Below are 71,776 nucleotides of genomic sequence, written 5' to 3' on the forward strand. Positions count from 1 at the left end.
TCAGCATTTTTAATCAATTGTGACTTTAAAAAAAGAAACACTTAAAGCTGCTTTAAGATGTTGAAACCATAAAAAGTAAATCCCTGAGTCAATATGGTCATTGTGCAAGTAGCTGTGAATCTGTATGGTGACCTGTGCTGCAGTCTCGTTTCATGGTAGCAGTGTAATATATTTCCAGTTTTCCCCCAAAAGGGAATGCAGGAAAAGGAATCCACAAATGAAGCCAGAGCTGTGGTATGACAGGATTTGGTCAGCCTTATGAAGATGGTAAAAAAAATGCCACTGGGCATGCCTAGTTTTCTCTGATCTGGGCAACGATATCTTTCCATCTTTTGGAGTTCGTGCAACCGAAACTGTGACGTTCAAAATACCAAATACTTGTTAAAGAGCTCTGGGAAGGTTTTCAGACTTTCTTTATGGAAGAAGGGCCTGCTTCTTATAGTATGCCTGTGTGGGCAAGTATCTTACTGCTAAAATGCCTTTGAGCAAGAAAATTAAACATTTAAGCTAGATGAAGGGCTATTTCGTAGCTGACCCTAAAAAGGTCATGAATATAAACACTAGTAATGTCACCGAGATCAGTTTGTCCTTGTTTTTTATAGACTGTTTTAATAGGAAGTTCCCAGGACTGCAGCACTATCGATGAACTATGACTCAAGAGTGGTGGAAAAATCTGCCAACCTCCACCATACTTCAGGTCAAATTGCCTTTGTTCTGTTGGGCAAACATGTCATCTTGGTTTGCGGTCCTGTTCACTCAACAGCAGGTTGTTCAGTTTGATGACAATGTTGGCAAAGTCAGTTAGGTCCACAAAGTCAGAGGTGATGATGTTGACCCCGTCCACCCCTGGCCTCTGTTCCTCAACCCAGGAGATGATGGTTGGTAGGTGTCTGGTTCACAGAGCCACAAAAAGACAGAGATTAGATTAGGTCAGATAATATTGGATCGGGTCAGTTAAAAGTATGGGTAAAGCTGTATTGGAAGACAAAACAATTTCTATTACCATCAACATCCTGTCACTTGAATTTCAATTTAAACTGAAATTTGACCTGGCAAAAATACTCAAATTACTTAATGCAAAGTTTCTGTCTCTGTACATGCTACAGTTATGGTTATAACATTGCCAAAGTCTAATCAGTTGTTCCTTTGCTGAATGTTTATTCATTAAACTTTAGGAAAGGTTGATAAGGTTCTAAGATCTTACAATGTGTGAGAAAATGGACCTGACGGGAAAAACATATTAAAAGGAGTAATGTTTATGTCGGTTTGTCATCAGAGTGGTCTGAAAATCACTGCTTAACACTAACACTTTCCATTTTTGTTCTTTGTATCCATACACATACACACTCAAACACACACATGCCATGACTCAGTACTGTAACACTTTTAACACCCTTAAATTCTCCACAATGTTTCAGTCACCAGCAGAACAAAACCAGGAAGTCAGAATGTTTAGCCAGCGGCGATAAACAATCCCATTTCCTCGGAAGTGCAAAATTAGGCCACCTCCTGTCTCGCCAGAGTGTCCGTTCAGGAGTTTTATACCCCAGTATCAGCTGGCTGTTCCTGTTAGATTTACGGTATGGTGGGCATCTGACTCTAAGTCAGGATTTCCGCTGTCATTTCCACTTAAATTTGAGGCTCAAAAAGCCATATCACTGCAAAATGTGTGCAAATAATTCAGCCCTTGCCTAGGAAATAAGATATCTTATCTGTGAGATGGTATGTGTATCTGTTTGATCCTCAATAGTTTTGAAATGGATAGAGAGGATTATTACTGAATCACAGTAGAGAAACTAGTGACAGATTATTGTAGATCAATGAAGAAGATAAAGACCAAGCCATTCCTGCTTAACATCCTTACAGACAGAGAGTGTGTATAGGTCCTGAGGAACAATTATCAAGCTGGCCTCTTTGTTCCAGGCAGCAAATTAGGAGCATCTACTGTACTGACCTCTACTGGCCATAGACTAAAATACATAAATAGAGTTGAGATAACTTATTGGGAGATGGAGAAGATGGGCTCGATTCTTATAAAGCTCTCGAAGATACTCTAAGTTATGTATCAAAACAAACACACCATGCTGCACATATTCACAATCCAGAATCACACAACCAGCCCAGGTCACTGACCTCTCCACCAGGTAGTTGCGTAGCCCCCAGACCAGGCCCTTGGCCACAGTGTTGGGCTTGGGTGTGAGGATGGCCTGGGACACATGAAAGGAGCCCTGCTTGGCCCTACTCTTTAGTGTGGTTTCCAGGAACTAAAAAAGAAAATGTCAAACATGAGTTTAAATACAACAAATCTCTTCGAAGGAGTGCTTTAATGTGAGATTTTTGGAGATGTAGCTTGTGTAGCAAAAGATTTTAGAGGGATAAAAACTTTATTTTTTAAAATAAAATGTTGAGTAAATGAGTGGGGGGGGGGGTTGTGTTTTTGAGTTAAGCACAGTAAAAAGTGGTGAATAGGGAGGTAGAGAAAGTGAGGAATGATAAGGAGAAAGATGAAGAGGGCCATGAAGAGGAAGATGAAAAAGCAGAGAGCTGTTCAGGGGTCAATCCTGATGATGAACCAGACATAAAGAGGGTTCCAGAAACAGTAGATATTGTAACTAGAGTATTAGATATAATGAGGCAACTTAAACACAACCAGGGTTTAAATGCTGCCATCTGACCTGTATGAGCTTGTTGGGTTGAGTGGTGTTCGCCCAGGGAGCAGGGATCTTGTTGCCAGGCCACATGACAGGGATGTTCTCAGCTGAAGGATGATGGTAGAAAACAATTACCTGTGGGAAGAAGAAAATGAAAGCAAGCAAGCTGAAACCTGGAGTTTGAAAGACTTCACAGGCAGTGTTTAATTTTTGTGGGTTCACTTTGTAATACAATACATAAATTACCCCTAGATTGCACCTAGTGTGTTACCTTGTATAACATGAGGTAACACTTGGCTAGCCCCACACTGACACTTACTGAGAGAGATTATAAATTGTCTATTTCATGCATCCACACACAGTCTGGCTGTAACCCGACCATATCTGCAGCTCTAGTCTTACTGTGTACTCACAACCCAGTATTTACAGTAATATCTACATACACTCAAAAAAATCAACTAGGGGTGTTTGATCAACAAACTAGAAATATGTTTGCATTATATTAATTAATCATGTTTGTTCTCATTACATGATTTGTTTTTGTTAGTTGAAAATGATTTCCAGAAAATTCAGGTGAATTAACTTAATTCATGTCAATCCAATGAGAATCAGGTTAATCAATTCAATGACTCCCATATGCTCAGCTACTGCGCATGCTCCACGCCCACCGGATGCAAATTCAGAAGAAGCGGGAACAGGGAGATTTGGACTTTTCACTATGCTTTTCACGGACTTCATTCTGGCTATTTCCTCTGGCATTCCACTCGATTCCACTTGGGAACCTCAATTTTACCTGTAAGTAATTCGTAAATATATGCACAGAATTATTTAGCTCAACAGGGTTAGCGATAAATTATAGTTATTAGACACGTTTTTCTGTTGAATAAGTTTCTCTCTTATGTTTCCACCATTAACGCTAGCTTGCTAGCTTAACTTTGCTATAGCTATGTTTTAAATTACCACAGTGTAAATTATTTCTGGAAGCTTATATTTTGCTCTGCATGTTAAACGGTATTGTAACGGTGTAAGTATACAAATTATGATTTGGTATTTATTTTATTCACTAGTGTTTATCTTACTTGGTGTGTATTTATTCATGTTTCTATTTTTATTATTTATTTTATCTATTATTACAACAAAACATTAACATCACAGTTTATTACTGTGTTAAAAACAATCTAACATCACACAGTAGAAAATGTGCGGTGATATTAGTGCTAGCCAAGAGGTTTAAGATGACGAAAGTTCATGCAACACATCCTGTTTAGTTGTTGTTGTAATTAGTCAGTAAACTCGGCATTGTCTGAGGCAGGCTGGAAAATGTGCACCTTTTCAAAACATCTCTCCGTGTTTCAGCTTCTGTCAAACTTTCAGCTTCTGGTCTAAGCTTTCAAAATAAAAGCTTTGTTATTGTGCGTTTCTCGTTAGTATTATTATTATTGTTATTATTATTGTTGTTATTATTAACAAACAAATTTGAGGCATGTAAATTACGAGAGATTCCCGGGAGAAAAGACAAAACGGGTGGGAGATGTGTCTAAAATACGGGAGAAATCCGGGAAAACGGGAGTGTTGGCAGCCATGCAACCAGCTAGCAGCAGGTGGAAGGACAGGGGGGCGGTGGGGGAGGTATTGTTAACGATAACCACTGTGTGTGCTAACCTATGTTAACATGCTAACGCTATAGGGAAATACTTATTGATGGACTCTGTTTATGTTTACTGCCTGACGGCATTTGGTGAAGTTTTCCAGCGAGGCGCCAGGCTATATAGTGTTAATATTAAGGTAAAAAACCGGACGACTGTTGTTTGCATCTTTACTTTTCAGGCAAAGAAAAATCATACTTTGTTGTTTGGAAATGCTTCACTTATTTACTTAATCCTCTTTGTTCCTAGTAGAACATAAGGTTGCCACTATATGTTTTGATCATTATTCTTATCATTATCAATACAAATGTCACTTCAGTTGCATACATTCTATATTTTAAAACTGTTTCTTTATCCTGTTTATCTTAAAACAGATCACACATTGTGTAGTGTCCCCATTCCCTGATTTTCATTAATCTCCTCTGCAATACATGGTAAGTTAACATTTACACACAACATTTTAAGGTGTAGTGATGTAGCTAATATGCTATATTAATATTTTCCCTTTTTAAATGCTATATTTCAGCAAACTGCATTTACCAGAGCCTTCTTTTTTTAATCTGACAGGCTAAAAACTGCCTAACAGCCTAATCCTGCATTAGAAAAGTACAGTTTTAACAACCAGAAGGCTAATATATTCCATTATAATAATATTTCAACATTTGAACATGCAGAAGACAACAATAAATCTGTCAAAAAGTAGTCTGCAAAATTAGTATTTTTTTGTTGTTGTTTTCTTAATAAGGAAAAGGGTGTTTTTTTTTTTTTTTTAACATGTCCAACTGTACAACTCAATTTATACTTTAATTCACAAAATGTTAATGTTTTGTGTAGTTGATTATTTCAGAGTTGGGATGTTTAACATTGTCTTGCCTTCAGTCTCCTGCCACACTTCATGTAGACTCTAAATTAGTTTGTCATGTTTTTATCCTATAGAACACAGACACCGAGGCCAGTGCTTCCATGTGTTGGGAGTGTATGTCATACAGAAGGAGGGTGCAGAGCCTGTCTGGAAGTTTAGCATGAGATGGATGAAGGGGAGCTGGGAATGTGGATTTCGGCAGCTGTATGTTTGTACAAAATGTTGAATAAAAATGTAACACTGATACATGTTTTGGTAGTTTTATCATTGGATGCTAGTACCAGCAACAGACAGAACACTAATAGAACCAACAAGATTGATTTAGTTCATTCAACAAGACTGACATAAGTACAAAGCTTGTAGTAGTTCATATAACAAGGTTGGATTTTGTTTTACTAACATGTTTGACCAATATACACTAAATTAGATTTAATTTGACTAGACTAAGTACAAACATGTTAATTGAATGCAAGAGAGAGTAATGAAAATGTTAAGATCATGTTGCGCCTACTAAAGTATACTTTGTTCAAATAACATGGTGAAGACAGATTGAATGTACATGTTTTGTTTAGATGAAATTTGGGTACTAAGATAAAATCATGTTCATCCAATGAATTATTTTTGTACCTTAACAGTATTGTAAATTCACTTTTAGCTGCTTGAAAGAAAATGTAATCAAAGAGGTATTTTCAGTAAACAAGGTGTTTTAATTCACTGCTAAATCACTGTGGTAAGGTGATTTTTGCAGAGAATCAACCACCTCTATCTCTTTTGTTGTCGCCTCCAAGGACACCTAAAAAAGACAGTTAAGTTGCCCCCTGCAGCTGGTAATTGTTTAAATCTCTTCTTTCGTCTTGTCTCCTTTATCTTCACTGTTTTTTTCTGTCTGCTCCACATTTTCTCACTTTCCTTCTCCTTTGCCAAGTAAGTCAGTCACAGATTAGGAACAGGAATTCAATTGATAGTATCTCAATGAGACACGGCACGCACCTAAAACAGGAAGACACAGACGTATGCGTGTACATGTTTACCTGCTCTCATATATATATATATATGTATATGTATGTATATGTGTGTATATATGTATATATGTATATGTGTGTGTGTATATATATATATATATATATATATATATATATATATATATATATGTATGTGTGTGTGTGTGTGTGTGTGTGTGTATACTGAATTTAAAAAGAGTGGGCAGAAGGAAGGGTAAAATGAAGTGAGATGAGAAAAAATGAGGAACGTAAATGAGAGAGGGAGATATAGCTGCAAGTAAGTCTAGGAAGTAGAAGTTGAAGGACTGTAGGAAAGCCCAAGAGAGAGTGAGTTTGAAGAGAGGATGAATACAATGAAAAAGAAAGGTGGGTTGGATGTTGGAAGTGTTAATGGGATAACACTAATTCCTGTGCAGTAGAGTCAAAGCAGCAGGGATTACCTGTCCACAGGGGTTAAGCGTGTCCTACATTATACACATGTATGCTTACATACTGCTTTTACTTGTACACATGACATATATTTTCATTTATTCACTCAAACTTTAGTGTCTAAATGGTGGCAGATGAGCCAAAAGATTATGTGTATGTGCACATATACATGCATGTCTATATATGTTTATATCCATATGTATGAGAAAACTTAGATTTAACAGCAAATGCCAAGAATCCACAGACTTTTATTTTTTATTGTGTCCTTTGCTTTAAAATACTGTTGCTTTTACTTATTTGATAGACACTTCTGAAAACACTTGTAAACAACAGTTCCAAGCAATGAAATCACCAGATCTTAGAGCCCTTCCTAAATAAAGACGCAACAAATTTATGAAGCAACACACTGTACTAAAATACATTTTTTTGCAATTTAAAATGAGAACACATGATGTTCACAAATGAGCCCTTTTTGCTTCTTTTTATGATATGATTAATCAGCTTTCATCTGCCACAGATAACTGGTTTACTGAGATATCGTTGGTTTAGAAAATGTGTGTTGAAAAGATTGAGGGTTTATTTAAGAGCTGTTGTTCTTCCAACACACTGATTTAGACATCCTGATCTCACCTGGTATTTCTTCTCCCAGAGGAAATCCAGAGTGATGCTCTCCACAGCACAGTTGTTACAAAGCTTGCTGCCAAACACTTCCTGGAGCATGCTGATAAGGTAGACATGGTGCTCTGGTCCCATTGCATAGTAGTGGTTGAAGTCTAAGAATACCACCTTCATCGATCAAATGTCAGTCAGTTAATCATCCAAATCATTATCAGTTATTTCATGTTTCATAAGAAAATGTAATTCAAGCCACCTCTCACCTCTTTCCTATGTCTGCTTAGGAAGAAGTTGATTTCTACCAGGCCATCCTTCACCTATGGGGAAGAAGAGAGTGAAGAGTTGGGGGTTGTTGTTGCTCCAACCAAACATCTGTGACATTGTGTCATCAAATAAAGGATATTGGAAAATGAGGTAAATATCAACTCCACAGGCGTAATATCAAACTCTTACAGCACATGATGTTGCTGTCCCTGCTGATATGATCATTTATTTGTATCTAATAAGGTCCACAGGTCCATCTCATGATTCACTGCTTGTAGCGAAACTGTCATATAGGAGTGGAAAGGCACATGTCATATTGACCCATTTTAGGAGAGGGATGTTTACAACTTAACACACAACCTTTGATCCTTATTCAAGGCCATCTTTATCCTACTAACAACAATATCAGCTGGACACTGCAACACAAAACAAGCAGAATAGACCAGCTGTTGATGCCATTACAAGAGACAAAATAGAAGTTGGATATCTGAAGTAACTGAAATATTTGTGATTTTGATTATTTCAGTGTATGAATTGACAGTTCATGTTTTCTCCTATACTGACCTTGTGTCCAAAAAGGCCGTGGATGAAGTAGATCTCATTTCCAAGCTCGCCTGGTTTGGAGGAGACCCTGAGATCAAAGTAGCGAATTCCTGCATCCAGCTGCTCCTTAAATGACAGGTTCTGAGAGCCAGAATGATAGAAATATTACAACTGACTGCAAACCCTGCACACAGATTGAAAATGCACATACTTTCAAAGTTTGTCCAGAATATGTACATCATTTTATATATTATCTACAATCTACCGGACTCCCTAGGTGGCTGATTTTGTGAATGTCACTAATGTGAGGGCTGTACCTGGGTCATGGACCACTTCACCATGACTTTCTTGGCTAAAACACTAAACATGGTGGCCAGATATTGCACATAAGCCTTCTGATCGGGCCCCACGGGAGCATGCACATCCACCCAGTAGGTAAAAGAATCATGGGACCCTGGAGGAGAGAGGATGGATGAAATGTGGTGCAGCAACACACACAAAAGTGCAGAGTAAAGATGCTGCAATGGAACACCTTCACTTTTTGCTTTTCTTATTAGGAACTCTTTGAGCCAAAGTGGTTGGACTATTATGTATAATTATCTACATAAACAAGTTTCACACCTTGCTGCTCACCATTGTCTGGTTTTATTACCTCATGTCAACAATGTACTATCAAATTCCTATTACTCGTAGCTTTATCGACAGAACTAACAGTAGTGTCCATCTGATGGACACATGAATACGCATAGAACCAACCGTAGACTTCTACGCACGGCGAGCTCACCTGGCACAGCGAGGTGTTTGAGGGGCATGGCACTGAGTTTGGAGGGGAGCGAAGCCATCCAGTCGGCATTGGCATTACCGATCCCCGCAGGTCGCGTCTTCATGGCAGAAACGGCCTGTCAGCAAACCCGTCCTCAAGAAACCGCTCTCCGGTGCAGATGAGCTCCCACTGTCGGGTCCCCGTGGGCTCCCAACAAGTTAAAGCTAATGCAGATCATTTCGAAACATCAATCTACACATGCCACCTGTTCAAAACGTCCTCCGACTCCGACCAGGTTAGGCCACCGGTGCGCTTTCCCCCAACCGGCCAAGCGGGCATGCCTTGACTAGAACGCTGCCTAACGACCGTGTTAATCCTCTTAGGGCGAAATTCCACTTGTTATCACCACTCCCCAGCCCCCCTCACCTGCCTCTTAACCTGTTAACCTGCTGTGTGTGTGTGTGTGTGTGTGTGTATATATATGTGTGTATGTTAAGACCACTCTCTCACACACACATACGCACGCACGCACACACAGAGCGAGGGAAAGAGAAAAGCGACAGATGGGATCATGGAAATGTCTTCTTGTCTAAGTTGGAATTTGTTGTGGTCCAGAGTCAGCCAATCATGACGTGCTTGGCTGTAAAGGTGAATAGTCTTAAAGGATTCATCGGCTCATGTGAATCATCTCTTGTGTGAGTGCTGAGGTGGTGTGATAGAGGTATATATCAGGGGTGACATCAAAACCTCCGTTCAGGTGTTGGGGGGTGCAATTTAATTCAGTATTCTTGTATTCTATTCATAAAACTGGGATGTGTTGGAAATAGTATGTGTTGGCTGGTCAATTTGTTACTTCTGATCCACATCATATTTATGTTCAAATCTAAAAATAAACTTAGCCTACATTTGTTTTTTTAGCCTTCACAGCTATTTTTTTGCAGAATCATATGACTGCAGCCCCATCTACTGGTGCAGCACTTACACAGCCACGGACCCCAGAGAAGTGGTAAAAGACTGAGCTCATACTCTGCCACTATTGCCGACGACTTATCCAACACCCACCACCACCCCACCGAATAATGCGAGGTGAGTAATACTTTTTTTTTTTTCTTTTTTTTTTTTGCACCAACTATTTTCATATTTGTCACTTTTGTTCCGCAGCCTGCGACATAAATATCACCTAATTCATATAAAGTTCTGTGATTCTCACTTTGGTTTAAACTTTTGTCAGTCTTGACAATCTGGGGTTCAAAATATGTATTAATAATAATATTTATTTATTCATAATATAAATATTTCAAGAACTACAGCCAGTCTCATGATACATGGATGTATCACTTATCATCAATCCAGACCTAAATTAACGCTGTCGATTCAAGGACAACAAGTCCCATAAAGCATTGCGCGCTGCACGGACTTGTCGTTTGTGTGTACGTTTCCATGGGGAGCAGTCACACACACACACGCGCGCATCTTATCGGTAGAGCTGGGTTTATACTACGTGAATTTTATCTGAAGAAACTTGGTGCAATCAGCGAACCCAGACAACGGCCTAACAAAGGAACAACACCCATACATGGTGAGTTTAAGTACATAAGAGGCAGAAGAGGAAAGCGGAGGGTAGGCCTATTCCAAAATCGAGAGAGCTGTCAAAGCTGACATGTCAGCAACAAATGTTTTTTCTGCTTCTTTTCTGATAGAGAACATCATATGTTTCTAAAAATTATCATTTTTAGAATAAGTATTTATGAGAAGGCCTCTGTTTAATAAGCCTGTTGTGTGTTAAGTTGAAGTTTATGAGAGTCGATGGATTGGTGAGGGCAAAGTAGATTTTTAACAATGTAACCACACTTGAGTCATGATAAAATCTATGCAAATTTTGTTTCTTTTCCACTGCCAGGTTAGTGTCCACATGTGTTTTCAGTAGCCTGTTATTGTCCTTGAATAGCTTCCTAATGTCATGTGGCCTGGATACATCTTAATTCCCTTTAAATCCCCCCACAACAGATTGCCATATGTGAAAGCTGAGTGCGGACCAGCAGTCCTCCGGCTGGCCTCTCTTCTTGTTTTATTGCATATTGTCTCAAGGAGGCTTTGATATCAAGCAGGTTCCTGTGTCTGGAGAGCATTTCTACATTTTCAGTGGAAAACATGAAATGTAAACATCTACTTGCAGTATGCAAGAATGGAAAATCCTAAGCATATGAACACAGTGCTCTGTCTTATTGTTAAATAAAGCGAGGATTAATTAATTGAATAACTAACAAGATCAAAGATACAATTGCTGATTGTCTTTGGATAGGAGTTCCTGCCCCCATTCAGTGAAATAAACACTAATCTAATTTTGTTTAGTTGTCCTTGGCTTACCTACAATTGTATTTCCTTTATTAACACACTGAGGGGAATCAGTATTCAAGGATAGAAGCTCAAAGATCTAAGTCTGTGAGCCAAAATACCAAAAATACTCCTCTTAGCCTGCTCAGCCTATGTGAAAAACATGCATGTAGTTCATTATTTTTTGTAAGCAAGGTGTGTACCCATAAGCCATTGTTTATCCAGGAAATACCTGACTTTCTGACATTTTGTTACCCTTCTTTAACAGACTATACATGCTGTTTTCTCAGTCAAGTCTTACAGTTACACTCATTCACACTTGTCAAATCAGTATAATCTATGAAAATCTGCATGCACTGGATGCATGTGGCATCATGTCATGAATGTTGTAGTCCATATATTTATGTTGAGTTGCAGGGGCATCGTGAATCGTTTTTGGCACCACAAAAAGTTTAGATTTACCATGGGTCTTCAATTAGAACCACATCAACTGCACAACCCAACCTGAATCCCCCATTTAAGAGGATAAACTAGGCTTATAAGGCTTCAGGTAGGCTGCTCGCTATACCTTGTAGTCTATTATACACGAGGTCAATATGAGAATACATATGTAGATATAATCCCAAGGCATTAACGTTAGCAACATGCTAACACATTTTGGTATGGACTTTGCAACCTAAAACAGAACAGAATACATTACGGCAACCTGTTGCAGGGAGAAGATCTGCTTAGTTTGCCTCTATAATATTTTATAATAGAATAGAAATACAACATAACAGTGTGATCACTGTAGCCTGTAGGGAGTCAATCAAATCCTCTTGTTGGGCAGTGTGTACGGGAAAGGGGGTGGATGCCTGTAAGCATGATGGTGATGTAACATCCTATTTACATCCCTGTTGGCCTAATCTGCCTAGGGCTGGCTATGTCATCTCCCTTGGGTGGTAGTGTTGGAGCCGTCTACTAGTGTGACATACACCTAATCCTCCTCACTGAGAGAAAAAACAAGAAATGGTCCTGGCTGGTGTTTGTGTTCACATCTCTTAACAACCTTAATTAGTTTGGTATACTTTCAGGTGTGGTTAAGATGACTTGTAGGTGTTATTTGTGGGTTTTGTAGTTGCCATGTAGGTATGCTGCTGACCATGTTCATTTCTTTACTGTTACTAAAGGCTTCCAGAGGCACAGTGTCAACTATTGGCTGACCTACGACAGATTTTCTAATGATGGATAAATTAATGCAAGATGAGTTTTGAGCTTCAAAAACCAGTGACTTTTGTGACATATTGGGTGACTGAAAATCCTTCTTCCTGGGAAAGAACAATCAAACTCTTCTGGAGAAGAGCGCAGTGAAACAAAGACAACATTTCCACAGCAGAAAAGGACAGCAAACAGGATAGAGATCTGATCAATGAATCAACACTCCGCTGCCAAAACTCGTGTCGTTGAGAGATGATGAATCGCTACACCACCCTGAAGCAGCTGGGCGATGGCACCTACGGCAGCGTGCTGATGGGGAGAAGCAACGAGTCTGGAGAGCTGGTGGCTATTAAAAGGTGAGGATGTTGATCACTAAAATTATTGGACCTGAGGATGTCAAAATTGTCCTGCATATCAATAGAGTGATCACAGGATTTTGACTCCTTCCTGTTTTTATTTGTAATTTTCAAGGCGCAGGGACACCCCAGCCCATTTTTACAAAGCAAAAGTGTTTTAAAAGCTATACAGTAAATTTAATATACTAAACATACATTATCCACACTATAATTGTTCAAGCAGAAATTTTATAATGTTATAAAAACATTTTAAAAAAGGAAATTCAAAGTGAGGTCTAGGTCTACTTTGTGTTTCTTGCCATCACCAGGGCAAACAAACTAGCTTCCACCCCTTTGTTTCTGCAGCATGGCAGCAGGGTTCAATAATAGATGAGATACTGGAAGATGCGTCCACTGGTTGATCATTTGGTTACCATGCAAGACAATACATGTGCTGACGGTGAAAAGGAGTGAAAGTAGAGGGGGGTGTGTCAGGTTGCTGACATTGTGGAGGGGACGACTGAAACTGGCAGGTGCCCAGAAGGAGGAAGAGATATCTGCATGTTCTGTAACTCTTACATAATTCTAGATGGAGGGAGGCACTCAAAGAAGTTAAAGGTGTGCTGTGTACCAGGTGGTGTTTGACTGAGGGACTTCAGTGTAGCAACACATGCTGACAACAATTGTGTCAAGATGTGTTTGTAGACTCAATTAAAGTAGAGACAATTTATAGTAAAACCTGCAGAATTTAGAATATCAGTTTATATCATTTTACATTCTACAGCTTTGCAGATTTTGCCCATTAAATGCCAAGAGCTGAAATTTGAGACACCTCCTAATGAGCTGAATTATTAATGGAGACTTGCTGAGGAAATTTGTGAAGACAGTGACTACTGTAATACTACTGTATGGATATACATATGCATATTATATGGCCTGCAAATATAATGTGGTTTACTCCTCAGTTGATGCATGCCTGATGTATACTGTCAATTAATGGCCGACTTTGACTTGTTTTATAGAATGAAGAGGAAGTTTTATTCATGGGAAGAATGTATGAACCTAAGAGAAGTGAAGGTAAGGATGGTCAAGAGTGGTCAAGATTAAGAATGTTATGATACTTCAGTTCACTTATTGTTGATCCAGGATGATATATAATAATATAAATCTAAATATAACTCAACGAATATTATACTGTTATGAATGACTGCAACTAAATTAAAGATACCTCATACTTTAACCGTAAGTCATAGTAACTACAAAAATGTTTCGTCATGATTTTGGAAAGTTAAATAACATGTTGGTAATAAACATGTTTTTAAATTATGTCAATCTGTCATGAGATGCATATTACATTAGCAGTACTCTTCTTGTCTTCTCATGTGTCACACCAGTCTTTGAAAAAGCTGAACCACGCCAATGTGGTGAAGCTGAAGGAGGTAATCAGAGAGAACGATCACCTCTACTTTGTCTTTGAGTACATGAAGGAGAACCTCTACCAGCTTATGAAGGACAGGTAATTAAAAAAAAGAAAAGAATCTAACCCATTTTTCAGGTCAAGCGTGTCCATGTTTGGACAAGGTGTAAAATCACAGTGGTGTCTAGTTGGAAATCATAACACAAAGTTAATAAATATCAGTATCTGGTCAGGAGCTACCTTGGGTTTCATGAAAGGCGCTATACCAAATAAAGTTATTATTATTATTTATTATTACCTCACTGCATCACTTTGCCTCCTGACCTCATGAAACAAAACTGTTAGATCCATACTAACACTAATAAGGTTTGATGATGGAATTCGATTGAGCTAATGGGATCCAGGATTTGGCATTGGCATATTTTTTTTTAAAAAGGAGTAGAAAAAAGGTTTTATGTCGCAGGATGTTTTACAACTAGTCTGTTTAATGCATAATATTTATGTATGCTCTGATTTTCAGCATATTTTAACTTATTATTTTATGTGTACAAAAACAATCAAACTGCTGTTTATGATGATTCTGACAGCAGCAGGCTTATGAGAATTCTTTTATGTTTACAGAAGAAAATTATTGCCCGAATCAGTGATAAGAAACATAAGCTTTCAGATTTTACAAGGCCTGTCATTTATTCACAAACATGGTAGGTGTATCGTGTTCCCCTAACGCCTTGCAATTGCATGAGAGTGGTTTCATACTGCAAGATTCGCTCTATCAAAGTAGTGAGATAACTATAAAGTTATAAAATATGGACTATTTTAAGTGTTCAATGGTCAAATTTGTGATTAATTAATGAAAATCATGTAGCATGTGAACCCTCCATAACTGTCTTGTTTTAACATTCTTATCGAACTCTGTAGCCTGCAGTTCTATAATAAATGGATGTGTGGATGCATCATATGTATGAAGAAAACTTATAACAGACTACAGAGTTATTTTAATTCCATGTGGTCAAGTTAGAAAAAAAATCATACAAGTTGTGTAAATGCAAACATGCACATACAGTCACTACCAGCCTGCATTTCATATACACAGCCATGCATCCACACATCCAATACTGCATGTACTTTTCTGGCTTTCTCTTTCTTTTAACCACTTTTCTTTCATTTATCTTTTACCCCTCTTTCTTCCCTTTTTCTGTCTCCTTGGACTGCTTAGAGAGAATAAGATGTTCTCAGAGAATGAAATTAGGAACATCATGTTTCAGGTGATATCTGGGTTGGCTTTTGTGCATAAGCATGGTAAGAAGCTTTACTTTCACTCTGCCTTTTACGAAAAAGTAGTGTGGGCTGGGTGTGTTTGATATTCTTGTTAGTTTGGGTGTGTTTGATATTGTAAAAAGTTGTGTCATTTAGATGGACCCTTTAAAACCCACAACTTAAGTACACTATATGTAAAGTATGGTTTAAAAGGTGGCTAAAACATTGATATTAAAACTTGTACAGGTTTCTTCCACCGAGACATGAAGCCAGAGAATCTGTTGTGCATGGGTCCAGAACTGGTCAAAATAGCAGATTTTGGATTGGCCAGAGAGATCCGCTCTAAACCTCCCTACACTGACTACGTATCAACCAGATGGTGAGAGCACTTGTCTTCTCTAGTCATCAGTGGGCATTAAAAAAAGCAGCCATATGCATTGAGAACAGTGTGGTAGAGCACTTGTAAATTCAGGCAAAAGACAGCTTCCTCTTTATAAAATTCACCATACAGTCTGTGTAATTCACTTGTTGATTTGAGTATGTTCTCTGCGTAGGTACCGAGCTCCAGAGGTCCTGCTCAGGTCATCTACCTACAGCTCTCCCATTGATCTGTGGGCCGTCGGCTGCATCATGGCTGAACTCTACACTCTCAGACCTCTTTTTCCGGGGAACAGTGAAGTGGACGAGATCTTTAAGATCTGCCAAGTGCTAGGCACTGTCAAGAAGGTTAGATGAAACTTAATTGTGATAGGTGAAAATGCTTCACTGTAATTCAGGGTTTTAATAATATTTGTTTATAAAGTGCTGTAATTGGAAAAAAAAAGGTTTACCATATACAAAAATAAATGCTGAATAGGCTAGGATGAGTGTATCTCTCTCTCCAGTGTGAAGCAACTTAAGAGTGCTCCTTGCTGATCAGGACGCCACTTCATTTCAAAGGCTTTCATCCTAATCCATCAATATTAACTGATTGCTAAACAGTGGGTCTGTACCCTCCATAACAAAGGCAGGCATTCAGTGCCACTCATGTATACTTCACATGGGTTGATGGGTGCACTGATTGAAAAGGAAAGGTTTATTAGCACACAAGACGAGTCTAGTGTAGGGTTGTACGTTTTTATGATGCTTTGTGTAATTGTACTGGAGGCTCTTCTATTAAATCACTTGTTAGCACTGACCAGATGTGTTCAGGGGGTGCTGGGTTTCATCTGCATGTACTCACAGTGCAAAATGACACAGAGGTATCTAAAGCAGACCTACAATATGATCTTTCAAATTCAGTCTTCTTGTAACTTACTGGGCATAAACAATGCAGACTCAATTATTTGCTTCTCCCATATATTTATTGCATGTAACCATTCAAATTATACATATGCCTTTTAAAACCTACTTGAGCACAGTTCCATGGATTCTAAAAAGTATAAAATATTTCCAAATGTGAGCGATTAAAATGTTAACACTAGCAAAAGAAAATCTCCTACTTCAACCTCTAAATGCTTCATCAATAAATAGAATAATGTGTAATCATCTCACTGTCCTCTCCATTAGTCTGATTGGCCAGAGGGCTACCAACTGGCTTCGGCTATGAACTTCCGTTTCCCCCAATGTGTGCCGACCCACCTTAAGACCCTGATCCCCAATGCCAGCAACGAGGCTATCGCCTTGATGAAGGACTTTCTGCAGTGGGACCCCAAAAAAAGACCCACGGCTGTACAGGTATGTGGACTAATGCATGGTTATAAGTTATGTGAAACTTCAAAGCTTTCGTTTCCATGTCTGTCCAACACAAGTCCCAATTATTGGGAGTTAAAGTATTAAATATTATAAGTATTTTAATACATAACATCTGGAGTGATAATTATTCAATGTGTGCATCGTGCTTTTGATTTTTGATCATTTTTCTACAACTGAGTATAATCTAGACTCTAAACAAACTTTTAGGTGAGACAAAAAAGCCACCCCTGTCCTCTGATAATGAAATGTGATTACAGTGCAGCACTCACCACATGCAGATTATCTGTACTGTAGTTCCAATACTGTGATTGCATTAGCATCTAATCCTAGTCAATTTAAGTAGTGCTAAAGCCATACTTCATCCCCTCTGCCTGTGTAAAATGTTCCACCTCTGCTGATTCATGTCATCTATGTGTATTATCTCCAACACGTAGTCATTACGTGGTTGGACATAATTTACACTCCAGTGAGGCAGTTAAATGACTCTGTCAACCTTGAGTAGGTAACACCTTTCCAGAGGGAGTGACAAAGCTTTTCCATTCTCTGCTTACGAGGCTCCCAGGTGTTTTGGTTGTGTTAGGATGCGTCACGCCTAACTTTAGCTTATTATGAGAAAAACATTATGATTCATGCTAAACCTAGTCAGCAAACAAGTCATTATTGGTGTGGAATAAAGTCTACACTTCATATCCATCATAACTTTCAACATGCTCCTGCTTTTTTTGTCAAGTTATTGTATTTGTTTAGTTTAGTTGTAGTTTATAAGGATGTCTTATGTATTAAAGCACACCTCACACATATTCGAATACATCTTTATTGTGCTAGAAGACAATGTTTGGAGAATATTTAGAATAACAGAATACCTGTATTCCTTTCTCTTCCTGGCTAGTCCCTGCGTTACCCATACTTCCAGATTGGCCAGATTTTAGGGCCTCGTCCTCAGAGTCAGGAAGTCAAGAAGGTCCAGGCCAGACAGATGGCTCAGAAACAGATCTCAGAGTCCAAAACTGATCCCCACCAGTCTTCCTCTGAGTCCAAAGCCTCCACATCATCCTCCAGGAACCCTCATCACCACCACCACCACCACCATCATCATCAGCCACATCACCATCAGCCTCTTCAGCAGATTCCCCTACCCCAAGCTGAGAGTAAATCAGAAGGCTCCAGCCATGCAGTGAGTATTTCTGTGCAAATCAGTGTTGTATTTATTGTTTTGTTTTGTTTTTTTGCATTTTGGTGGATAACAAGATTATTGAAATGCAGAGAAACAGAAAAACAGTGGAGGTTGGATTATTAAGACATATATCAATCCAAATGTGCAGAAGGCAACATTGCTGGGCAGTGAGAACAACGTTGCTGGTGGTGGGATGGGTGTGCTGAAGAGCGGCAGACGTCGCTGGGGCCAAACAGTGGCCAAGACCTCAGACAGCTGGGAGGATTCTGACCCGTCAGAAACAGCTGCCTCGAACTCCAAGAAACCCAGCTTGGGGACTGAAGAAGAAGAGAGGAGCCCAAAGGAGCCCCGCCCACAGTAAGTCTTAACAGGAGTGGATTGTCAATGTGACATAAATTGAATGCTCTACACTTAAGGTTTCTTTTTCAGTGTGCAAGTGACGTGTGCAGTGGTAAATGTAGCTGTCTCACATGTTGGTCAGTGTCAGTAGAACATTATCTGATCATGGTCATATATCTTGCCCTTCTTTAAAATCTTAGTTCCTATGTACGTTGGCACATACAGCACTTTTTTGTGTCTGGTTTCTGTTTTTCAGGCCCAAGGAGCAGAAACCTTTGTATTCCTTCAGCACAGTCACCAAGTTACCCAACAATGTTAAGATTGGCCAAATGGACTCTAATCTCCCAGGATCTGCTGCACGGCAGCATTATCTCAGCCAGTCACGATACCTGCCTGGTAAGACTGCGTGACTAACAGCCGGTTAGGATTTATCTGCGAAAGGGTCACTGTAACTCTAAGAAATACAGCATGTCATTCTTTATTTTGGATCATTTCCCCATTTTAAGTACCACTGAAATATATTTCTAAGCTTTGTTTTGTCTTGCCTTGTGGTTTGTATTCAAGCTAAACTGCTGGTAGATCTTATTGTCTAAAAAAAACAGCCAGGTAGAACATTTCCTGATGTTAGTTTGTTTGCAAATCTCAATAAATAATGGTTGTAGAAACAAAAATCAACTAAACTGAAAGTGTAAATCTATATTAAATACTATTTAGTAGTAAAATATACAGAATTAGATGACAGGCATTGTGCTTTGTAATGCAAGCAGCACAGTAACTAATCAATCTAACATAAAAGAAGCACCTAGTCAGTGTCATGAAAAAGAAAGAGAACAGAATGCATGCTGTCCTTGTTCATCATCTAATTTCTGTCTCTTTAAGGCTTGATCGGCAAGAATCAGACTTCCTCTGGTGATAAGGAGTTGAGTGGTATGACGCTGCGGGACTTGTGGGAGAACTCCTCAAACACTGTAAATAAACCACTTGCTCCTATTGGAGCAGGATTATCTGTCACCAGAGCTAACCCAGGTAAGGACTGCTGATGTCTAATGTAGAGGTTGTTAAGAGGTTTGGTGGAGTGTGCAACAGAGGGGGCTCTGGTTTCCAGATTTCACTAACATGCTAAAGACTACAAAACATTTTTATGAACACTGAACACAAATTGCAGGAGAGGTCTTGTAGAGCTCCCATAAAGAATATATAACGATGATGAAGTCACAGAAATGAAGAAAAATGAATGTCTATTTCTGCTCATTCACAAATGTTTGTGTCCTGATTCTTCAATAACTCCTTTAAAGTTTGTTTTATCTCACCTTTATGTGAATCTGTGACTCCGCTAACACCTTGTATTTAGCAACAAAACGAGATAAAAGTATCAAATCAGAGATATAAATAATGACTAAGCTGTCTCATTTTGCCTGGCATTGGAAACTGGGCTTCTGTCAGTGTCACCTACTGTTACATAACTTGACACCGTCCTCTTTGTGACAAAAAAGGCCCTAAATGCTAATGATGCAGCTAATGCCTCCTGATCAGTAGTTATGCCACCATTGACAAAGCAGTGTTACGAGTGAGCCCAAGTGTCTGCGGCTTTAGAGATGGGAGATCTCTATAATTCATTTGTCATGTAGACAGACACACAATATGGGTCCCTGCTGTGCACCCTTCTTCTCTCTCTTCTTCTGCTCACCTTGTCTCTCCCTCTCAATTGCTTATTCATGAGATTAAGACCGTCGGTGTAAGATCAAGTGTGCCTTAAATAGTCCTCAACTGCACCCCCTGCTCATTTGTCCCACCCCGACCACACATGCACAAATGTCTGTTTAATTCTACTCACTGATTACCCATGAATATTTTTTCATTAAAATCAAGATCCTGCTTTTCTCTCTTTCTCTAAACTGAGATGAAATGAGCAACTTCATCAGCGCTAACATGGACCCACAACATAAACATTGGTGCTCTGTATATCTGTTCTTCTCTCTCAGTTTACTTATCCATTTTCTTTTTCCTTCTCTCTGATTGCATACGTATCTTCTCCAACTTTTTGCTGAGATAGAAGAGAATTCCCCTAAATCTGAGGATAGTCCACCAGAGAAAACTGTTGTTAAAGAAAGAATACTGGAGAAAATTGATCTCTCCAAAGGTACTTAATTGAGATGGCAACATGCAAACTGTCTTTACAGTTTGAAGCAATGGTGCCATCTTAAATATCTGTAACTTCTCTATTGTAAGTTATTTGACATCTTCTGTGTTCAAACATCGCTGTAAGTAGAATAGCTTGAGGGTAAAATGAGATAAACTAACAAATAGCATGTCAGCTGATGCAGCGAGCTTCAGGTATTCAGCCAGTGACTTAACATGTGAAAGAAACGAGCTGGTAAAAGCTCTGCAGGAGACAAGGGTACAAATACACAGTTGTAACTGAGAACTAAGAACTCCAGTTGCTAAATAGATGGTAAATTGCACTACAACCACAACATCTTTACAAGGGAACAATGAGGCATTTGCCTAATTACACTGATAAGAATCTGTGACTGCTGGTGAAGCAGATCCATGGTGTCACTTGAATGACTTCAATCACCCGGCCGTAGTCGTTGTTTTGGATCCTCAGCAGCTGTTACATATGCAGTAGCTACTTCACACACATTAACACAATAAGTTGTATCAGTAAACCATGTATGAGAACATTTATTAGGAGTTATTTAGAATATTTCACATTAAAATTCAAAGATCTGTGTTTTGTTTTCTTTGGAGTCACCTGTGGCGATAAGCAGTAATTGCAGGTGTGTTTTTGGACATGAATTCCCAGAGATCCAAACAGTGTCAAATGTGTGACCTCAGTCAGTTGGCAGTTGAAGAATATGAGTATGAGTATGTTGCATTAGTTCCACATACCCTCTGTGGGCCTAGCGGACCAACCTCTGCTAGGTGGTGGAAAACGTGTCACTAACTGTGCTGCTTGTGATTTTGCAGTCTTACATGTTAAACGACCCACTTCACTACATGACACATCTGCCCTGATGCTCTTAACCTAACCCCAACCATCTTACTCCTTATGCATTAACTTAAACAAGTGGGTTTGTTGTGTAGTTTTCCCGGGAATGTTGCCACCAATAACAAGTTCATAATGCTACAAATGTAAGGGCTTTCCTCACCATTGTGTTACTTCTTCAAATCTTCCAAGAATATTACTTTAAATCAACCCAATTTATAATATGACAGTATAGTAAAATGAAATATAGTGATGATTAGCTAATGCGTTTTCCCCCCTCCTTTTCAGGGAACATTGTGAGTGCAAAGTACAACCTCTCTGGCAGCTACATCCCTTCATTCCAAAAGAAAGAGGTGGGCTCAGTGGGACAGAGAATCCAGCTTGCTCCTTTGGCTGGCCAGCACACAAGTGAGGACTTATTTCATCGATATAAAGCCAACAAGCTGACACTTGGATGGTATATTCAGTGGTCAGGTGTTACTTGAAACTTAAAATATGAATTGCTACTTTCAGAGGATAAACAATGTACAAATGTGAAAATTTACTTGCAATGCAGTTGTTCTGTAGCTAAAAACGCAGCATTGCCCCTTATAAAAAATCCCCAAATCCGAATATTAAATTAATACAGAAGATAATTCCTAGCTGATATTCTCAGGTTCTACTCCTTCTCTCTTGACTTCCTAGTTTCTTGCTTGCTAGTTTCTTACTATTTACACCCAAACTTTCACTCACTATGACTATGTTTTTCCTCTTCCTTCATGCTTTCAGTCAATCCTTCTTCTTCTCCTGATAATAAAAAAGACAAACCAAAATCTGCAAAGCCAAAGTCCTTATCCAACTCATCTCTGAGTGAAACTAATGAAGGTATTGTCATTTTGTAATAGCTGCTATCAGCATTTTTTGGTCATTGTATTGCTTGAAGAATTCTGTTAATATTTTTAGAGGATGAAAACTGTTGTTTGCTGAGTCTTACAATACCTGTTTTACCTTTACTTTGATGCTTCTTAAAAATGATCATATTAATTTTATTAGCATGAAAGTGTCCTGCATTACATGTGAATAGGCTGTTAATATAGACATACCTTACTGTATAGCTAATGTGCATATTGGAGATAGATAAATTGACTGTGTGCTTTACTTTTTCAGATTATGAAGGCTGGAAGAGAAGGACAGATAGAACTCAGATGAAAGGGGGCAGCTTCTCAGCTCTGGGGAAAAACTCTGGAAATGTCATGACCAGAGCTCCCGCCGTTCAGCCTGTCCATGGCAGAGTGGATTGGACATCCAAGTATGGTGGGAATCGGTAGTTCAGCGAAGGTGCTATAGCCTCTACTGCCTGTTGTGCTTGGTGGTACACTTTGACTAAAATACAAATCTTGAGATTTCACCACATCCATACTCAAATTTAACTAAACCACAAATTTCTTCAAGAAATTATCAAACCACCTTCAAAAATCAAATATAGAGGTAGCGGGTAGAGGATGTAAAATAATGACGTGAATGACACATTCCATATTTTTTTCATTAAGGCCATGGGATAGCGTAGTAGATGTAGGATAAACTTTTCTCTATTAGAGATGATGGTTGCCATGATGCTGAACTCACAAGACAATTCTACTGTATTCCTGAAGGACCCAGTGTGAGCCAATTATGTTAGTGCTGGGATATTCTGACTAGGATTTACATGTAGGATAGCTTTTTATTTTTTACTCTATATTTTATTGTCAAGTATTGTTTTAATCCTCATGAGAAATCATTACCATGTCTTGCAATACTGTATTCCCTTTACTTTTACTCACCATGCTACATCAAAACACATCTTCACTGTAACAGCAGCCAGAATGGTTACTACTTACTTTATACTACATATTGTCTATAAGTGCATACCTCTTTGTATTATGCAACGAATAAACCGCATGTTTTGTAAACATTTTATACAAATAAAGATATAAAAGTTTACATAAAAACACAAGACACCATTTGTATTATGTAAACTATATTTCGTCCTCAGATATACACTTCATTTTTTCTTATTATTTTTTTTTTTACAAAATGATGTTCAGCAGTAATGGACAAATGTTTGACAGGGCACTCCTGAAAAAGAGGATGAAATCTGCACAAGAGAATAGGCAAACTGCAATTTTTCATGTGTTGATATCTTCATTATGACTCCTGGGGTTTCTGGAGCAACGTCATACTAAGCTTCCCAATCATCAGGAGACTGAAACAAAAGGAGACATTAGACTTTATTCACAGAGTATAAAATGAATCCCTACCTTGCTGGAAATTATGTTTTCTAGACTCTTAATGACAGAAAGAAGATCTACTAATTGTTATATGGATACCTTGCTCCAGCCACCAAGCCAGCTGGCATAAACTTCCTGGATCCATAGAATCTTTTTCCCATGACGGCAGCCAGACTGCCTGATGTTCCTGCAAGATACCATGTAGTATAAAATATTAGCAAATGATGGTTGATACAAGATGCTTTTGTAATTTAGAAACTCCTTACCGAGTACACACTAAAAACATTTTAGTTTACTAACCAAGGGACACCCAAATATTATTGGGGTCATTGGAGACCTGGTAGGCACCAAAACCTGCGAGGCCCCCAAAGAGAAGACCAGCAGCCAGGGAGGGGACGCTGCCTGAAAGAAACCACACAGCAGTTCAACACCTGCATTTGGAACTGGATTTTTGGTGCAGACAAAAATATTAGGCATTTCAAATATATATTTATATTATTATTAAATATTGATACAGTCAATTTTCTTTTATATAAATAAAACAAACACAGTTTTTGCAGTGAGTCTTCAAATGTGATCATACACTTGTGAAAAAAAATATAATGGAGACAGAATATTTAACATTTAAACAATAACATTTCATCTCATTTTAGTGCGTGAAAATATGAATGACCATGAATCCATTAATAAGACAAAAAGTTAATCTTACGGGCTGACCTTACCGTCCTTATTCTACAAAAAGATTAGTAATGGAGGTAAGTGCAGCTGTAACCACCACAGATACAATGATGTAAGTGCGTCCAACAAGCAAACAGATATCAATATCGTATCATTATCGTTTTAGGGACTTTAACGGGGCATGTAGAGCTGATTGATGTTTAATACAACACCTACCTGCTTTCACGTAACCCATCACCCCCCCGGATGCGACGAGGGCTGCGTATCCATATCCTACCCAGTCCACAGACATGTTGAACACCTGTCAGGAGCCACAGCACGGTCAGTCAGGTAACACACTAAATGCGCACAGTTTTATTCAATTCAAACACCTCTCTGTTGACTTACATCAAGAAAACCAAAAGGGCCGTCTGAAGGCTGCAACACAGTGCTGTTGCAACAAACTAGCTGAGCCAACACAAGATATTGAAACATTGTCTCGCAGTCTCACCGCAGCGCTCATCTGATTTGGACACTAAATGTCGCATTTTGGCTCCACAGAGTGCTATCTATTTATGTGTCTGGCTCTATAGATAAGACCAACTGCTTCACAGAGCCCCCAGCATGAGCACCACAAGCATAGACTAGCATCAGAGAGCTTCTAACACATGGAGGGTATTAAAAGAAAGGGTTCATGTTAAAGCTAGTGACACATGTGGAAATTAAAGGTAGCATTAGCCCCAATGTCTCATATAAAAACGACCAACTCATAAATATGTACAACCTTGCTTCTTCGGTTTGTCCTCTGTCAGTAGCCTAAACAGCAGCAGCAACCCGTTCTCCGTCGACCACAATTTATTGGTACACATAACACGCCGCGAGGTGCCCGATGGGAAATGTAGTTCATAGGAACGAGGTGTTGCGTTCAAAACAGGCGGGAATTGAAGAGATAAAATGCAATCGTTATTTAAAAAAAACTTCAGCCCAGTCTGATTCATTTCAGAGGTTACTCATATTTCCAATACTCATTTTTCTGATGGATCTATTCAAAACTTTGCATCATCATCCAGTAGGTTTACCAAAACAGGTGTGCTTGTTTTTAAACGTATTAGCTCAAAATAAAAAATAAAAAAGGCCCCCAAAAAACAACAAAACATGAGCACATTAAAACAGTAGGCTACATGACAGTATGTTAACTCCAGTGTTATGACATACATAACAGTAACAGTTAAATTAAATACTTGCATCACTAGATATGTGTTGATTGTCCTCAGACGCCTGTATGTTTTACGACCACAAGATGGCACCAAAGGATAAATTAAAGTTGTTATTGTGACCTGGCTCAACATCCCTTAAGCTTAAACAGGACTTGAATAATTTTCTCAACGCTATTTCAAATATATTCTGATTTACATTCAGAAAAAAAGAAGCCACACAGAATATCACATTTCAGGCATCGTCTCGGCATGTGTGTTTTTCAGTATTTATTGGACGTTTTCCATGAAAGTGAGCAGGTTTAGTCTGAGAAGTGTGATTAAAGTTCATGAAGAAGGACAGGTGGATCTGGCTCAACAAGAGGGCTTTAACCAAGCGTTAAGAACGCCGTCTATTTAAGTTTTGGTCAAGTTTTAAACAAATCTCACATATGACCAAATTTGGACTCGAATGTTGATATGCTATTTTATATTTCACTTATTTGGCACATGATCCTTATGACCATCTGCTTTTTTGACTGGCATCGGTTTGGCAGTCACACTTAGGCCCACTGGAATGCTCACTGCGCACACATTCTCATTTGGTTTCAATTACCTGCAATATTGTCTTAAATCGAGTAACGGCGTGTCCTTTCCCTTCTCCCGAAGCAAGGTGGCGCTAGAATACAATTTATCTACTTGGGGCAGCAGTGTTTTACACAATGGGCCTGAAACCATCTCACTCAACAGACACCAATTTCATGAATTTCATGAAGGTACATGAGGCTTTTGTACCCTGAGTGCTGGTGACGGGATATTTACTGTCTTCACCATTCAGGCAAGTCCAGCTGGAGCGTGTCTGTGGCCAAAAAGCATCTTTTCTGAGATGATTTTCCAACTTCAAAACAACTTGAGGTTTAGGAATGACTCCCAACGCCGAGCAGTATTTCAAAACAAAGAGGAAAGGAGGAAAGACAATGAGAGGGGGGAACGTCTCACAACAGTTTTGGCAATGAGGAGGACGCGTTAATTACGCATGAAGATCGGTTTGTGACTCAGTGATTTTTGTAAACAAGGACACGGACAAACACAGACAAACTCACGCCATTACCACCTAAAACTAATGCAACTGTAAATAATAACAACAACAATAATAATAATAATAATAATAATAATGATAATAATAATAGGCCTAATAATAATAATAATAATAATAATAATAATAAAAACAGGTTTTGTGTCTTAATACAAAGTGCCTGAGGTGCAGCCGTTGCCGACGCCTATTAAACACAGCTAGCAGTTTTAGGAAGCTGGAAGTTGCCGGAGGCCCGGTGCTATGGTGGAAGTGGTTGAAACCAAGCCCTAGACAAACAGGCTGGATATTCAAAAGGGACCCCGCTCTTGTCTGAGAGTAACCCACTCTCAGACAGCTCTGCTTTAAAACTTACTCCTCCCTTAGTGCGCAGAGCCCCAAACAATATTTCTGATCCCCCCCGTAACCCCCCTCTTCTTTGTCCAGGTCTGGTAAGGTCTATATAGCTGCAGGTATTGTGTGTGCAGTTAAAATGTGTTCGCCTTTGAAGTCAAACATGAAGGCTTGTTTTAAATATTAACACCACAAAAATCTATAGATTCTGTGTGGAATTATGCAATTGCAAAAACACACAACTAGAAAATATTTATTGGGGGGAAATGCTACATTTTATATTTACCTGTAAAAACTTTGTCCAGTATTGTCAGTGCATACATTACTATGTTGAATCTAAGTGTGTGAGGGAGTCATCCATGCAGATGTTTTTTGCTTTCTGGATGAGCGACGTGCACCGAAACTCTGTGCGTCCCGTTTGCAGTCAGCCTGCATGTGTGTGTGCTCAGTCAGGAACTTCTAAAAAAGGAGAAAAGGTGTTTTGGACTATAGCTTTGACCATTATCACCCATGTGAGCGCAAGTGTTGCTCTCTTCTCTGTGTGCGTGTACGTGTGCGCGGGAGAGAGCGCTCATTCGCTCTTGGCCCGGGGGGTCTACATAAGTATGTATTAGAAATAAACAGTGGATAAATAAATAATGACCCTGACAATAGCAGGGTAGCTTTCTGTGTAGAAGTAATGATGTTGGCAGTTAACCTTCAAGTTTTCTTTAACTTGACACAGTTTCATTTGCAGTGAGAATTCATGTTTTTTACCAACACCAACCTGTGAGGAGGAAAAAAAGAGCGGAAAGGTTAATTTGTTCACAAAAGTGCCCCTTTTACTTTTATGTCACTTGAAAACAGACATATAACATATGTCATTTACAGTATTTTTTTGTATTGCTCCGTTTTCCTTCATTTTATGAGTTATGGCATATTTCTAATAACTCATTATTATCTGTCTTTTCTTCTTCTTTTTTTACACCAGGAATGAAAAGATGTCTCAACCCACATGCCATCTTACCTGTCTTTGCAAGTGCACAGTACACTTTGGTCGTTTTCATAAATGAGAGAAATCTTATATGTAAATTCTCCTCAGGCAGGAAGATCATGACTACAAATGTGGATTTTATGTTAAATGTCTTCAATTGACACTTTCTTGCAACTATAAATAAATAATATCTTTGTAGCAGTGACTGTGATTGGATCACAGTTTCCTTAAATAATTAAATTAAGCAAAGATTTTTTTTTAAATATTTTTTTATTATCTTATTTAATTTTCATTAGACACCAAAGCATGACAGGCCTATCCAACAGTCAGACAAAAAGGCTATTTCACTTTTTCCCAGTTTGAGTCTCCTTTTCTCGCCAACACCCGGTGCAGTGCGCATGCGTCACCAGGTGGCCCCGCACCGTTTTTATGTCCAGGTGAGGCGATCCGGTCCAGGTAAAAAGTAAAGGTTTACTTTGGAACCGAAGGCTCAATGAGATAGCACGGCACGAGATCGACCAAAAACAAAGGCAGCAGAAGACAAAGAATGTCAATTATGGGCAAAATGGGGGAATGGCAGGTAGGTGCTGCTTACTTTAAGACAAAGAGACGGCTGTGAAAATCCATGAAAACTGTCAAAGTGTCGACTTGTAAAGATGAGGCTGCACAAGAACCGTGAAATGTTTTACAAAGAGAGGTGGTAGGCTACAGTACTCGTGTGTAGTCTACAAAGCTATAGAGTTTACCAGACAGGTCATATAAAGAAGTTGTAGATATTTTGGAAACCCTCGTTTGTGGTGATGTAGCCTTGCACATCCCATTGTTTTTCTCTGTAAAACTGAGGATGTTGATGGCATAATATATTTGTAGGTTATAAGGATTCAAAGCGCATTTCAGATACACTGTAAATGTGTTTTCTTATAGGTTTGAATTGTGTGGAAAGACATTAGAGACACGCCATGAGCATTGACGAAATGCAGTATTTTAAATGGTGTCCGAGGCGTCGTTGAAGTCAAATGTAACTTTTCATAAATGCATTTGGTCTGTTTATACAGCTGTTCCACATTTGGTTTAAATTCATAAGTTGCAAAGCATCCCATAATAGACTTTCTACTGGGTCCTGTATACTGGGTCCTGTAGTGTAAATTGTCTGTAATTTAACTAAAAACCTGGCCTTGTTTGTTTTTTTTTGTGTGTGGAGGATTTAAGAGACGATCCGAGATCTTTACTGAAACAAAACACTTTAGTTTCACCGTTTAAATCCCCACCACAGACAACCAGGCCACATCTCCAGAAAGACACTCGCATGCTGTCATTGTCAGCCAGTATCATCGCTCCAACTCTCATTAATAACAACTGCTTGTAAAAAGGTACTCCACCAAAAATGGTAATCCAGGTTTTAAACGAGAGGGAGCCAACGCCTTAAAGAGCTGGCGACCTGTCTGCTGACCCACGACCTGCTGAGGTGAAGACTCGGCCGGCGACAGTGCAGAGCCGGGCTCCCTTAGCCGCTCATTCAAATGAAACAAGGCCATGTTGTTGTGTTAATTATTTACATTCCCCCCAAACCCTGCGCTTTTACAGGTACTCAATGGACCTGTAGAGCCGCTTCGAATGGCTCACCTTTTTAACATAACATTGAAAGAATAGCCTCTCAAGGTCTCCACTCTCAATGGGATTAAAATAACAGTTTGGAAGTAGAAGAAGAAAAAAAAAATCAAGGTTAACAACAAAGTGTGTGACAGGGTGCTATTTGCATAGACATGCTGTTTTAACATCAGCTCCTGGGAAACTAATCAGTGAGACAGTGATTGTGGAGGGATGAGACAGTACACTTCTACCAAAAAGTTACCTCAGAGCAAATAGATTTAGTTATCATATAAAATACAACTATATCGTTAAAATAGCATTTCTGGAGTCTGATGTGCGCCTCTTTTGCTTCGAAAAGACATATGAAATTACACTAGAAACTGTCCCAGGTGCATGCAGGTCCCCATGCATGACTATACCCTCCCCTCAACACACACACACTCACATACACACACACATACACACCTCACTGAACAGTAGAAATAATAAGCATGTGTAGCGTCTTGCTGCTTTAGTTTTTACCTGTGCGCTGTCCATTGGTGTTGTGTGAGCAGATGGGGGGGAATCAAACGGCTGTTGATATGCTAATGAGGCCCTGTGCCAGTGTTATTACAGAGCTGCTCCAGCCCTTCACTTCCACCATTAGAGGGAGACCTCAGAGCGCAAGACAGACAGCAAACCCACAGCTTCAATAAAAGTAGTTTTTCTGAGCGGGGAGCACAATTCACTGAGTGAAAACAAGGCTAAGGCGATACCTATACTCAATATCCACCTCAACAACCCATGAAAATGCTTTGGAAATTAACTGATAACATTAAATATGAAGATTGCGAGGTAAGGGGCTCATTTTTTGGATTAATTTGAGTTTTATTTAATTTTTAAGAAATGTATTGCTAATTATTTTAGGGATGTGTTGTATTGTTTTGATCCAAATATGTCATTCTTTTGACAGCTGTTAGTGAGCACATTTAAATCCAGTGCAGGATAAAATTATCTTTGTTCATTAATATAGTAGGCTGTACTTATTTCTGTATTTATGGAGGGTTAATAATAATAATATTTATAATAATATTAATAATAATAATAATAAAAATAATAATAATACTAGTAATAATAATAGTAATAAATATGGCAATAGCAGCATTTTTTGGAATGTAATAGTTGCATGTCTAAAATTACACCAGTAATTTTAAAAATATTGTCATATTTAAAATTAACATTTAAAAAATATATCCACATATTAAATGACACTTGAGCATAGTAAAATAATAATACACACTTACCACCAATTTAATTGAAAACAAATATTTTGACTTAAATGGCAGATGTAACGCTCACACAGCCTGCTTTATTCAGTGCTTAAATGGCATGACATTTACCCTTCACTTTTAATATATCTGCAATTGGAGCCGTTAGATTTTTTTTGCGTGTGTGTGTTGTATGTGTGGAGTGCATACACTGAGTGATTGTTGTTATGAGCATAGACAAAGTTTGGCAGTAATATCAGGGACTTGTTTAGGAGTGGAGAAGCCAGTCGAACGTGTTTTGAGCCGCGTCCTGAGAGGATAGAGACGGCCGGGGAGCAGGAAAACAAAAGCTTTGCACCTCCGCGTTCATGTTGTGCTGATTTTTTAAAAACATCTACAGTCAAATGTTTACCCTTTGGTATCGATTCAAATGTTAAAATTTGCTATCGAAATCCATTCCCAAAACCAGTGTTACGTAAATGTTTTTAATGCGTGATTAGACAGGAAGGGGAGCTCTTGTAGTCGCGCGTAAAAGTTGGTTGGAGCGCCGGATCCGAGCGGCCCTATCATAGACTTTGGGAATTCATTTTTCTCCGTCTCTCCGGGTCAAAGTTAAAAGTTAGCCGGTGTGGCTTTGGGTTTTTGGAGTCGAGGAGGAAACCCGTGGATTCATTCGGAGCTCCATGGAGGACAGCTCGTTGTCGGAGTCTGAGGTGGAAAACAAAGGGGCGAGCTGTAGAAATGAGCTGGTCGGAATGCCCATAGCGTCGTCTGCTGGATTTTTACCCAGTTCAGAGGTGCACATTGTTTCCTTCCATACCTTCTTCTTCCCCTGTCTATGGTCCACCTCCCTTCATTCCTATATCTTTCTTTCACTTTTGCGCTTTGGCCCTGGGACCCTTTTAAAATGCCCCCCCCCCCCTCCTCCCTCTCTCTCTGATTCGTCAGACGCGAGTGAATGTCCCTCTTTTTCTCTCTCTCTCTCCACTCCCTCCTCACTCTCTCACTCCCTCTTTCTCTCTCTCCCTCTCTCTCTCTCCCCATCTCTGATTAGATATACTGATTCCTCCTTTCAATGGACGTCATTTAAGCGCAGACTCCTGCCTTGAGTTGCGTCCTCCGCTTCACGCCCGATTTCCGACCATTCTTTCCTTATTATTAAGTATTCCTGTAATATTAATAGTCATGAATGCGTTCTATTAGGAGTCCAAGAGGGAGACGAAGAAGCGGCTCTTTTGCTAATATGAGCTCAAGCGAGGGGACGGCAGCACTGTGATAAAAGCCAGGAGAACAGGGAGAAAGAGGGTTACCAAGAGAAACTTTTCAACCCAAATCCGCCAGCAACACCGAATATCTGCATTTTTAGACCCAGATGAAGGGCAGCGGGGATCTAACCAATTATTTCTGATGGATTATCGTCCTGCTACTGTGGCACATATCTGATCGCCGGGGCCATCGTGATCTTGCAGGAGAGAAGAGTCTTTTTTTCGGGGGACTAAACATTTTTTTTTCTTTGGTTTTGCTTGTAAATTCCACTTGCTCGCCCCCCAAAACGCTCGCAGTCTTTTTTTGAACTGATTACTCTTTTCTTTTGAGTCGCACCAAAAAAATCCTTTCAGATGTTAGTGCACAGTTTTTCCGCGATGGTAAGTTGCTGGAGGCTCACCGTGTCAGATACTTGAAAAAAAATTTTGTTTTCAAAACAGAATTTTGTTTCCTTCGCTGAATAATGTTTTCCTAAGTTTGCATGCTTTAAAACTGTGGAGCATCTTGGAATAATGTTGAAAAACAGCAAGCTTCACTTGTTTATTTAAAGGTATATTCACGTCCGAAATTCGATGTTTAATTTCATCATTTACTTTTTTGCAGATTTTCCATATCTTACTTTTAAAACAAAAACAAAAAACAACATCAAATAGAAGTGTTCGTCGTGTGTAATGGATGTGTATATTGTTTAAAATACATTTCAGAAGCAATGACATGAATTCAATATAGATACCACACTTGGTCTAATTCCTGTCATCCACTCAGGCCATATTTGAAAATGCCCCAGCTTAAGCCCGCAGCATTCAGCAGTTTGAACAAAGAGAGAAACTACATTATTTTACAGTCATGTGTTTGAAAAATGTTTTTGGGCTAAAACACACTTTTCTGTCTCTCCTCCCCTGCTATAGGACCGCCATGACGGCACCAGCAATGGGACAGCCAGGCTACCTCAGCTGGGCGGCGTGGGCCAGAGTCCCTACACGAGCGCCCCTCCGCTCTCCCACACACCGAACTCGGACTTCCAGCCCCCGTACTTCCCCCCGCCCTATCAGCCCATCTATCCGCAGTCTCAGGACCCTTACTCGCACGTCAACGACCCGTACTCCCTCAACTCCCTGCACGCCCAACCGCAGCCGCAGCACCCGGGCTGGCCGGGCCAGAGACAGGGTCAGGACAGCGGCCTGCTGCACCAGCACCGCAGCCTGCCCCACCAGCTGTGCCGGGAGTACCGCAGGGAGGTGCTCCTACCGTCCGGCCACGGCCTTGACACGGGACTGTCGGACTCTATCCCTATCCATGGAATACCTCACTCTTTAGAAGATGTTCAGGTAAGGCAGCTTTCACCTGGTTTTCTCTTTCTGTGGCTTTACTGGTTTATAAAGGAAGTGTGTAATGTTGCTGTAATTAGCTCCTAATTGTAGGCCCAGGGTTAACACTATATTTATTTTTTAATTATAACTGTTATTATTAATAATAGTGATGGTGGTGGTGTTGCTTCTTTATTTATTTATTTATTTATATTGTAGCCTATATAATTATTAGAATAATTTGTAGCAACGTACTGTAGTTCATAATTACTATTAATGTTAGTATTATATTATTGCGTTTAATTGTCATTATTATTGTATTGATAAATGTGTCCTGATTGTACGCTGTATGGCTCGGGTTGCAGTTAATACAGCTATTTCTACTGCCTGGGGAAAAAAAATAGCATTACAAAAAACATTTCCCAGTATGTCAAGATTATTTTAAATAACACCAGCACAATTTTGCATCCTTAGTTCGATTTATAAAATATAGTTTTTAAATCATATCAATTTTTAAACGCTGTTAGTTTAATTCAATGGGATTATGTTCAATATAAGTGAATCCAATTCAGTGAAATAGATAAAACACATTATACGCCGACAAGCTTCCCTCCATGTTCTCTGACTTTATTTGATTTCTCTGGGGGAGAAAAAAAAAAAGAAGAAGAAGAAGCTTTGCCTTTCTTAGCGAATAATAACACTGCATGCACACTAAGGAGTGAATTGAGTTTGGTGGGTTGAGTTTAGGAGAACAGCTGCGATTACTAAAGATGCATGATAAATGAATGCTAAAAATGTCAATAACCATCATTCTTATTGAGAGTATTCCTCCCCGTTTTTCATCAGAAACAAACACCAATAATCCTCTAATTAGTTCATAGGCCTTTAATAGGCTGCGCTGCCGTAATTACTATCCAATCTAGATTAGAAGTTTCCTTGTGAGTAGAGCCAATCTGAGGGCGAAATTAGGTCAGGATTATGGGGCGACACAGCTTAGTTATTTAAGTCTGAGTTTTGTGATCTAGTGTAAAAGCGTCCATCAGTGTAACCCGCTGAAAAAGACGTATGGATAATAATAACAGGTATGGGCCTCGAGAGCCTCCATGTTGGGGTGATTGTAGCCGCTAATTGTGCCAGGCTTTGTTCGTGCACAGTGTTATGAGGTGAATTCACTTACACAGGCTGCTATTTTCATTTTTAATTTTTTTTTTGCCTTTGTGCTAAAATTGTCCGTTTTTTTTTGCGTTTGTGTCACAGTCTGTTGAGGATCAAGGAATTCACGTCCCCGACCAGACTGTAATTAAAAAAGGTAAGCAATTTCCTCCGAGATATCATGCATGTTTCTGTAAAGCTGCACACACTACTAGGCTACACACACACACACACACACACACACACACACACACACACACACACCATTCACCATTCTGCTCGAGAGAACTCGATGCAATGCGGTAATGCCTGACTGATCCTAATACGCAGTAGCCTATTTTTCATTACATGGTTTCCAAGTGCATCAAACTGGCTGCACCTTTTTTCTCGCTGATGGAATTTACTGTCAGCGTTTCAGAGCAGCGGGGAGATGAGTAGAGCTGGTGGGCTTTGTAGGCCCGTGGTATTGATGGTCAAAGATACAGGGCCCTATAGACGATCCTGGCACTTCACTGGTGGAAGCCAATAGCTGCAATCACGCTGCATGGTCAGATCTAAAATGGAAGTTGGTACCGCTGGATGGAGCACAGGCCTGCCCCCTGTGCAGGATGATAGTCTGTCATTTACACAGGGAATCAAAATTCGGCTTAGAAAAAAAAATATATGACACCAGTTTTTAATCTATCTTAATATCCATCTCGTATTTAGAGCTCTTTATTGATGGTTGTCTGATTAGTAGTATCAGTATTTTTATTTATTTATTTATTTGCTGTCAGAAATCCAGCCTGATTCATCTTGTTTATGATACAACACGGGAGGCCTTTTTTATGGTCACGTTTAAAAGCGTTATGTCAGGTCAAATTAGAGCTCACCACATAAGATATAGAGCGATTTTTCTCTATTTCTTTTTTTGTCCTCTGTTCTTTCTTTCTTTTTTATTTCAGTCTGTCTATCTGCGCATCAACATGATAATTGGCTTCTTATATTAGTAATCTCAAGAGTTCGTTTAACTCCTATTGTCTCTATTAGGCTCCCCTGAGCCATTAATGTCACAAGTGATCTATCCAAAGGCGCACAGTCCCCTTTGTCTCCGGTTACTGCACACCAAAACGGTGTAAAGCCTAGTATGCGTTGAGTAACCCCCCCCCCCCCTCTCCTCCACCTCTCCTCCTCCCCATCCCCATCCCCTCCTTTCTCCCACCCTCCCGGTGTGAAATCACACACGGGCAACGGTGTTTTGTTATGTTGTGTCAAAATAGGTAGAGGGGATATCTGTGGGTTGGTGTGGTTGCTTTGCGCACAGTCGATCCATGGCGCGACCAGAGCAAAAAAAATAGGCTGATTGAGCGCTTATGATGCTGGAGAGATCCTCCTCGCTGTCTGTGCCTGAGATCCATACATATAAAAGAATGACTAAAAAATAATCAGTGCATTTCACATGTGTCTCTGAACAATTATTTCTAATAGCCTTGCAACACAATTATAATTATTGTTGTTATTATCATGATTATTGTTATTACTGCTATGTATAGGCCTTTGTTAGTCTCTTCTCTGTGCATGTCCAGGTTGCTAAAAGAGTAAAAGTATACGCATGTGGTGCTAAACTCTAAATCCGGGGCCTAAATCACCCCCTCCTTCTCATTTATTTAAGGCTCTTCATTGCATGGAATTCACTGAGCACAGTCTCTCTCTCTCTCTGTCTCAACCCCTCCATCTCATCCCTCTCTCCATCCTACTACCACCACCCCGTCCCCTTGCTAGGTCCAGTGTCTTTATCCAAGAACAACAACGTCTCCGCCATCCCCATAAATAAGGACGGTCTTTTTGGAGGGGTGGTAAACCCCAACGAGGTGTTCTGCTCAGTTCCGGGTCGCCTGTCCCTGCTCAGCTCCACATCAAAGTACAAGGTCACTGTGGCGGAGGTGCAGAGACGCCTCTCGCCGCCCGAGTGCCTCAACGCTTCTCTGCTGGGCGGGGTGCTGAGGAGGTGAGTCTGACTGAAAGGCTGCAAAAAAAAAAAAAAAAAAGAAATCTCTGCTTTCTGTATACCTGTGTGTTCGTGTGTCTGTGCGTGTGTATGAACTCTCTCACTCTATCAATCCATTCCTTTAGTTTCTCTCTCTCTCTCCCTCTCTCTCTGTCTTACTCCTCCTCCTCTCTCTCTCTCTCTCCTCTGTACCAAGAATAATTAAAATCGACCAACCATGACACCTAGCTCCTGCATTTAAAGCAGGAGGGGTCTGTTAAATTCCATATTAACTTCCCTAGCGCACTGGATCTCTCTCTCTCTCTCTCTCTCTCTCTCTCTCTCTCTCTCTCTCTCTCTCTCTCTCTCTCTCTCTCTCTCTCTCTCTCTCTCTCTCTCTCTCTCTCTCAAATTAATGTAGGCCTAGTCTGTTTCAACCGCAGCTCTATAGGCCCAGTGAAGGCATTACACATGAAAACATTGGTCTCCAGTGAACTGTCTAGTGAAGTGCTGCAGACACGCAGCCAGTTATAGGGCTGCCTATTAAGCAGGGCTTTATTTATTCATTTTGTAAAGTATTTGTCTGATGGTAGAAACGCCACGGCTCTTTTGCTATTATTTATAGTTTGTATCAGGGATGTGGTGGAGGGCAAATCCAGCCACAATCAGTCAACCCACCCTTTAATTAGTGTTAAAGAGTTAGACCACATTTACTGGCTGACAAAAAAAAAAGTAGAAAAAGTCACAAAAAGTAATGCTGGTTTGACAGTGGCTTTTTGCTGGTTAATTGCCTGGAAACCACAGTTAACCTCTCCTTCAATTTATTTATTTGGGATATTTGCACAAGCTCTATTTGGTGTGCAGCACCTTTAAAAAAAATCTTCTTCTTCTTCGTCTTCTTCTTCTTCTTCTTCTCCTTCTTCTTCTTCTTCATACATCAGCCCACTCAGAGAAATTCCTACACATGAACAACACCACAATGAAATTCTGCTTTGTTTTATTGTCACAGGGCCAAATCTAAGAACGGAGGAAGATCCTTAAGGGAGAAGTTGGATAAAATCGGCTTGAATCTACCTGCGGGCAGACGCAAGGCAGCCAACGTCACCTTGCTGACGTCACTAGTGGAAGGTAAGTCGGGTGCATTTTTAAATCACGTTCCCACTCTTGTTGCTCCCGCGATATCAGGTGCTTGCAAACAGGGTTTTTTTTCCTCCTCTCTCTCTCTCTCTCTCTCTCTTTCTCTGTGTTGGAAATCAGCATATGCGCTCATCCGTGTAATGTGGACCGACTTTGCCTCGCAAGTAATAAAGCATGAAGGATGTGTGTGTCTATGTGTGTGTGGAGATACACACACACACACACACATACATACACACACATACACGCACACACACGCAGAGAGAGAGAGAGAGAGAGAGAGAGAGAGAGAGAGAGAATGGTGCTGGTAATTCTAGTGGCTTTGCAGCGTTGGCCTTCGCTTTCAGGAGCACACTTGCAGGTCCACGGCTGGCCTAGTTCATACACAGGATGAATTTGTGTTGAAGTCCAGTTAATTATTGAGTGCTGCTTGTTTATTGGGTGCCGCCGAGCTGTTTCACCTCATGGATGAAAAGTCGATTGATTTATTAACCCTGCATTGTTTCAAAGAGCAATACCATAGCCTCGATATGGCAGCGCAGGGGCTGATTTTTTAATGGTGCTTTAATTCATTTGTTAGCTTCTCATGCGTTGGTTTTCACTGAAGATTTTTGTGGTATTGCAAATGGCATGACGCTGACCTATGGGGAGCTATATATACGTTTTGGGCCTATTAAAGAATAAATTAGTCAATTATGGCGCGTTAAAAAGATGCCTTTTTTTCGCCAGTGGATAAATCCATTTTGCCTGCAAAGTTTAACCTTATTATTCAGTGCAGTGGTATTTGGTGTACTGTGGGTTTCCAAAGGTGAAAGCCTGCGATGGTTCATTGGTCCCTGTTAATCATTATTGCAGACGAGGACCGAATGCAATATTCATTGTGCTTCGTAGAAATTTGGTGCTGTATTGTAATGAGCCTGGAGAAATGTATGATTCTGGGTAATAAGGGGGTGGTGGCACGTGTGTGGGGGGGGGGGGGGGGGGGGGGGGGGGGGGGTGGATGGAGAAGGAGGGGAGGGTGGAAGAGGGGTGGTGGGGGGTGAGGAGGGTTAGGCAGCCGGTTATTTAGTGAAGGGACACTGCGTTTTCTTGAAGTGCTGTCATTGTTTGTGATCCGCTCCATTTTATGGAAACGAGTTTACTGGACTTGAGCTTTGATGCTAATTGGCGCATGCGTTCTTCCGGAGCAGAGGCTTATGGGCAGGAAGCCCCGCAGTAAAAACTCAACTGCTTCAGGAAATTAAAACCAAAGACTTGGGAGAAAAAAAAAATTCAACCAACAAGAGACAGGAGCTCAGACTCGGAATGAAACTTGCAATTCTCATAGCTGAAGTATGTAAAGTGAAAGTGAGATTTAGACATAGCCCTTTAAAATTGCTTCCCCATGCCACTGTGATCTGCTGGACTTTCAATCATGCGCAGGCATTGGTAATCAATGACATGGTGTTAAGCATGACGCTCCGTCTATATTTCAAATCCAGTTATTGTTCCTCCTCCATATTTAACATTCTCACGGTATGGAGGATTTCAGGAGGTGGACATGTATTGACAACTCGCAGGGCTGTTGTTGTTAGTATTATTATTTGTTGTCTGTTATTGTTATTATCATCATTATTAATGTTGTTTGGAAGGTACAGGTGCCATAACCCTGCTGTCTGAATGGATAAACAGTGGACGCTCGTGCTCGGATGAGATTAATCATGTGTTGGCCTAGCAGGGAGTGTGAACTGCTCTGTATTTGATGTAACCATATTTAATAAGCAAACACATTCAACCTCTTTTTTTTTCTCCTTCTCTTCCTCTCTTTCACAGGCGAAGCGGTACATCTTGCCAGGGATTTTGGTTATGTATGCGAGACCGAGTTTCCAGCCAAGGCAGTAGCTGAATATGTAAACCGTCAGCATTCCGACCCAAACGAACAAGTCCAAAGAAAAAACATGCTATTGGCCACGAAGTAAGTGCTATTATCACATTTCACTGTGTCACACCAAATGCATCCCCGTCTGTGCCAGTGTGTGTGTGTGTGTGTGTGTGTGTGTGTGTGTGTGTGTGTATGTGTACGTGTGTCTTATCACACACACACACACACACACACACACACACACACACACACACACACACACACACACACACACGCTTTATTAAAATAGAAAATACATCCATCATATTTTCTTAGTCTATTAACAAATTCAATATTTATACCACATGTCATCTGTGTGATCATGACTAAATATGTCGTCTACATTACTTATATCCATATCAGTCCACTAATGCCATTGGCCAATCAGATTAGTCAGTTACCCCCTCCCTTCTTCTTCTTCTTTTCTTTTTTTTCTTTTTTTTTTTTTTTTTTTTTGCTCAAATGTTACTCGACATGTTTATCGTGGATTTCATTCAGACGCTTTACTTCCTGTTTTTATTGAATCAAGTGCTTCAATCTAATATTATAAATGATAATGAAGTATTTGTATGCACTGCTGTTTAGTGTGTTAGTGACCCATCCACGCGCAGCTGCATTTTAGTTTTGGCCTGTGATTTCAGTGACACTGACTCATAGCTGGTCCTCATCCAGCGCTGCCATTGGTGTTGGTTATTTTTATTATACGTTAACTGAAACATGGGAATTCCTTACAAGGCATGGGGACAAAGAGCCCTGCATTTAATATTGATGACGAGCCGCTATAATCAAACAGCTGTCAGCTATAACCGCTTATTACTGGCTTTCTGGGTGTTATGGCGCAACACCATGAAATGGAAAGTTAACTCACCTTTTCATGGTGGAACACAATTTTCTCACGTTTGAAAAATATTGTACTTCAATTCAGAGCACTTCATGTAAGTAAGATGTAAATTACACACTTTTAAAGTGATGAAAGCATTAATGTTTGGTGTCTATTATTTTATTATTTGGTGTTTGCGATTTGATCATGAGCGACTGGGGGGGGTTTAAAGTTGACACTGCAGACATGCTCGTTTTACATCAAAAAGTCATTTGGACTCATGTTCTCTCTTAACATTCTATTATTATTATTAGTAGTAGTATTATTATTTTAATCCTGCCACTGAGCTGAGAGATTTATTTCCACCTGTTCGTATAGCTTCAGGATATTTTTTTCATTTCTGGAAACAAAGCAAATATGAAATGCAGTCTCAGACAACCAAGAATACTGAAACCAGTTGCATTGCATGTGCGCTTATCTTACCTGTGTGACAGGTGGCTTTTTACTCTCTTTAAGCAAAACTTGAATTTACACACCACCGCCCAGCATCACTCACTGATTTTAATATTTACATTTGTAGTAGTAGTATTTGAATGTATTTCTATATGATGCAATGCAATATTATCCGATGTTTGATCATTAAAGTAACACCTGGCTCCCTTTTCTTTTTTAGGCAAGTCTGCAAAGAGTTCACAGATCTTCTGTCCCAGGACCGCTCGCCGCTGGGAAACTCACGGCCGCAGCCCATTCTTGAACCGGGAATCCAGAGCTGTTTGACCCACTTCAGTCTAATCTCGCATGGTTTCGGGACCCCGGCACTGTGCGCGGCAGTCACGGCCCTGCAGAACTATCTGACCGAGGCTATCAAAGCCATGGACAAAATGTACCTCAACAACAACCCCAACAGTCACTCAGATAACGGCACTAAAGGCGGAGACAAAGACGAGAAGCACAGAAAGTGATGTTTCCATCCCACCTTCACCGAGGGCTAAAACCCCAGGGCCCTTCTGCTACACCAACCTACACCCCTCCGCCTCGCCAGGGCCCCCACCCATCCAATATAAATATTATAAATACCTTATAAATACTATTGATAAAGTTAAACGTGCCACTTCCTGATCTTGCGCGGTTTTACATGTTTTGTTTTTACATCCCACTTTGGATTCACGGGGGAAAACGACGCAAGAATCTTCTTCTTCTTCTTCCAACACCTGAACCATATGAAATGTTATTTTAAAAAAAAAAAGAGAAAAGAAAAAAAGCTGCAGAGGAACAGCTGCAGGGCGAGGAAAAGGTGTATTGCCTCAGCCAGAGGACTTTTTATGTACTCCCCTTATTTTTTATGAGCTGCAACGAATGGACTGAAATCCAGCGACCCCTCTATATCTCAATTTTACGATTGTGACAAAAACGAAGCTAAAAGAGGACGAATTCTTATCAGTATTGTGAATAATAAACTTGAAAAACAAAGAGAAAATCCACAGAGCTCCATGTCATGACTTCAGTTGTAGACTCTCACTCTTCTCTCTCCAAGCGACCAACTTGAACTTTTTGAATTTCAACACGATTCACGGTTATATAAGGGAATCAGTGTTCATGTATGTATATATTTATTTATGTGTAATTTAATGGGAATTGTAAATATGGTGCGTCTGTTGAAACTTCTTTTTTTTTATTTATCTGGTGCCTCCTGTTTTAGTGGGTTTGAATATTCGGTTAGTTCTTCATGTGATTTTATGGTTCTTAGAAAAACAGAAGTTTGGGGTATTTTTTATTTCTCTGGGATATTTCAATTCAGCCCTCTTGTAGCATGTTGAGGCGACATTGAAGCAAGTGAACAAATTTAATAGAAATAAACTTCCATTTCTCTCTATATATATCATCCCTACTCAGTTTTTTTATTTGAGACGGATCATCTAAGTGAGACCCTGAGGAGAACTGTTTTTTTTTTTTTTTTTTTTTTTTTTTGTGTTTCTATTTTCGTTTTTATACAAGCTTTTATGTGTTGTGCCAATCAGAATACGTTTCACCTCTTGTTCTCTCCTTGAAGCACCATAAAAGCAATAAATGGAAATATTGTCTTTTTTTAAATGTTCGAAGACATTCAAAAAACATTTTTTGGGACCACCTGATATCTTGTTATGTCCGATAATGTCCAAAATTGGAGGCGGTTTTAGCTGTATTGTATAGACATGTGCTGGCAATAGTTCCCATGCCTGTCAATGTATTATAGTCCTTTGTTGCCCAGAAAAAAAATAAATATTTGATACGCTTCATCTCGATTTTTATTCATATCTTTTAATTTTTTATTCACTGCTTGATACGCCCGGGTGTTTTTTTTCCCTTCTTCTCTTTTTGGTCTTGGTATTTTTTTTTCCCATTCTGAACGGCTACAGTAATTGAGTTTAAGTCTCCCCTGACGATTGCTCCTTGCAATAAGAAGCTGAACTCATTGTTTCCCTCAAGTATAATAAAAAAAAAAAAATCTTACTTTAAACTCCCTAGTTCAGAGCACAGGATCTTATGCAGGCCAAATGGCTCACAACAATGGATATATTCACGTTTGAAGTGTGCAGCGCCACCCCTCCAGCTAAAACCCTCTGAGATGTATATGGGCCTGGTGTGCAATGTTTGGTTGTTATAGGCTATATTTGGCACCCCCCCCCCCCTCTCTCTCTCTCTCTGTCTCTCTCTTACCCCCCCTCCCTCTCCACCCTCCATCCGTTTATTCTGTGCTGGAGCTTTATTCAAAGACATGCATCAAATATTTGTTATGTTGTTTGCCTCTCAGTGTAATCAATGAACAATCAACGCTCAGTATGCTTGTTTTTTTTATGTTTATTTCCTGATATAATACTTTCATAACGAATTTCCCCCCCCCCACCCCCCCACCCCTAACTGGTATTTAGTCTCATTTTGTTTGGCTGAGTGAGTCTATAAATGTGGCTATCACGCTGGCTGTAATAGCAAAATGTGATGCTGGCCTTTGCTTTATTTTTGCGTGCAGAGCTGCAGAGAGCAGGCCGTTGCATAACATTTGAGTTGACTTTGATTGTATATTGATGGCGTGGCACCTATAGCTCGGAATCAATCTCGTCTGGAGCATGAATCAGCCTGGTGATATATATATGCATCTTGGTATTGTTTCTTGCTTTCCCTATTTCACTGTCTGGTAACCATGCAGTTTAAAATATTGTAACACTGGGAGAGATAGAGCACTGGGCGACCCCCCCCCCCCCCTTCCTCCTCCTCCTCCTCCTCCTCCTACTCCTCACCCTCCTCTTCCTCCTCCTTCTCCTCCTTTTTCTCTCTCTCTCTCCAATCTCCTCAGCAGCCATATTTATTATCTGCATGATTTTTTCGGGCCCTGGTTTAATTCTGAGGCAGTTGTTTTTTTGCAGGAGGGTGAATGAAGCCTAACTGTACATGTCCTTGGCATAATTGCGATGCACAGTGCTGGAGCAGGTGAAGCGAGGCATTGTCTGTCAGGCCCTGTTTTTGTTGGCTCAGTCCTCAGATTGTGTGTGGGATCCTGTCCTCAGGCACAATAGCTCACTCATAAAGGGGAGAGACTACCCGGCTGCTCCTGCTATGGTGGATGTGAAGGGGGGAATAGCATAAATAGTCACTTTAAGGGGAAAACAATCGTATTAAAACAGCATTCATTGGCATTAGCTGGAAAGGAAGCCCCCTCACGTGTGTCATTAATGCTAATGTTATTTAATAAATGTATCGGGGTTTGCTTGAATGAAAACAGGTTTTTTTTTTTAGGGTGAAACGAACGCATTAGAAATAGTGGTATCTGTGACAATGGGTGGATATTTGTGCGCGTTGATGAGAGATGAGGAGGATGGCAAGGCCTGTAATTGTGTCTTTTTGTGTAATGGAATTGGAGTGTTAAAGAAACTCCAAATCCCATTGTCTATCATTTGTTTACACCGATACCGGCATATACAGTCATTTGCATACCCCACCTTTTTTTTTTTTTTAATACAAAATTATAATTTTGCCCTCATTTGATCTTTAACAGGTAGAGCTAGTTTCTCTAATGCCTCACAGCGAAAGTCATTTGCGAAAAAAAAAAGAAATAAGAAGAAGAAGAAAAAAAAACAAAACAAGGAGGTCTGAAATTTGAACAGCCAGTCAGCAATATCCAGCTGAATTTGGTTAATTCAATCCATAACCGCTGCTTGTCTCAACTAAACCAATTACAGCTGATTCCAGTATAGTAATTAATACGGGCGAGGCCTGTTGTTATCAAATATCCATGAGAATATACGAAATAAGTTAAAGTGATATATTTTTTGATTAAGCGTCGTCTGCCGGCAGATGATGATGCTCAGGGATGAATTGTGTGTGTGTGTATGTGTGTAGTTGTGTGTATGTGTGTGTGTGTGCTGTATCTATTCATTTCATACGGTATTTGTCTGCATTGTAAAGGCAGGTTCAGTAGGCTGCTGGCGCTCTGTTGATATTTATAGTTTGTAGCAGAGATGTAATGAAGGACAAACACACACAAACAGCCAGACTCACTTAAACCACCTCTCTCTCTCTCTCTCTCTCTCTCTCTCTCTCTCTGTGTGTGTGTGTGTTAAAGTGTGTGACACAAATCTTACTTAAAATCACTCGCTGCAGCACCAAATTGAAATTAGTTATGCATGCGTTGTATGGTTAAATTAAAGGAGAAATTAATGTTTGCGTGCTGACACTCCAAATATATTTATTTTTCATGGCAGTCGCCTTCTATTGATCACTGTCTGCCGGGCATGAGAGAGGCAACTTTTCATTTGCAACCAGCTGCACATCACTGCTGTGCTCATCAGTCCTGTACAAATGTGTCCCTCGTCCACTTTTTAAACGCTAGCAGCCATGTTTTGTGGTCAGAAAGTATTTAAGCTGATGCTGCTTGAGATCACTGCTTGGGTGGAAGGATTGTCTGCATGGCCTAATTACCCTGTAGCACCATCGCTACAACAGTCTGCACTGTAACGCTCGCAGGCAATGCTTTGGAGCTGCATGGGAACTTAAGGGGGGGGGAAGATGTAGGGCAAAAGCCTGCAAGGATCAGACTTGTTCACTGCACTGCAAGAAATGTTATATTGGTATGATTGGAATGTGATTGAAGCCCAGCTGTCTTTCTTGACATTTAAGGAGTTTTTATCTGAGTATGATGGAGATTGAAGTGATTGTTTAAAGATGATCAGTTATTGCGCAGCACTATGGAAAAACAAAAGGATTAGTGTGTGTTCACATAATGCTGGAAAGTTTTTTTTCCCCCCTCACTGATGGAGCAGAGATGTTTTGATAGAGGATTTTGATGGACTAAACATGTTGTCGTTGTAGAAATACTAAGAGAGACAAAGTCTGAAATGATGGAAAACAGATGGTCATGTATCGATAGAATTTCCCAAACGCAGTGCTTGTCAATTACACAGCTCCTTGTATCGTGTTTTTACTGAAGGCGCCTTTCAAACTGTCGGCTTAATATTAAGTGGCTTGGACAAGACGCAGGGTTCCTCTAAATGACATTTGATACGGTTATTGGTGCAATCGAATTATGTGACTTTAAAGTTTGCAATGAAGCGCAAAATGGCTAATTGTCCTCAACTCTGACATCAGCCGTCATTTGAGGCTCTGGCCCCCCCTGCCTGGCGTTGACCCCCTATGGGCCCCCTTGCCCGCTCTGCAAGCCAGGGCTCAGAAGCCAAGAGAGGTCAATGACTCCACCAAATCGCCCTTGATTACTAGAGACATTAGGTAATCGATTAGAAAACATTAAGTGACTTTGAATAAACAAAGCGGCTCCTGATAGTCACTATGAGGCTAAATCACTCCACCGCCAAATACATGGCTCATTCACAAAAAGGATAGAGGTGTGTGAGAAGTTTTTTTTTGTGTGGGGTTTTTAATGTGACATCTGCGCTTCTTTACGCACACATTTCAAAAAATATAAATATAAATATTACAATATATAAATAGAATTGGCCTATAGATTTTTTATACAGTTTTAATTTAGCAGTTTTACAATTTAATTTAGTTTGAATGATTTTTTTTGGTTCCATTTTTCAACCAAGCGTGGATTTATTAACAAAAAAAGAAACAATGTGTGTGAGCTGTGACAACGTTTATCAGAAATCATTGTTGTCCTGCAGTCACCTATCAAGCACTGAGGTCTGTCAATGTCATGGTTTTGTGTATCCTCAAATATATGGAAAAAAAGAGCGGATTAAAATTGTGTTAATGTTTCCCCACCTCGGTTAATGCAGTTTATTTTCCAGTTTTAGTCTCTCTCTCTCTCTCTCTCTCTCTCTCTCTCTCTCTCTCTCTCTCTCTCTCTCTCTCTCTCTCTCTCTCTCTCTCCGTGTCTCTCTCCTTCCTTGCATCCTCTGCAGTCAGCCAGGGGGGGAGTGTCGCCCCGGGCCAAACATATGCTTCTTTCCATTGCACTAATCCAAATGCAGCGTGGAGGAATAATTGCTCGAGTGGCCGTGGCTTCGCAGGGGCTTTGTCCCTCACTGGCTCCCGTCAGCCAGGCACACGCCATTTCAATCAACTCTCTCTCTCTCTCTCTTTCTCTCTTTCTCTCTCTCTGTATCAAACCCCAGACCTTTTATCAAACCAGACCCTCACGCTTGATGGACGCAGCCACATCCCTTAAAATGTTTTTTTTTTCTTTCTAAATCCCTCCTTCATGCTGTTGTTGTGTCAGGTCATCATATTTGGAACACCATCTTCATTAATATTGACACCTCTGCTCGTTTGGCAGGCTTTATTGACAAAACGGTAGAATACAAATTAAAGTGACTTTTTGGTGACTTTCGTTAGCGCGTAAGAGTATTTTAGGTTTTTAAAAATATAGGTTCAGCATTATCCAAGCCAAGAAGGGAAAATCATCTCGGCCATTCAACAAGAAAGTTGACGTACCTAATTTTTTATAACTTCATATGATTTCTGCAGAGCTATTAATTTAATATGCTGTACGAAAAAGACAAAAATGAAGTGAGAAATTACAAAGTTTAGAGAGTCTAGGAAGTCTAAAACGACTCCTGGTATAATACTCAATAATAATAATAATAATATTAATAATAATAATAATTGTTCTTTCCTTCTATTATTATTCATTTTAATAATAATAATAATAATAATAATAATAATAATAAAGCATTATTATCTATCTTATATATATTATTTTTATTTGTTATTTGTGTACATACACGTACTCCCATTTCTCATATAGAAGGGTTTGTAAAAGTAAATGTTTGTAAATGTAAATCAAATTAAATCAGAATTAACAACAAAATTGACATCAAAGACATTAAGAGAAGTGCTGGTGTATAGAAGCAGGTGTGCATACAGGTCTTGTCATCTATGTGCCACTTTGTTATCTCACTTTAAATGCTTGATATCATTAAGAAAGGTTACTTGATAAGGGAACAAAATGTTTTCTTGTGATGAATTCACTAATATTCACGGTTCCTTCAGCAAAATACGTCAAGTTAAATTAAAGTATATCGGCATGTGTTGTGTCCTGTACACACACACACACACACACACACACACACACACACACACACACACACACACACACACACACACACACACACACATAGCCTACACACATAGCCTACACACACCCGGAGCTTTGACACCCTGTGTCACCCTTATTATCTGTGAATCAACGATGAAAAATCACTCTAGTAAAATGTAGCATTTGCTAGGAAATCACATATTTCCACGGATAAGGCGTAGAATAAGACAGAGGGAGAGGTGGGGGTAGGGGTGGCAGCGGAGAGCCGTGGATGTCTGACTGAATTAATAGACATGATAATTTCACACTATTTCATAGTGAGCTATCTGTTCCATCACAGCAAAATAAAAGGGTCACTGCGCAGCTGTGGCAAACCCCAAGCGTTATTATGAAGTTTGATGATAGACCCCCCCCCCCCTTTCCTTTCTTTTTTTCCTCTCTTTTTTTCTTCTCCCTGGTACTTTGCTTCAGGCCAGCAATAGCTCGAGGCCACGCCGGTGCCTCCCCATGATAAAGGACTTATACTCTGTCTGTGCGCAAAGAAAGCCGCAGCAGCTTCCCTCTCTCCCGAACCTAATCAACTCACTGGCTTGGCCCTTTAACGATTGGTATACACCCCCCGCCTCTCTCTCTCTCTCTCTCTCTCTCTCTCTCTCTCTCTCTCTCTCTCTCTCTCTCTCTCTCTTTCTCTATTTTTCTTTTTCTCTCCCCCTTCTCTCTCTCTCTCTCTCTCTCTCTCTCTCTCTCTCTCTCTCTCTCTCCCTCTCTCTCTCTCTCTCTCTCCCTGTCTCTCTTTCTGTCTGCGGGTTACTGCACATTTTTGGGTTTTTTATTTATTCATCATACCGCCCAATATCCAAACGCATTTATCTATTATTATTATTTTTATTATTGTTATTACTATTATTATTATTACTATTATTATTATTATTATTATTATTATTATTATTATACACATGAATAATATTAGAGGGAAGAACAATATTATTATAATATAATGACAGTATACGATGTATTAAGTATAATGGAGTCTGGTGTCATTCATAACAGCATCCACTTTTTTCATGAAGTTGCTAACTTATGGACTCCTTTTGATGGCTGTGTACTTCTTTATCCAGCAGCTAAATAACCAAAGTGTGAAGAACTTTGCGTCCAATTTCATGTCAGCGGGTTGTTTACAGGATCTGAAGACAGGCGATGGTATTTTTCGTTCCCCCGACTCAAAACTGTTTGTCTTCTGAATTTACCGCTGAAATGTATGGAGAAATGAGACACATAATATGGACCTGCTCCCCCCTGCAGCGGTCCAGGTTGATAGGGACCTAAAACTCTAATACCGCGTGATAGGGTCTATTCTGTCCATATGGGTCTGCTTCTGCCTTCAGGTCAGTCAGTTTTAACTTCATCCAGCAGGGACAAAAAACACTTAATGCACTGACTACAATATTTATTTTAAGATCTAAAAGGAGAGAGGACTGATGTTTGGTGCTTAACTCCCACAAATACCACTATTTCTTTTTTTGGAAACTTCGGAAACAACTTGGCTTTTGGTTCTTTGGGTATTCCGAGGATTTTTTTAATATTAAAAAAGAACATAAAGTGCCAAAAACAAACGTCCACTAAGTAAATTCAACTTAATTTCTGTTCTCCTGTTGTGTGGGCAATAAGAGATAAATATGTTAGATGGAACATAAACATAATTATCAATTTCTCACTTATTGATTTCATTTTCCAGCTTTAAATCTTTGTCACATAATTGATTGACTTTGCTATTGTAACATTACACAGTGAAGAGTGACAGTGGGGGTAGAAGGGTGGGCTAGGGGGTGGTGGGGGTGTTTCTCTGACATATGACAAAGGTCATGAGCCAGTTTAAAGCCCACACTCCTATGAGCACATGATTTCTAAACCTTTGGAGCTATACTATTGTAGAAGCTGACCTTAATAGTATTTATATAGAGATGTTCTTTGTGTATGTATGAAAAAAATGAGGCTACGTGCACTGAACCAATTCAAGACATAACACAAGTTGAAACTATGAATGGATAACTTCCCCAACTTTAGCGAAAAAATGGGTTTTACCTGCAGAATCATCCCTTGAATGAAAAAGGGATTTTGAAAATGATCTAACATATTGATCATTTTTCTGCCAAGCTCAATTCACCTGTTTTCAATATCTACTTTTTTTTTTTTTTTTTTACCATGACAAAGAATTGCAAGGTTTCTTTGTTTAGCTTAGAATTTCACACATAACAGAGTGGAAAACCATTTCGAAATAGCATTTAGACTATTGTTCCATGTGAAAGTCTCTACTGAAAGCAAAACTAATAGGAATCATTTTTTGGTAGTTTAACAGCACTTAAAGGTGGCTGATGATTCAATAAACTCACCAGGAGGCCATTTAAAAAAAAAATAAAAAATCAATGAATGAAATAGGTTAAAAATCACCTTAAATGTTTAGTTATACAATGTTATTGGTGTTGGTGCATGACACGCTACTAAAGCAAACACAGTCAAGAGCATTTTCCACAACAGCTGACAATCCTTTATTTTGGCAATATTACTATTACGTGCATAAAAAAATGACACAAAACCTATCTGGTTATGATTTTCAGTCTTTTGGGTGCAATAAAGATTAGGTAAAATTACTATGCCTGAGGTTAGGGTTAAAAGTTTTGGTCATGGTTAGTGGAGGATAGAGTCCAAAATGCATAAAAACTTTAAACCCCCTCCCCCTCCACCATCTCCAACAGAAAATATTATCTTTACTCAGAAAGTTCTGTTTCATTGCTGATATCTCAACTAATGGCAATAACAACACAGTGCTCTGGAAACATACTGGGATACAAATCTAATCCTGAAATCACTTTGAAAACCAAGCACAAACATGGCTGATCACGAAGCCTTAAAGTAGTCTTAAAACAGATAAGTGATGAAATGTAATAATCTCCCTCCTCTTGTGACTGATGACTTGACTTGGTGACTCAAACACAAATGCCCCATGAAGCAGACACTATATCTTGTACCATGTTTGTCTTCAAATAACACGGATTATTTCAAACTGCTATTAACTGAAATTGTGAAAAATCAAAATTGTAATTGTATTGTATGTTTTTCTGTATGTCATTTTTCAGTGGATTCTGTGAGCGGCTGATAATAATGTGATAACTTTACAGCCACATGATTAGCTTAAAGAAGAGGCTTGTATGGTTGAGAGAGTTTAGGGAGCTTGGTCTGGCCTCTCGGAGCCTGTGAAGAAATGGTTTTGATCTTACCACAGGCTAAACACTGCCAACAGGACTTGACATTGCAGAACAATTTCCCAATTACCTTTTGACATGCATATTGACACAAATGCGCAAAACTGTAATTTTCTCTCTGAATTTGTTAGCTTGAGGGGCTCACTTTCATGCCAGTGGATTGTCAGATGTGCTGCTCTCTCTCTCTCTCTCTCTCTCTCTCTCTCTCTCTCTCTCTCTCTCTCTCTCTCTCTCTCTCTCTCTCTCTCTCTCTCTCTCTCTCCAGTAGTCTTCTATGTGAGTGTCCAGAAAAAGGATTCCCTCCTGACAGCTGGTAAAATGGAAAAGATCATTTTCAAAATGGAGGAGAAAAACGTGAGCACTTTAATGAGGTTTCATTCACAAGAAGTGTATTTTTTGTTGTTTAAAAAAAAAAAAAAGTATATCTATTTGTAGTCCATTGTAAGTCTGTGTTTACCATTTACAACTAAATATATTTTTTTAAATGTCTCGCTTCATCGCTGTTGGAACCTTCATAGATGTAAATGTGATGTGATGGTTTCCTCTGATAAACAAGTTTTATTTAATACTTCTGAACACTTGTGTGGCAAAAACCTCAACCTTTTTCAATAAACTTTGCAAATCTCACAAACATGTTGTCTCTCCATTGTCAATCTCAAGGTTCTGGCCAAACTCAACATGCCAGTTGACACTGAAATGCCATAATCACTGGGATGTTTTCTTGCATTTGAGATGTCCAGGCAGCGAGGAGAGGAGAGAGGACGATGGCCATGTCATCATGAGCTTGTCATCGTGTTTGCCTTGATTGGCACATGCTAGGCCAGATTACAGGAGCTGGTGTTGATGGAGGGTTACCCTGAGACTCCCAGCCGCCTTCTATCAGGAACCCCCGAAAACTGGGTCAGACTTGGGCTTGGCTCTGCCCCGAGCCCCTTTACCCCAGCTTTGGTCCGACTGCAAGTGCTAGCGGAAAGGAGGATCAAGCCTCGGGCCTCGGATGAAGGCCAAATCCCAATCCAGTGCTTCAGCTCTCCTACAGTACACATAGCCAAAAATGAGTCACATATATGTGTAGACTTCTAAAAGTAAGAGACATATGGTTTTGAACCAACTTAAAGTGATAATTGATTACACCTTTCACTTTCTTGTCTTAGACTGTGGCATCTTATGTTTTTCATGCTTTTCATTCATTTCAAATAAACTGCTGTATATTATAAGCAAACAAAGCAGTTAACTGTCTGAAATCTGAAATTTGAAGTTTAGCACAGTACCAGCCTTGTGCCCTTTACAACTTCCTGATTTTGTTGCAACTCTTTCATTGAAAACAACTCCTTTGGTTGTCTTCAGATGGTGAATGATAAATGTGAAGAAAAAAGGGGGAATAAACAAACCATAACAGAAGAGGTTAAGTTGATTTGAACCTGTAATGTTCAAGTATATGGGCACGCATGTTGAGCCTTCATGACAGCCGGTTCCTGACCTGCCAAAATGTTTATACAACACATGTTCAAAAGAAAAGAAAAAGAAGTGAGGTTTTGACATTATAGAGTAAATAAATGGGTCAAATATAGAATAAAGGCAACTTTGTTTGGTGGTGAAATCAAGTGGCATTTCATATAAAGTTCTCACTGGTCTTATTGGAAGACCACATTAATGACTGTGGTGACAGCGGGTGGAGTTTGACATTAGAGTGACATTCAACAACAAGTCATTTAAAGCAGTGCAACATAAGCAAAGATATAGTTAACTACAAAAAGTATTGTGAACCTCTTAGATGGAACCTGAATAAATGAATCATTTTCCTAACCTTAGTCCTGAAGAACTTGCAAAGCAGATGCAAATGAGAAAATGTAAATGCAACCTATGTGGATTCACTATTGGCATCCTCTTTATCTCCTTCCATGGCCCTGGTGCACATTTTCAAAGTGTGTAACCCAAATGAGCTCCGTCTTCTTTCAGTAGTCACTTAAATTAAAGCAGCCACAACTAAGGGCTGGGGCTGAACGCCAAAGCTTTGCAGTGGCAGCACCGTGTTTAACACAAGTTCCATTAAAAAGAGCCCATTACTACTACTGAAGGAAACGATGCCCGGGGCCTCTCTAAAGTGTTGCGAAAACCTCATTGATAATTAAATGTTGGTTACCCCCGGTATGCATCGCTCCCGCACTTTGCTTACCAATCAAACCTCCACCCACCACTGCTGCCATTCGCTCCCTCTCCTCAGTGTTTATCAAGGAATCATACAGCCCTCTAATAGGTGCCAATTAGAACCAATGGGGGCTCTGGGGTTAATTATTCCCAACACATTATTTGATTGAGTGTATTTAGAGCAGTACAGTGCCAGGGAAAAAAATGGTGACAGGGGCAGCAGTAGATAACGCCTTAGTCTTTGTTGATATACACTCTCAGTCACGGGCAGATAGTGACAGACACATGCATTGCTGACGTGCACACACAACACACACGCACACACACACATTTCCAAATCTTGTTCCTAAGCAGGTAAAAAGAACTTTGCTCCTCCTCCTACACCATCAGAAGTGTACTCTGAATTTGACACTGTGGTATAGGTTATATGCCCTGTGCAAAATGATACAAAAATGGAGGAAAAGGTCTCATGTTGCTCCTCCCCCGTTTCAAAACCACTGCCAATTGATTTGATTAGGATCCACACATCATGGTATTCAAAGTTCACACTTTGCATGCTTGGGCTCATAACGGCTCTTGTTGATCTCCCACAAGGTAGCGTGAGAATACAGACTGTGATTAAAAGGGCAAGTTATTAATAATTTGTATTGTTGAATAATCTCTCTCCCCCTAAATAACAAATGTATTCGATTTTCACCGCTGAAGCCAACAAACCGAAAACAACAACCAGTGAAAAAAAAAATCATTATCTCTTTTGCAGGTTCTTTCAAGTGCAACATGGAACATATCGCCCTGGATGTGAAGAGGGAGAAACAAATGTGGACTCAGGCAGCTCTCCTTGAACAGCTAATGCTGGCAGGAGAAGAAAGTAGAGAAAGAGGAAGGCAAGAAAAAGTATATACACATGATGAGCGGTAGGTATCGGATTAATACTGGGCAAGGAGATAATAATCATCATGCCCAAATAGTGTCTCTCCTCAGTCACATTGCAAAGAAGCAAAGACATAAAAGTAAGTTGAGAATGAAGCTTTTGACAGCTTAATGGATCGCTGTAGGCCCATCTGTTTCACTGCATATAGAGAAATGGTGGGGTTTTGATTTGGGTGTTGAAACTGTTACCACTGTCACTGTAAACAATAATTGTCAAACATATTTACCCCGCAATCACTTTAGCAGATGTTCCGCTTTTTGTTTCAAGCAGCTTTTTTGTGTGTTGTATCTCCCCTCTGCAGACACACCACATGCCCCACCACCACCACCACCACCACCGCCACTGCTGCTGCACCCCCAACTAGAATATTGAGCAGGTATTTGTAAAAGGTGCTCCAGGGCACAGAGTGCGAGGGATTGGGTGGGGAGAGGGGAGGAGAAGTGAGAGGGGAGGAGGGAAAGGGAGAGAGAGAGAGGGAGAGGGAGAGAGAAGGAGGGAGGAAGAGATTATCTGGGCCCTTCATCAGCGGTTCAGCCCCCACCGCCCCCCCCCCCCCCCCTCCTCCTCCTGCTCCTGCCCATCGTAGAGCCCTGAGGGCCCGGGGAGGCGGCCCCGTGCCTCGCAGCCATGCAACCTCTTTATCACTCTAATCTGTTAATTGTAGGCGCTCAATTGGCACATGGTGGCTTTTTATTAGAGCCTCCCAACATATAGACAGAGAATGTAGAAAAGCTGGTGTGGCCCTTTTCTTTTCTGTTATACTCCTTGTGTCTACATTTGAAGAGGAAGTAAACAACACTCTGTACTAAGTGTTCTTTATTTAGCAGGACTCAAAGTGTACTGGGACTCATCAGGGTTTGCCCTTTAAAAACGGTTTTAAAATTAATCCAATTAATTTGCATTTGAATAAACTTGCAAATTGAGTAGAAATGCCACAATAACATAAGTATGCATGATGTATCTAACATATTACAAGTATTTAGACTATTTCAAATGAGTGACACAATGTATCTCTCTCTTGTTTCTTTCACTCCCTGATGTTTCAGTCTCACAATGGAGGTTTGGCTCTTTAAAAGGAGAATGAATGCAGAGATGATCCCTCTCTGGAGGCAAGTGATCAGTAGATCAGATCTCAGGTGTTCAGCCCTCTTTCTCATGCTCCTTCTGCTCCTCCTGCTGCCTTTGTGTAGCTTGTTACAGTTAGCTGATCCCCCTCCTCTGAAGGGGACGACCGGTGGATGGGCCAGAGGTCTCCCTCCTGTCCCGTCCAGGCTTGTCTGTGGTGACTACCTCCCCCACAATCCCCGGCAATTTCTCTGCCTCCGTCTTTTGTCAGACTTGTGGTTTGTCTCATTGAGATGTCTGAGACGTCCACAGGTCTATTTGAAAAATAACAAGGGGTAGGGGATTATCTTAGTCTGTCCAGGTGAAATGTACACAGACATGAATGCACTCCTCACACACATTCAATGCTTCCTTTGGCCAAAACAGTGTGTGTTTGTTGTCAAAAGACTGATTAGGAAAAAGACCCCTCTCAGCTGGCTCTCCCAGGCCCTCAAAAAAGGTCAACAGCAGCTAAATTCTGATAAATTAGTGTTTTTTTGTATGCAAACATTAATCTCTATATCAGCATTCCACCAAAAAGCGTCTGTTAAATGGCCGTGACTAATTTACAGTATAGTCAAATTGTGTGCCTCAAAAGAAGACAGCAATTTTTTATTCAAATTGAATGAAATGTTTTTACATAGATTGCGCGAAGGGAACCAAATTACTTGCAAAGGAGTTGAAATTCAAAGGCGGTTTGCATATTTTTGTAGGGCCACAGCTCAGAAGTTTGTTTTCCAGTTTCAAAGGTGTACATGGTACGCCTGGTGATTGATGCTTTAAAATGTTTGATGTCAAAGTACCAAAGGAGGATGGGAGGGGTGGGGTGAGGGAGGGGTGGGGTGAGGAGTGGTGGTGGGGGGGTGGCATTATACTTTCAACAAAGTTTTACCTCATGAATCCCACAGTGAAATGCAGGCCTGCAACTTGGTGACAGAACAATGGAGTACGGAGTGAGCGATTTATGACTGGCTATTAACAACTCCTGCTTTCAGGCCCCCATACTGCAAACAGGTGTTTTACGAGCCCGCCCCCAAACTGACACATGTCCTGCTGTTTATTTCCAGCAACTTTCAGAGTTTCCATTTCAACTCCTAACCAAGGGTTAAAAAAATTAAACAGCTCAGTGGATCTCAGTGTCAAATCACATGGTTTATACTTTCTTCCTGTTTGGCTTCATTTTTGCCTGAGTCAGAAAAACAAAAACTCCCGAAAAGAAACACTGGTATCCTTATAGATGAATGATGAATATTCGCCTTGTTATCCCTGACTAAGCCTTTTCTTTATACTGTTTTTTTTGTTACCACAGAAGCAGAAGAATTATTGATGCAAGAACATTAAAACTTCTATTATAGGCATAAAAGACATGACTCTTTGTAAATTGCAAGTACCAACTGATTTAAGCATAAATATGTCAGACTCACAATCAGCATCACATCAGTTATGCCACCAACAAAGCCACCCGATGTCCTGAGAGAAAGCATCATGATAACAAATTGGATTTGGACAGGCAGAGATTCAATTTGTTTAACGTGTTTAATTTTTCGCAGGCAGGAGAGAGTTTTGGCTCCTAGTTCAATGGAGGCTTTGTGTGTGTGTGAAGAGCTTTAGAAGAAGATGAACTTTTAGGAGAATAGATTTGTGACTGTGCATGTCTTAGCGCTCAGCCTAGTACAGCATGTTCGAGCACGGATTTGAGATGAGTATCTGATTCAAGTCTATGTCCGCACATGTACTTGGGTTTTCAAATGAGTGTGTTTTAATTGCACATTTTCAATGCATCCCTGCGTCTCAATGTGTGCTTCTTGCAGTAGAACTGTTTGTGTGTTTGAGCAAAGAAATTTTATTAGGAACTCTTAGCAGCCGTAACGCTTTCATCTTGATTCTGTGGCCTGGTCACAAGGACTCCATGTGGCAAACAACAGTGGGTATGATGCAGAACTAAACACACTGGGAATCTGTCTATTTTGGGTCAATTTGGCCACAGAGTGCAGCTGCAGAAATGACTTTCTGGGCCCTGGACGTTCCTCAATCCGATCCACTCATGGTCTGCACAGTTAAGGGTGTTATCATTAATTTGAGAGTGACTTCAAAATTCAAGGTACATTTATATTTTGGGCAGTCAGCTATGTTTGGGAGACTCCGGTGACCACTGCTAAATTGGCTTAAAAGACTATATTTGATTTCGGTCAGCTGATAATGAAGAGTGCAACAGTTTACAGAAAGTATACAGAAGAATTTTATGTTTTCTAAAGTTGATAATGTAGTTTTAAACATAAAGGATCTATTAAAGGTTTTCTTTTTTTTGTAAAACAGGAGTAATCTCTGGGAAAGGAGAGAGAGGATGTGAAGCGTTTCCTGAATGGATAAACTTTCAGGTTACGGTAGAAGACAGGGAGTAACTCTGCCATCCTGCATGGAGTGAAACTAATCTAATTCACTTTGAGGAATGTAAGTGGGCCAATGCATACAAGGTGTGAGGCGACGGCCGGTAAACAAAACTCTTGAAGGCTTTAATTAGAAACTGACACATATACAATATTCCTTTTGAAAAGCTAAATATAACCTACAATTGCTACCTTAGCAACTTTAGCAAATTACTGAGGTTTTGCTATAATTTCTGGGCTTGACACGTAAGTCACTGGAAGACTATTTATCCTGAAAACTCTAACCGATCTAAATGACGGATAGACCTGTTGGTTGACATTCACACAGAGGCGAGAGAGAACAATTTAGATCTACATGTAATTGCTTCAAAGGTGTCTGTGCTTGCTCCTATAATAATAATCTATATAATTGTCAACAGTCTACCGCTGCAGATTTTCTTGTTTCCTGTCATAGGAGGAGAAACAGGACTTTACAATGTCTATGTGCAGCCTGTGCGTAACAGGCTTAGACTAATTGTCTGTGTAGTGAAGCATTGGATGTTTCCTGTTGTGTTGACAGCTTTGTCATTGCCGGTCAAACTTTGCAGTGGGCTATACATGCCACGCTCCAGACCGCACTCCAGTTAAATAGCTTTTATTGGGTGACTTTTCGCCAGGCTAAATGGGGATACATTTTATTCCTTGTGTTTTGGGAGAGCCTGAGGTGTGTACGGCCAACATAAGTGGAAAGGCTTTGCAACTTAAAGGAGCCCTTACCTTCCGGCACTGTTTTATTACAACTACTGTTTACATCTCCCAATACATCTTAAGTATTTCCATTATTAAGTTTGGACAAATCATTTGCCTGGGGTTCAAGGTAGTATGCCATTGAAACATGATCCTACTGTTGATCTTATTACTGCCAAACCAAACAAGCAGAAATCAATTTCAGCAGGAAAGGTAAAGGAAGAAGAAAAAAAGAGGAAATTAGATCAAAACGATCGGGGGTGGTGGTTGCAGCTGTGGGTGCAGGAGAGAGGTGGGACTAGAAGGTATATATGCCATGAGTGTTTTGTTCACTGCCCAAACAAGTCGACAAATAGTGAGTGGTAATTTTTAAGGCATTAAAATATGGCACCTCTCTACAGGGCTGCTCACCCCCACCTCTTGCCCTGGAGGTGAAAACTGACACCTTGGATTACAGTTTTTCATATTCATCACATACTGTGCTTCATTTTAAAGACTCACTCCACACTGTGAGAAAGTATGTTCCAGCTGTTTTGGTACTAACAACGCCTCAAGTCTGGTTAATTGACAGTTTAAAGGTTTTTTTTAATTTCACAGATTGACATAATAGAGTGTTAATGAAAGTACAGATGCAGCTGCTCTCGACTGTACATTTATTACTCTTGCACATAAGAATTTACATACAAATATTTTGAGCGAATTAAACATTTCCCATAACCAAATATTGTGGATGAATGTTTACACTTTCACATTCTGAGTGTTTGTGGAGTGGTTTGCTTGAAGTTTAAACCCAAGTTTTTGCTACCTTTATTCAAAAAGCCTAAAAATGAAGAGAGGGTATAGTGCAGCATTATGTCCCACTGGACACCAGCACATTAGTCTATCCCAGCAGTGGTCTATCCCTGGAGAAGTTGCACCCCTGGAGAAGAATGAGTGAGAAAAGGATGTGATAAATTAGCCCTGGGAGGAAATGCAAAGCAGAGGTTCTGGCAGCAGGCCACTTGGAACCCCTATAAAACAGCAACATGCATCGTCTCTCTGCTATAGCCCTCTGATTTGGGTGGCACTGGAGAGGTTAGGAAAGCGGGATGACATGTTAACACAGTTAATACCAGATGAGTGATGCCATGGAAAAGATCGCCATGTTTCACAGCTTCTACCACCACCTCTCCCCCTTCCTTATATCCCTCTTGTTTGTCCATGCAGGGGATGACAGTTCACAAATACTAATTACATGCATTGTACGTTTGTGTGCAAATATGCACAATTGTGCAAACAGGCACATGTGCTCAAATGCACATGCACACAAATGCACACAAACACATATACATACAAACCATAAAGTTTCCCATGTATTTCAGGTTTGAACAACTTTAAACAACAGAACTTACAGCATGAGAGCAGCATCTTTATTTACAATGCATGTGTATGTGTGTTTGTGTATGTGTTATATGTCATGAAGATGATCAGCCTATGATGAACGTGAACAGACAAGTCTATGTGAGAATTCTTTTTTCGAACTTATTTTTGGCCTTATTATACTAAATATTACAAAACAAGCCAGACCATTTGCATTCTGCTTTCACATGGTTAAACCCACAGTGAAGAGCCTGTAACTAACATATGGCATATTCCTTAAAGATCATACATATTTCAAATATGTTAATATGGCACGGAATATATGAAGTGTGAGGTTACAAAACGCACATTAGAAAGCCATGAATTAATCTCATGAAAAATGCAAACCTGTCTAATTATTCTTTGGGACAATCATCAATTGCAAAACAGCTTCTTGCATTTAAACAGAGAGAACAAATAGTCGAGGGGGAAATGCTCGCTCCTGTTCTGCATTAGCATTTTTGTGTTAAGCACTGCAGGGTTTTTCAGTACCGGTCAGTCATGCAGGCTGATCGAAACAAACCAGAATTCCCAGGGACTTTCGCCCTCTTACATCATTTAACAGAGACAGTAAGGAGTGAGGAAGCTCTTTCTCTCTCTATGCAAATCCATGGGCCTGTACATAGGCCCTTAATGTTACACACAGTTGATTTTCCAGCTTTGCTGCTTTAAATAGCTTTGTGAGTGGGGCGAGAATCACTAGCATGCTCCTAAACATGCATACACACATTCATGAGTGCATACACGAAAAGTTAGAGAGCATGAGCACCACGGAATGCGGTCAGAGTCTATGTAGGTATCAGCTGAAAAGACAGCACGCATAGAACAGGTGATGCAACAATGACAGTCAACAATAAACAATAGACAAGTTACATTGAACACTGTGCTAATGACTCAAATGCTGTTTCAAGAATTTAACCTCAAACAATTCAGAGCTGACGCTGAAATGAAATGTGTCAATCAAATGCATGCATTGAGTAGTGTGGCTGCACTAATTGCCTGTTATCTTTGCAGGAAGCTGAGGTCTGGCTTTGATTACGTACTCTGTTCTATATGTGCTCTACTGTGGATGTGTCAAGGCAGTCAACCTGTCTGTTTGAATCTGTCACTCACAGTGGTCAGTAAAGATAATAGCATGACAACATATGCTCCACCAGAAGAACAACAAAACACTTCTCTTCTATTCACACCAAACACAATCATAAAGCAGGAAGGTACCTTTAATTTTTTACAGCACACAACTTTCAGGCATGTAGGCCTAATACTGTTTATCACACTAACAGCTAAATAAAACATAGCACCGACTTGTCAAGCTAATGTATCTCTCTACACTCAAGTCAAAACATATTTATCTTAAAACTTTAAAGAACAGCTGCATTTCATCAAACAGTAGCTTGGCCTTAAAAACAGCGCTCTTACCACTTCTTTACCGCTCACAAATCTAAGAGAAGACAGCATTTCTTTGATCCCAGACAACCCAAACGGCAAACATAATACTGTCTGCAAAGTGTGAATATTTGTATCTTCTTTTTTTCCTTCCTCTTCTCTTTTTTCCTGCCTGCCCTGCTGTCTGCCTGTGTTGTTTTGAAGCGGTGAATAGATTTAAAAGATGCAGGATGACAAGACAAAGAGATGGGGAATAGCCTCCGGGCACTTGTGCTTTAAGTCATGCCATTTCCTTGCATGGCAGGCAGCCCTAAATAAGTTACTTATAAGCATTTATTGATGCACAAGTGTGGCATCTGTTCCTAGGCTGCGGTTCTGGATGTAATTAGCTCAGAACCTAACGCACTTCAATCAAGCGACACATTTAGAGATAACCCCCCCCCCCTCTCCCCTTCACTGTTTCTTCCTCATTCCCTCTTTCAATCTCTCTCGCTTGGATGTTTTACTCATTCACACTGCGTGGAATCCTCCATGCACAGTAATTACTCCACGATAACCTCCATCATCATTATCGTCATCCTCACCAGCATTCAGCCAACATAGCTGGGATTGCTTAACTGTAAAGCCAGTGAGGTGCTGCTCTAGTGTGGGGACCCATTTTGATGACATCATAGCAGATAAAGGGATACTAAACATTCAAATAAGCACATGAAATCAGTTGCTGGTTCAGGCGTGAGCTATTTTGCCGAGCCTGATTTGAAACGACCCCTGAAATTCTTTTAATAGGGTTTGTTTCACTGTGTGCCGATCGCTTTGTTGCCTTGTGTGCACACACACAGACATGGTGTTGTGTGTGTTTGTCTCTGTGTGTCCGTGTGCATGTACTTAGGCACGGCGCAAAGAGGAATTAAATTTGATTAATTTCAGACGGATTTTGAAAATATAAACTATTCATTTTGTTACATAGAACACAAGAGAAGGTTTAAACCTAGCCCAGGGGTACAGCCTTTGTGTTGAGTCTTCTTTGATATTACTGGGGCTTTTTATTGAGCGCTTGACATGATAGATAAACCATACAGTGGATTGAATGGCCTTCTTCTGCAGCACCCAGTAAATGCCATTTGCCATTAACAATACTGCAGTGGGGTACATAAACCATTAATATAACCTTTATGACCATGCGGTCTAACTGAGCATGTCTCCTATACGCAACTCCTCCTCTGATGGACATGCTAACTGAGGCCTCCTCGCAATACCACTAAAAGAAGAATTTAATTGCACCAAACAGATGAGATGACAGACATTAGCTTTTTAAAGGCCGTCGTAAAATGTAGACAGGATGAAATACATAAGAACTGGAACCCCTATCTCATGCAAACTCACCTAATAAAAACTGTACCTCACTGTGGAAGAAAAAAAATGCAGCTTATTGTTTCTTTGTGGTTTGAAAAAGACAGCATCCAGTAACAAGGAGTCTGTGACCTGCTGTGTGGGTTTAATTGAGGGGACAAGACGAGGGCCTCTTCCAGGCCATGGGTGTGGAGAGGGTGGAGAGTGACAGGCGATCAGTCACAAGATGAGTGGGCCCAGTATTGAGACCTGTGGGGTGCCACAGACCATCGGCCACTCCAGCAGAGCCTGGCCATTGATCATCACTGGGGGCCTATCAAGGAAGAGATGTGACTAAAGCAGGCATGCGTGGAACAATGGGCCATAGTTTGGCCGACGTGCTTAAGCAGCTGGGCGTCAGTGCCTTTAATAGAAGGGGTAGACTCCCTCTATATGGTCTACAAAGCATTGTCTGTTTCCCCTATTGGACAGAAAAGGTGGTTTTCTGTGAGGGGCTGTACCCGCTATCATGTGGTGGCTTTTTACCCCTAAGCCAGAAGTCTACATCAGCTGAATGGACTTTGTGGCTGACATGGTCTATATGTTTGTGTGTGGATGGAGGGGGGACGCTACAGAGGAAGAAAGCAGCCCATTGAGTCACATAAGGGGGAGAACACACACAGCATATCACAAGGGAGCATCTGGTAGGAGGAATGTGTACATGATGTCAAATGATAGTCCAAAGATAGGCCTCCCTTCATAAAAACTGGAGAGGGTGATAAAGGGCAGCCCTGACAAGAAGAGTCAAGAGGAAGAGAATCTTGTTTGTGTTGCCTTGTCGGAGAGTTTTCTTAATGGGGTTCGTTGGCAACGCAACTCAAGATTGGGGAGGTCTTGCCATCTCGTGACACACGAGTAGGAATGTTTCCATGACAGAGTAAACAGTTTGAATGAAACTGTGCAGTTGGCTAGAGAAGCAGACAACACAATAGTTTCTCCACCCATTCCCCTCAACATCCATACCAAGTGTGCCTGTCTGGAAAGATGAAAACAAAATTTTCAAGAGCATGTGTGCAAATCCACCTTGATCCATCTCTTGAATGCACACTTGCTGTCAGTGTAGGCCAAGGCAAGTTCAGGCACATGGGAGCTATTAAGAATCCTGCAAACACCTGCTATAGTGCTCAGCAGTATGAGTATGGCTATCAAATCACCACCTGTCTATGCGCAGGTATCAGTGAAGATAAAACCATGTCTTTTGCATGTCAAACCACTTGTATGTTTCTTTTACTGGTCAGCTGGGTGACAGTGTCTCAGTAGATTAACCTCAAGGTTCAAGCCCTCAAAGTCAGCGAGACACTGTTTCCTACAGGGACCAATTAAGTAGCATGTACATCTACACATGTCTGGTACTGCTACTGTCCTCTATGTCCATATTTTTTTTATTGCTTTGAACCTCTAAAAACAAAAGTTTAGGGCAGACCACTCTACTAGTAACTAGGTCCATGTTGGACAATTCTGCAACTCAGGATGTACATCAAACACTAATCATTGCTTATGCAGGAAGTAGCCTCCCCATATTTAGTAAAGTGTTGAGTAAAGGTGTGGACCATACTTTATTAGTTATGACCATACTCCCTAATCTATAACCATGTAGTAGTTGCAGTGTGCAGATGTTGCAGAAAATGAGAATTTTGAAAATGTAACAGAATCAATTATTCAGTGTTGATTTTGTAGTCTGGCAATGTGTTTGTTTTCAGGAATTAAGGTAAAAAAAACGATTGGATTCATTGTCCTGTGAAATATAAAAGGTGGTCAATGGGCATTCACTTTAGGCCAACATTTCTACAAATACTTACTTCAGTGTACAATACACATTTAATGAAAAAATAACTGGCAACCAGAGACTGACATTTGAAAGTGATCAGCAATGAGCCAGAACACAAATGCATACATGCAAATTTGGCTTTATCATAGTCCATTGAGGTTGTAAATTTTGATGGAACCAACCTGGAGCCCATACATAACAGGAATCAGTTCATGCCAGAACCATCCAGAGAGGGAGTTTGACCTGGTTTTAAGGCGGCCACACTGCCTTAATTTTGGCTGTACACAGAACATTTTATAAACTGTGTTATAAGAGGGATAGATGTGTCCATGTGTCCAAAGTATTGCAATAAATAGCTCAGTTTCAGCCACCCAGCCACAGGGCTTCATGTAGACCAAGTGGAACAGAGAAATAGAGGATCAAGTGGTCATTTATCATGCACTTGTCAGATCTTGACCTCTTTACCACTAGCAGGCAGATGTCACCCAGCATTCATATGTGTTGTGTGTCTGTCCATTCAGAATATGCCAGGACCACCACGTTTTGTATATAGACACACATCCACACACATAGACACACAACTTTTGTTGGTGGGGACTGAGCAGGGTTAGGGTAGAGTAGTGTGGTGATTGTGGGCAAGTCATGGGGGAACACTCACCTCAGCTCTGAAACTCCCTCCCTGGTTGACCCAACAACCTCCCTCTTTTAGTGTATCTTTCAGGCTCTCTCTCTCTCTGTCCCTTGGGCTCTGGTGGACGGGAATCTTCCCAAGGGGATTCTCCTTTCAGCCACCTGACTATTACCTGTGGACTGAGCTGTCACAGTTAGCTACCTGCACAAGGGAGATACAGCACGCACACACACACACACACACACACACACACACACACACACACACACACACACACACACACACACACACACACACACACACAGACACACACACACACACAGTCCACACACACAGTTCACACACTCATTTACACACACACCCTGGTGGTGACACCCTCAGGGAGGTTTGTGGCAGGGGGGAATGAGACTACCAGGGGACCCTTTAGCTTTGGGGAAAGAGAGCATGCCATCAGTCAAGAGCTGGCCATGTGCTAACTGTGAGCATGATAGCTGTATGTGAAGCAACCAAACTCTGCTCTTAAAGTGATACATGTGGGAATACTTTCAGCCACAAAGCCAATAAAAAAGATTATTTCTATGCATAATAAAGAAGTATTCAAAATAGGCCAGCAGTTGCAGGTAGTTGCCTGTTATCTATTATCTGCTGATGTTAAGTGTGTTTCAGTAAACAGTGATTAGGAGATTACTAGCAATTAAAATGTTTATTTATATTATATTACATAATATTACAGATATCTGAGCAGTCTAAAGAACTCTGACAGTCAGCCAAATGTTCAACAAAATAATTTTAATGCTGATAACATAGCCTTTTTCTTAAGCAAATTTTTGTAAATGAGCCACAGGTTGGTCTTGAAACAATCTGTCCACCCTAACCCCCATCCTATCCATCACTGTCAATGCTCCACACCTCACTGCCCTTTCTTCCATTTCTCTGTGTTGACAGTCTCTATGAAACAACTGCTGCACAGCTAATTCAGTAATAATTCAGTAAGTTATTAGCATTTGTGCCTCCACACTGGAATTTGGACTCTTTTACCACATTTAGTTAAACTAATATTCATCACCTTTTATAGTCTGACACAAAGAGATCTGCTAGCATTTGTGAAGCCCCCCCCCACCACCGCCCTGTGTCACCACAAAGATGTGACACAGGGCCCATGAGAACTATAAGGTCATAAGGAAGCCCAAGTGAATCATTAGCTTGGTTTGGTGCCAGCCAAGGCTAACTCATTAGCTACGTCAATGATCTGCCCTCAAGACAGAATCTCTTTTATTTTAAATACATCAGAAATTCACCATGCAGTTTTTTTTTCAAATGATAATTGCATTTCATGGCTTGATACAACCTTGCTAGGCATTTTTTGGCTGCAGTCCTGCTGAGCTACGCTTGGCCTGGCTGTGGTGAAGTGGCAGTTGAGGCCTTTTGTCCAACCTTATTACGCCTCCGATGTGCTACCCAGGGAAGTCAGACGTCCTAGGGCCACTGTAACTTTATTAAACACAATGCCAACACTATGTAGCGCCCAAGACAGGGCAGGAGGGAGGTGAGGTGGACAAAGCAGACCATTGTGGGTGAGGTTGGAGGACTGGTGTGGAGAACCACATGCTCTTTTCCCACACTTATCAGTTGGGGCCAGGATCCGAAAATAACAGCTGATGGCTAATAACAGCAATTGACAGTTTTACAGTTCTGATACAGAGAGCATGTCACTGCTCTGTGTTTTAATCATATTATTGTTCATTATTCACATACTGTACATTACATTACTCATTACTATTACATTCTTCTAAACTGACAACATTATTCAAACATCATCTGTACATTTGATGCTATTAAACAAATCAGATTACAAATACTTTAAAAGATTTTTTTAATTATTAACCACAAAGCAAGATTGAGAAAATTTGCTGTTTTGACATGAGATGCTACACTTCAGCTTATTTAATATGGATTGTTTCTGTCACATTAATTGATTTTGAGGGATGTAGTTTAAATTTTTAAATGTAACATTTTAGTTGAGGACATTAGCACACACCAGACAGAAAATCAGTGAGGCTTAGATTAGACGAAACCATCTCTTCTTTACTTTTCTTTTCTTTGGAATCTAAAAAATATGACAAAGGCATCAGAAGTGCATTACAAAATGAGGAGGAATATATATTGTTAAACACCTGCCCAACAGTCTCCTACACTGCAGGCTATAATGTGTGTTTTTGCAAATTTGACTAATTTAATCTGATGCTAGAAAAATACTAATGGAGGGAAGTGAAAAAAAGCCAAACACCCAAAACATTCTGTACATTTAGGCATAATTTTAACATAGTTTGCTGATATTTTCATACTACACTGAAAAAAGTTGTTCCAAGTGAAAAGTGTCTTCTCCCTGGGCTGAAAGGTTGTACCCTGGCACAAAGCACTGAGCAGCGAGGTCTCTAGACAGCGGAGGAAAGAGAGATGCAGAAAACAATCTTCTGCTTGTTTCTGCTTTACCTCTTCTGACACGGCCTGACCCCTCCATCGATCTCCTCTCTGCACAATGGGCTTCCTCCTGAAGAGCAGACCATGTGTGTGTATGTGTGTGTGTCCTCTTTCCTGACAACATATTTTAGTTCTAACCAACATGCCCAGAACTCTCTGGGACAAGTCTCCAAGGTGTTTTCTAGAAAGGCTGATTCTATTCATAAAATGTTGCTACAGCATACAGTAGAAGTTGTGCTTATGAGCTGATGTACTCTTTATACTTCACTGAAAATATATATGGAACATGGTGAAGACATGCAAGACATTTCTTTATGTTAGCTGTGCCATCTGATTTTTAAAGATTTTTATTTCAGTGATCAGTCATCACCAATGTGTATGTGTTTCTTTTCTATGATTTAAGGAACATCTACCAGCAGAAAGGATGGGTCTGTGTTTATGCTTGTCAACATCAGTGACAATAAGCAAGTTGAATCATCTAAACACACACGCACACGCACACACACACACACACATACACAGTACTATTTCGCACGCATATGCTCACACAGGCTTGTATGCACACAAACACTGCCCACTCATCTTATCTTACACTGTTTGTTAGAGGTAAATACAGTACAGTGAGTAAAGCAGGACCCCTGCCAAAAAGGAGAATAAAAAATCAAAATGAGGAGAGACAGAAAATAAAAATGGAGAGGAAGAGCGAGAAAAAGAGGGTTGGAATGGGAGCTGTTTGGGTCTAGAAAGTGACTTGAGATAAAAATAACTAGTCACACGACACAGAACAGATCTGGGCGCTGCTTCACTTGCCCCAGGGCTCGGCCTGCCCAGCCACCACTGCGGGGGAAGGGGGGGCGGGGGGGGGGGGGGGGGGGGGCTCTGAAAGAGAGGAGGGATAAGGAGGTGATGGCAAAAAGGAGAGACGGTTTGGGGCATGGATGGATGAGGGACTGGTTGGAGTGAACAGTGGAGAAGGTGACAGTATAAGGGGCAAAAATCTGTAAAGCTCACAGAGAGTAGTGGAAAAGGCGAGAGTGATTAGAAGGATAGAACAGAAGGACAGAAAGAGTATGTGGGGACTGGGGGACAGAAAAGAAGAATGAAAGAGGAAGATGATGAGTTGTATAGTGTAGAAAAGGAAAAAGGATGCAAAAAGAGAGAAATACAGAAGAAAGAGAAAGAGAAGTTGTTTTTGATGTATGGGCTCTTGCTTACCATTGTGAGTCTCCTGAATAAGCTGCAGGCAAAACAAAAAATCTTTTGTGATTAATTGGAAAAAAGTGGACTTATTATGAATTGACTGCACAAAAGCAGTGGATACAGTAATATAAATGAGCACCACACAAAGAGATGAAAATACAGTAGCTGGCAAGGGAATGAAAAACAAGGTGTTCAAAGCTCTTACAATGTATTCAACTGAATGAATGCATTATGTATGGCTCTTTCCTCATTGTTTTTACTTTGGAAAGGATTTTTTTGGTAATTTTCCTGTGCATTGATAACATGTAACATGACTCAAACACTGTGGGACCACTGTAAACTGTGGGTCAATTTTTGGCCTCTGAGAACAACTTCAAAACTGACAAATACTGACATTTAACATGCAAACTCTATCATAATATATACCCTAACTACAACTATGTTTGCTGAGTGGTAAAATTCTCTTTAAGTTGCTTTTGAAGAATCTTCTTCCAGAAACAATGTTTTCGCAAGACTTCACTGATGTTCTCATTGCAAGCTATAGTTTCTAGTACAGCCGCCAGTGTCAGTACAGATCTGAAAACCTTGCCAAATAAAACTGAACCTTTTCGCATGGCTAGATACTACTAAGACTAAGTGGGAAAATATGCGTTTTGGTATTTGATGTGACCCTTTCAATAAGAGAAAATCCTATCTAAATAAACCTTGTGACATATTCAACATCTCCCACAGCACAATTTCTGGCAGTTGTCTTTGGGAAAAACTACAACCAATGTATTGTAAATCTTGTGAATCAGGGTGATGGTAGGAATGTACTCTCTGTTGTCATTTCTCAGGACATCCAACACAGCTAACCCGATGAATAATCCAAACACCTCCATCACTTCAGGAGATGTTCTTTTACAGTCCGTGGCTAACGAGCAGCTGGAGTGAAACATCTTCAGTCCCGCCTCTGCAACTACATAAAAACTTTTATTTTTCTCTCTGTCAATGTGCAACTGACTGACAACAGCGTGTTTCCATCCTGGCACCATATGCCCTCCATGCTGCTTAACAACCTCGTCAGTGGAGTCTGCAAAGGACCATAAAAAATAGGCGACCACGGATAACGCCTGATGGCCATTCTTGGCATCAGGAGGGGGGTCCCCTCCTCCTGAAGCAGGGCTAATTAACCGACAGGCTTATCTAATGATACCCCTATCTCTCTCTTTCTGTATATCTCTCTCTCTCTCAGCCAAGGCCCCCCTTAGACACTTCTCCCTGCACGCTGACATTGTTTTCTATTATTATTCAGACACTGATGCCTCGGTAAGTAGTAAAGCCTGTTGACCATTCAGTGGACAGTGGAGAGGAGAGCTGGGGCTGTGGTTAATTAAAAGTTCCCCAGGTCTCAGACCCTCAGGGGTTAAAAGGAGGGGAGGAACAGGGGATTTGAGGGTGCTGAACCAGGGACCCTCAGTAGTGATGTTCTAGTAGAGTAGTGCTCTTTTAGGAAGCTGCACCAGCAGCAACAAACAAACAAACCTCAGAATCAGTTGGATTCTATAAAAAGCTCCAAATTTTGAAAGTCTGTATTTTAAATATTACAGATGTTTAAAGTAATATAATACGTACATACAAATAGATGTCAATTGGCAAATATCTGGTGCAAAAAGTCTGCAGACACTTCAACAGAAAATCCAATGAAAAAGACACACTGAAACAAAAACAATTAATAAAAAAGGCAAAACATCACAGATTTCATGAATTATCACTTTTGCTCCGGAAACCCTGTGGTTCCTGAAGGCTTTGGGCTTATGTGCATATCACTTATCTTTCACAGCCTGATATTGTTAATCTGGCTGTGTCTCTAAGATGAAAATTAAATATTTTTGTTTTGATCTGAATGCTTCTTTAACTTCTGCAACAATCTTTGTGTTTCTATTTTCATCTCCTCTATTGGGAGATATCCAGCTAGTTTTATAATCATTTATTTACAGTTTGTTTGTCATTGTCATTTTTTCCTCAATAGATAACTTCTACTCCTACCCTCCCAAACACACACACACACACACACACACACACACACACACACACACACACACACACACACACACAGCAAGTGCAGCAAGGATGGTGGCCACAGAGCCCCTCTTCTCCGATCGCAGCTGATTAACCCTCATTACTGATTGGCTCTGAGCTGATTGCATCCCATCGCCAAGAAATCACCTTTAGCCCCAAGGCTTGTGTGTGTGCAAGTGTTTGTGTGTGTGTGTGTGTGTGTGTGTGTGTGTGTGTGTGTGTGTGTATGTGTATCTGCGTATATATGATGGGGCTTGTCACAGCTCACTCGATTACTGCAAGGTGAGGAGGGGAATAGAAGGGGGGAGGGTTTAACCATCACAACACACAGAGAAATGCACACACCATCCAGGGTCAAAGAGGTGAAAACAGAAGGCCAGAAATCATATTGCAGGAGGGAGATTTTTTTTTTAACAATCTCCATTGGTCGGCCACTTTTCTATCTTTCCTCCCTACCTCCTCCCTTCTTTTCTTTGCGCCCTCCTTCCCCTCCTCCTTTTTTTGGTGGCAGATTTAAGCTGGGTCAAGCAGAAACGCTAGCCCAGTTTCCGCTGCTATGGCCGATAAGGCATTGTACCTTGGCTCAGTAAACAATGGGATGCCATCTGTCCATTAGTGAGAGCACAGAGTGAGAGAGAGAGAGAGAGAGAGAGAGAGAGAGAGAGAGAGAGAGAGAGAGAGAGAGAGAGAGAGAGAGAGAGAGAGAGAGAGAGAGAGAGAGAGAGAGAGAGAGAGAGAGAAAAAGAGAGAGAGAGAGAGACCCATTAGTGGGTCCAATGTGAGGGCAACTTGAAACACATGAATGAGAGAGCAAGAGATGCACTCTGCTCAGCAAGGGGACAAACTAGTTGGTGTAACATGAGGGTGATGAAGAATGAGGACCTTTGGGCTCATGACAATAAAAAACAACAACTCTTGGAAATTTTTTTTTTTTTACTTATCCGAATA

At 40.3% G+C, this 71,776-nt stretch overlaps 4 protein-coding genes across 6 annotated transcripts; 2 read left to right on the forward strand and 2 right to left on the reverse strand.

Moving 5' to 3' along the window:
• Positions 1-730: 730 nt before the first annotated feature.
• On the reverse strand, positions 731-8,898 carry plcxd2 (phosphatidylinositol-specific phospholipase C, X domain containing 2). Its single transcript, XM_053342546.1, has 8 exons — positions 8,796-8,898; positions 8,329-8,465; positions 8,033-8,152; positions 7,468-7,521; positions 7,220-7,375; positions 2,676-2,786; positions 2,134-2,264; positions 731-890 (listed from the first exon to the last, which is right to left on the reverse strand). The coding sequence occupies exons 1-8, from the start codon at positions 8,896-8,898 to the stop codon at positions 731-733; spliced, it is 972 nt and encodes a 323-aa protein (XP_053198521.1).
• A 566-nt stretch (positions 8,899-9,464) lies between these two features.
• Positions 9,465-22,857, forward strand: mak (male germ cell-associated kinase). The gene is made up of 16 exons (XM_053342489.1): positions 9,465-9,495; positions 12,278-12,661; positions 13,663-13,717; positions 14,035-14,156; positions 15,274-15,356; positions 15,561-15,693; positions 15,869-16,040; positions 16,863-17,030; positions 17,938-18,222; positions 18,371-18,579; positions 18,818-18,957; positions 19,441-19,587; positions 20,615-20,701; positions 21,839-21,958; positions 22,319-22,414; positions 22,697-22,857. Exons 2-16 carry the CDS (start codon positions 12,558-12,560, stop codon positions 22,855-22,857), a joined length of 2,082 nt encoding a protein of 693 aa, XP_053198464.1. The 5' UTR covers positions 9,465-9,495; positions 12,278-12,557.
• A 672-nt stretch (positions 22,858-23,529) lies between these two features.
• Positions 23,530-25,305, reverse strand: tmem14ca (transmembrane protein 14Ca). The gene is made up of 5 exons (XM_053342446.1): positions 25,238-25,305; positions 24,691-24,775; positions 24,097-24,198; positions 23,896-23,983; positions 23,530-23,771 (listed from the first exon to the last, which is right to left on the reverse strand). The coding sequence occupies exons 2-5, from the start codon at positions 24,764-24,766 to the stop codon at positions 23,714-23,716; spliced, it is 324 nt and encodes a 107-aa protein (XP_053198421.1). The 5' UTR covers positions 24,767-24,775; positions 25,238-25,305; the 3' UTR covers positions 23,530-23,713.
• A 3,287-nt stretch (positions 25,306-28,592) lies between these two features.
• On the forward strand, positions 28,593-41,392 carry tfap2a (transcription factor AP-2 alpha). 3 transcript variants are annotated; one of them, XM_053342430.1, is made up of 7 exons: positions 28,593-28,625; positions 33,057-33,476; positions 34,713-34,764; positions 36,369-36,594; positions 37,583-37,701; positions 39,523-39,664; positions 41,104-41,392. In XM_053342430.1, exons 1-7 carry the CDS (start codon positions 28,593-28,595, stop codon positions 41,390-41,392), a joined length of 1,281 nt encoding a protein of 426 aa, XP_053198405.1. The 3 variants fall into 3 exon arrangements, with proteins under 3 accessions (XP_053198405.1, XP_053198404.1, XP_053198406.1); XM_053342429.1 differs by lacking the exon at positions 28,593-28,625 and adding an exon at positions 30,419-30,469; XM_053342431.1 differs by lacking the exon at positions 28,593-28,625 and adding an exon at positions 32,502-32,528.
• Positions 41,393-71,776: the final 30,384 nt, after the last annotated feature.

This window comes from Scomber japonicus, chromosome 21 (genome assembly GCF_027409825.1).
Source record: "Scomber japonicus isolate fScoJap1 chromosome 21, fScoJap1.pri, whole genome shotgun sequence".
NCBI classification, from domain to species: Eukaryota; Metazoa; Chordata; class Actinopteri; order Scombriformes; family Scombridae; genus Scomber; species Scomber japonicus.

Coding starts and splice junctions, on each gene's coding strand:
- tmem14ca (XM_053342446.1), bottom strand. CDS start 24,766: ATGTCTGTGGACTGGGTAGGATATGGATACGCAGCCCTCGTCGCATCC. Junction 24,199..24,690: donor GATGGGTTACGTGAAAGCAG/GTAGGTGTTGTA, acceptor GGTTTCTTTCAG/GCAGCGTCCCCTCCCTGGCT. Junction 23,984..24,096: donor TAATATTTGGGTGTCCCTTG/GTTAGTAAACTA, acceptor GGTATCTTGCAG/GAACATCAGGCAGTCTGGCT.
- mak (XM_053342489.1), top strand. CDS start 12,558: ATGATGAATCGCTACACCACCCTGAAGCAGCTGGGCGATGGCACCTAC. Junction 14,157..15,273: donor TACCAGCTTATGAAGGACAG/GTAATTAAAAAA, acceptor TGGACTGCTTAG/AGAGAATAAGATGTTCTCAG. Junction 17,031..17,937: donor AAAGACCCACGGCTGTACAG/GTATGTGGACTA, acceptor CTTCCTGGCTAG/TCCCTGCGTTACCCATACTT.
- tfap2a (XM_053342429.1), top strand. CDS start 30,419: ATGAAAATGCTTTGGAAATTAACTGATAACATTAAATATGAAGATTGC. Junction 33,477..34,712: donor ACTCTTTAGAAGATGTTCAG/GTAAGGCAGCTT, acceptor TTTGTGTCACAG/TCTGTTGAGGATCAAGGAAT. Junction 37,702..39,522: donor GCTGACGTCACTAGTGGAAG/GTAAGTCGGGTG, acceptor TCTCTTTCACAG/GCGAAGCGGTACATCTTGCC.
- plcxd2 (XM_053342546.1), bottom strand. CDS start 8,898: ATGAAGACGCGACCTGCGGGGATCGGTAATGCCAATGCCGACTGGATG. Junction 2,787..7,219: donor TCTGGGAGAAGAAATACCAG/GTGAGATCAGGA, acceptor TTCTTCCCACAG/GTAATTGTTTTCTACCATCA. Junction 2,265..2,675: donor AACCCAACAAGCTCATACAG/GTCAGATGGCAG, acceptor TTTCTTTTTTAG/TTCCTGGAAACCACACTAAA.